This window comes from Physcomitrium patens, chromosome 1 (genome assembly GCF_059467195.1).
Source record: "Physcomitrium patens ecotype Gransden chromosome 1, ASM5946719v1, whole genome shotgun sequence".
Lineage (NCBI taxonomy): Eukaryota > Viridiplantae > Streptophyta > Bryopsida > Funariales > Funariaceae > Physcomitrium > Physcomitrium patens.
In genome coordinates, this window is record NC_143410.1 from 16,563,889 (window position 1) to 16,623,724 (window position 59,836).

The 59,836-nt window shown below is 35.6% G+C and overlaps 8 protein-coding genes across 26 annotated transcripts; 4 read left to right on the top strand and 4 right to left on the bottom strand.

Moving 5' to 3' along the window:
- Positions 1-5,613: 5,613 nt before the first annotated feature.
- On the top strand, positions 5,614-10,703 carry LOC112289891 (putative polyamine transporter At3g19553). 6 transcript variants are annotated; one of them, XR_002972000.3, is made up of 9 exons: positions 5,851-7,219; positions 7,428-7,815; positions 8,064-8,223; positions 8,480-8,712; positions 8,919-9,020; positions 9,288-9,404; positions 9,566-9,689; positions 10,108-10,188; positions 10,325-10,703. XR_002972000.3 is itself a non-coding variant. In XM_024535615.3 (9 exons), exons 1-9 carry the CDS (start codon positions 6,866-6,868, stop codon positions 10,537-10,539), a joined length of 1,707 nt encoding a protein of 568 aa, XP_024391383.1. In that variant the 5' UTR covers positions 6,734-6,865; the 3' UTR covers positions 10,540-10,703. The 6 variants fall into 6 exon arrangements, 2 of the variants coding, with proteins under 2 accessions (XP_024391383.1, XP_024391373.1); XM_024535615.3 differs by having other exon boundaries at positions 6,734-7,219; positions 8,480-8,684; positions 9,605-9,689; XM_024535605.3 differs by having other exon boundaries at positions 6,735-7,219; positions 8,480-8,684.
- A 475-nt stretch (positions 10,704-11,178) lies between these two features.
- LOC112289903 (secretory carrier-associated membrane protein 1) lies at positions 11,179-17,260 on the bottom strand. Of its 4 annotated transcripts, none has more exons than XM_073534997.2 (14): positions 16,409-17,260; positions 15,950-16,023; positions 15,481-15,546; positions 14,665-14,757; positions 14,504-14,566; positions 14,162-14,195; positions 13,771-13,893; positions 13,371-13,436; positions 13,142-13,235; positions 12,739-12,784; positions 12,443-12,510; positions 12,114-12,162; positions 11,894-11,959; positions 11,179-11,644 (listed from the first exon to the last, which is right to left on the bottom strand). In XM_073534997.2, the coding sequence occupies exons 2-14, from the start codon at positions 16,010-16,012 to the stop codon at positions 11,564-11,566; spliced, it is 912 nt and encodes a 303-aa protein (XP_073391098.1). In that variant the 5' UTR covers positions 16,013-16,023; positions 16,409-17,260; the 3' UTR covers positions 11,179-11,563. The 4 variants fall into 4 exon arrangements, with proteins under 4 accessions (XP_073391098.1, XP_024391404.1, XP_024391396.1 ...); XM_024535636.3 differs by having other exon boundaries at positions 16,327-16,409; XM_024535628.3 differs by having other exon boundaries at positions 16,246-16,409.
- Positions 17,261-22,084: 4,824 nt separating this feature from the next.
- Positions 22,085-24,388, bottom strand: LOC112284304 (protein TIC 21, chloroplastic). The gene is made up of 4 exons (XM_024524007.3): positions 23,551-24,388; positions 22,933-23,190; positions 22,629-22,832; positions 22,085-22,474 (listed from the first exon to the last, which is right to left on the bottom strand). The coding sequence occupies exons 1-4, from the start codon at positions 23,881-23,883 to the stop codon at positions 22,358-22,360; spliced, it is 912 nt and encodes a 303-aa protein (XP_024379775.1). The 5' UTR covers positions 23,884-24,388; the 3' UTR covers positions 22,085-22,357.
- Positions 24,386-28,969, bottom strand: LOC112284288 (transcription factor TGA6). 4 transcript variants are annotated; one of them, XM_024523979.3, is made up of 9 exons: positions 28,478-28,969; positions 28,126-28,285; positions 27,846-27,926; positions 27,596-27,655; positions 27,389-27,466; positions 26,555-26,645; positions 25,951-26,222; positions 25,541-25,780; positions 24,386-25,366 (listed from the first exon to the last, which is right to left on the bottom strand). In XM_024523979.3, the coding sequence occupies exons 2-9, from the start codon at positions 28,180-28,182 to the stop codon at positions 25,220-25,222; spliced, it is 1,026 nt and encodes a 341-aa protein (XP_024379747.1). In that variant the 5' UTR covers positions 28,183-28,285; positions 28,478-28,969; the 3' UTR covers positions 24,386-25,219. The 4 variants fall into 4 exon arrangements, with proteins under 4 accessions (XP_024379747.1, XP_090107557.1, XP_024379762.1 ...); XM_090251431.1 differs by having other exon boundaries at positions 26,555-26,642; positions 27,846-27,905; positions 28,478-28,961; XM_024523994.3 differs by having other exon boundaries at positions 27,846-27,905; positions 28,478-28,910.
- Positions 28,970-39,605: 10,636 nt separating this feature from the next.
- On the top strand, positions 39,606-46,279 carry LOC112281012 (uncharacterized). Of its 7 annotated transcripts, XM_090251452.1 has the most exons (12): positions 39,606-39,908; positions 41,923-42,222; positions 42,490-42,585; positions 42,694-42,783; positions 42,970-43,044; positions 43,347-43,427; positions 43,601-43,745; positions 44,030-44,252; positions 44,605-44,779; positions 44,875-44,976; positions 45,182-45,688; positions 45,849-46,279. In XM_090251452.1, exons 2-12 carry the CDS (start codon positions 42,097-42,099, stop codon positions 46,065-46,067), a joined length of 1,839 nt encoding a protein of 612 aa, XP_090107578.1. In that variant the 5' UTR covers positions 39,606-39,908; positions 41,923-42,096; the 3' UTR covers positions 46,068-46,279. The 7 variants fall into 7 exon arrangements, with proteins under 7 accessions (XP_090107578.1, XP_073391112.1, XP_090107588.1 ...); XM_073535011.2 differs by lacking the exon at positions 39,606-39,908 and having other exon boundaries at positions 41,824-42,222; positions 42,980-43,044; positions 43,258-43,427; XM_090251462.1 differs by lacking the exon at positions 39,606-39,908 and having other exon boundaries at positions 41,824-42,222; positions 42,980-43,044; positions 43,258-43,427; positions 44,875-44,958.
- A 419-nt stretch (positions 46,280-46,698) lies between these two features.
- On the top strand, positions 46,699-48,300 carry LOC112281044 (uncharacterized). 2 transcript variants are annotated; one of them, XM_024517191.3, is made up of 4 exons: positions 46,699-46,924; positions 47,200-47,316; positions 47,682-47,869; positions 48,099-48,300. In XM_024517191.3, exons 1-4 carry the CDS (start codon positions 46,714-46,716, stop codon positions 48,201-48,203), a joined length of 621 nt encoding a protein of 206 aa, XP_024372959.1. In that variant the 5' UTR covers positions 46,699-46,713; the 3' UTR covers positions 48,204-48,300. The 2 variants fall into 2 exon arrangements, with proteins under 2 accessions (XP_024372959.1, XP_024372969.1); XM_024517201.3 differs by having other exon boundaries at positions 47,685-47,869.
- A 1,084-nt stretch (positions 48,301-49,384) lies between these two features.
- Positions 49,385-51,482, top strand: LOC112281039 (uncharacterized). The gene has a single exon (XM_024517182.3). The coding sequence runs from the start codon at positions 50,072-50,074 to the stop codon at positions 51,338-51,340; it is 1,269 nt and encodes a 422-aa protein (XP_024372950.1). The 5' UTR covers positions 49,385-50,071; the 3' UTR covers positions 51,341-51,482.
- A 3,199-nt stretch (positions 51,483-54,681) lies between these two features.
- On the bottom strand, positions 54,682-59,521 carry LOC112280914 (pentatricopeptide repeat-containing protein At4g35850, mitochondrial). Its single transcript, XM_024517285.3, has 14 exons — positions 59,275-59,521; positions 58,708-58,760; positions 58,375-58,509; positions 58,091-58,253; positions 57,840-57,905; positions 57,529-57,626; positions 57,194-57,311; positions 56,770-56,964; positions 56,479-56,555; positions 56,262-56,355; positions 56,002-56,067; positions 55,811-55,888; positions 55,594-55,695; positions 54,682-55,415 (listed from the first exon to the last, which is right to left on the bottom strand). The coding sequence occupies exons 1-14, from the start codon at positions 59,362-59,364 to the stop codon at positions 55,158-55,160; spliced, it is 1,593 nt and encodes a 530-aa protein (XP_024373053.1). The 5' UTR covers positions 59,365-59,521; the 3' UTR covers positions 54,682-55,157.
- Between the last annotated feature and the right edge of the window lie 315 nt (positions 59,522-59,836).

The following is a 59,836-nucleotide window of genomic DNA, read 5'->3' on the forward strand; positions in this document are numbered from 1 at the left end:
CTACACAAAATACTTTTTATTTATAATAATCCTAAAATAATATTTCTATTTTAATTGAACATTCTAATATTTATTCACAATCAATGTTATTTAATGATTTTATGCCTTCTTATGACAATAATGTTTAAAAAGTTTAAAGTGAATTATAATATAGACAAATATTTTTTTAAGTTATTAATTACCACAAAAACTCCTTTATTAAACAATAATGATATAATTATTAATATTGGTTCAAGTAATTTGAGGTCTTCATTACCTACTCTACCAAGAAGGTTCACAAGATCAACAAAAGTAAATTACAAGATGAATATTATGATTATGTTTTTTTTTACAAATTATTTTTTTTACTTTACATAATCTTGATGAATCTTCTATAATTATAAAAGCTTTACATGATGAAGATGTTATCAAGTGGAAAGAAGAATTTAGATTTTAAATATAATTCTTTAATTAAAAATAATACATAGAATTTGGAGGATTTTCCTCCAAGGCACTCTATAATTTGTAAATGGATTTTGAAAAGAAAATATAATGCTGATAGAATAATCACCTATTATAAAGCTTAATTGGTTACTATGGATTTTTCATAAGAAAAGGATATTCACTATGCAAATATTTTTTTTCCTATAGTAAAAATAATCTTATTACATATTTAATTATTTGTAGCCACAACATATGATCTACATGTTCATCAAATGGATATTAAAACTATGTTTCTTTATGGTTACTTGAATGAGAAAATTTATATGGCTCAACTAAAGGGTTATATTGACCCTTGCTTTCTACATAAAGATTATAAGTTATTAAATATATATATATATATATATATATAAATAATATTTTTTATTTGATATAAAAAATTTAACCATTATCTCATTGAAAATATTTTTTCTTGTAGTGAAGTAGACTCTAATATATATATATATATATATATATATATATATATATTAACTCCCAAAACTAATTCAATCAACAAAAAAATAAATTTTGAGAAACTATATCTAAAAGAATATTGATCTTTTTCCCAAATTTCAAATTTTATAAGATATACAACCAAACTCACTATCATCCTTCCAAATTTCAGCTTAATAACTATAGTAACAAGAGAGAAATTGTATTTTTAATGAACTTAGGTTTATTGACTCAGATTTATAACCTTCATCTATATGCAAATCAATAATTTGTCTACCTCTTCTAAGAAACTAAAACAACTTGGATATGATTGGGCATGCTATCATAGAGTTTTTGACGTTGCTTAGAAGTGATGGAATTAAAAGAAGATTGCACATTCTCCCACAATTGAAGTATTATTTTGGCTAGTACTAAGTACTCAATTAATTTCCATTTCACAAGTGCCCACATATACTCAATTGGATGTAAGTTAGGAAATTAAGAAAGATAAGTAAGTACATCAAATTTTTACATTGATAACCATTGTTTGATTGATTTTGCAATATGTTGAGGAACATTATCATATTCAAATATGATACAAAAAGAATTGAAATAATACCATTTAATTATCTTCACAAGCTCATCTTGAAAAATGTTAAGATACAAATCTCGTTTCATCTTTCCTTCTATCTTGTACATGTAATCCATGTCATGGGAAGTTATAAAATCTCACAAAAAAATTGCACCACCTCTATGTTTAATTGTCTAATTTACATGACACACTTGTAATTTAAATTTTTCTATGTTTAACCAAACAACAAGTGCCACCGACAGAATAAAATTGATTGATTTTAGCTTTTTCATAAAAAATTGCCTTATATCAATCATAGACAATCCAATCTTGATGAAGTTGAGTAAATTCCTATCTACAATGCACATTCTTAGCCATTAGCACCAGCTTCTTTTGTTTCTCAAATGACCCATGACTTGATTTATGAAGTGTAAGCCTCATTTTTTTTGGTTTTCACTACTACATTCAAGTATTTACTTAAAGCATTTTTCACATCTATAAAATTATCTAATCCATCAACTGTAATAATTCTTATGCATATTTGTCTTTGAATAATGATGATGCTTCTTGGGCGTGCTCTTCTTCAAGGCTCTAAATGAGGAACATACTCTCTACAAATCCTAAAGCATGTAGATTGAAAGATATTTAATAATTTTGATCTTTTACATACATTACATCAATGCTGCAACAAGACTAGCATTTAATATCTTTTCTTTTAGAATGCTCTCATGAACAAAAAAAACCTTTATAACCATAAGAAAAAATGTCCTAAGAGACTACACTACTATTCAAAAGTAAGAAGAAGAACCCTAAAAAATAATGTGAACTCATTCTTGTAATTAAAGGTTATTAATGAAAACAATTCCAAAATTGAATCAATAGACCTAAGCTTATTTGAAATTTAAAAAATCTCTTTTTTCTGTAGTTCTTAAGCTAAAATTTGAAATGTTCATAACAAGCATGATTGCACATCTCATGAAATTTGTGATTTGATAAAAACATTAATATTCTTTTAAATATGGCTTTTCAAAATTTGTTGTTTTTTTTTATTGACTTTATTTTGAGAGATAATATATATTAAAAGAAAGATAGTATATCAAAAAAAATTCATATTGGCATTACAAGTGGAAAACTCTATTATTATTGATAATAATATATAATTCTTAAATATGACTAAAATACTTTTAGCAAGTGGCTTAGAAATGACCAACAAAATATCTATTGAAAGATGAGATGGTTGCTTAAATGTGATGGTTGAATGCAATAAAATTAACAAATATATTGATTTGTCACAAACCAAATATATAACTAAAATTATTATAATATTTAATATGTATGATTTTAAATTTATCTCAATCCTTCTTAAAGTTAGATTAAAATTAATTAAAGATATGAGTCTAATTGATCTTAAAGATGTAAAGATAATAATAGATGTTCCATATTCAATTGCCTTAGAGTACTTAATGCATGCTATGACTCATACTAGGCCTAATATTGTTTTTTTTATTAATAAAGTTGCTAAGTATAAAGCAAATTTAAGTCAAGCACATTGGTTTGCAATAAAATGTATGATGAGGTATCATAAAGATATTTTAAATTACAGAACTATTTATCAAAGTGAACAAAGTTCTATTGATTATTAATATCAACGTTGGAATGACAATAATTGGATAAGTGATGAAGATTCTTAAAGACTTACTTTTGATTATGTATTTATATTAGCCAATGGAGTTATTTCTTTGCAAAACCAGAAACAAACTACTATAATATTATCTTTTACTAAAGAAAAATATACAGCTTGTGCTTCAGCCACCAAATAAGCTATTTGGATTAAACAATTAATGAATGACATATGCTATTACCAATTGAATGTTTTGTTTTTATATTATGATAATCAATCTATAATTTCTTCATCTAAAATATATTTCCATTATAATCAATCAATATATATATATATATATATATATATATTAATATCAAATATTATTATTTAAAAAAATAACTTAAATATAGAAAAATTTGTATGTTATTTTTTTCAAGTTAAGATATGGTAGCAGACGCTTTGATATAAGCTTTACTTAGACCCAAAAGTTTAAAATTTCGAAAATAAGTAGATATCAAAATGTAAACAAGTAAATAATCTAAATATAGATAAATTTTAATACTAAAAAATAAATATTACATTTAGATATTGAAATCATGTCCTTTTATATCATGTATATTCATATTTATGTCATTTTCATCTATATCCTGCTCAATCAAAAGTTTTTCATTAATAGACACAGTTCTAGATTAAATACCTATTGATTTTTTTATTCTCCTATGACAAGATAGAATAAATTATTATTTTTCTTTCACTCTAATATATTCCAAAGGAAAATAGAATATTGTATCAAAAAGAAGCTCAAACTTCAATTTATATGGTTTAATTCAATTATTGAGTTTAGGAAGAGTATTATAATAATAAAGTATATTATACCAAGACATTAGAAAATAAATGTGGAACAAATCCTAAATAGAGCTATAAAGTAATGAAATAGAGAATGTACATATTACTTCTTTTGTAGTAAGTAGATACATTGGTCCTTTGAAGAGGTTTTTAACACAATAAATATCTTTTGGGTAGATAATTATAGCTTAATGAGATTTTAGGTGAATGTCAATTCAAGACAATTGAAAATTCTATCATAAATATAAAACGACAGAGGTGACAATAAGAATCAAATATAAGGTTTCTTTAAAAGTTATTAGAGTTATTTTAAAATCAAAACCAATAAAAAAAAAAAAAAAAAAAAAAAAAAAAAATCTTTTGGTGTTTATTTCTTATATGGGCCAATGAGTGATTTAACCTTTGATAATTTATCATACTCTTTGATTATTAAAGAAGAATTCATAACATAATTTGCTAAACTTGTTAAAAAGCTACTTCAAAGAAATAGCTCTACTACTACTTTAGTAGCCAGTGAATGGGATATTTTAATCGGCCAAGACTTTACATTTAATTAAAAAGATAATAGATTTTAATCCTTGTTCTTGCAAAGAGGCTCTATTCAAAGACACAAAGGTGTAGCCATTAATATTACAAGGAAAAAAATTAGTCCTAATATCAATATTTATTGTGCTATACATCAATCCTAAACACCTAAATCTATTCTCTATTGTTTTTGGAATTGGCATCAAGCACATTATATTTGAAATTGTACTACTTTTATTTTATACAAACTAATATTTAATTCTTAGAATTGGATTTTTTAGAAATCTTGCATTTGATAATAAGCTATAGCTGTCAAAAATCTTCTTTTTAGATTCAATTTTCTTTTTAGATCTTTTTTTTGTTAAAAATATTTATTTGTTGATTATTTGGATTCGAATATATATATATATATATATATATATATTTTTAAAAAATAGAATATATTCTATATTAAAAACATTATTTAGCGGGATTTTATCAAATATGGACAAATTTGTTGAAAATTTATCAAAAAACAATTAACAAAACATCTACAATACAAATTTATTTTACTCAAGAGATGGAATAACTTCTTACTGGCTAAAAACATACTTGATTATAGTTGTGACAAAGTAATTAAGTAGAACTCTAAAACACCTCAATGTGGTGTGATCATACACAAAAGTGTAAATGAGCTTGTCTTAGACGTTGCTCTATATGTTGAGTAACTTCAGCTGTGCCTCCAAGTACAGAAAACTTTATAGTCAAGTATATTTTTTAAAATTAATAAATGCATTGGATAAACCTTATTTATGTGTTAAAATAAAATTAAAAATTATATTTATTTATATTTGTATTTATATATCTATATCATTATAAATATATTTATATACTATATAACATATATAATATATGTCTTATAATGACTTTTAATATATAAATATATCATTTTAATTTAATTTAAGTTTTTTAATATATATATTATGAGACCTATACTTCTAATCTAAAACAATCTAGGTTAAATTAGACATATGAACTTATTTATTTTATTTCTTTAAGGAATTTTCTAATCTCTCAAATAAAAAAAATTATAGTATTCTAATAACCAAATTGTAGCATATTAACTTATTTTTTGCTTATTAATATAATTACTCTCAACTTATGTTAGAATCTTATAAACCTTTATTGCTTAGTTTGATTATTTAAGCTTTGTTGAATTGATTTTTTTAATAAAAATAAAGAAATAAAACATCTAATACAATAGTAGGATATTTTATTGATGAAGGGATAATATACACTTAAAACTTGATTCAGTTAATGTTTTAGAACAACTTTGTATCTATATGTACATGTTCTTTTATTTGGCTTAACTTGGACAATGGATTATGACAATATTAAACAATGGTACAAAATTGACAATTTTTTACTTGTAAGGTCCTAAAAGTTCAATACCAATACACAAAAGTAATATATCTCAATTTATATAAAATTTAAAATAGTTGGTTTATTGTTCATTTTCTGTAGAAACATTATAACCACTAAAATTACTATGATTTTACAACTTCAAGTATTATAAGTATTTAACAATAAAATTAAATAGGGAATTTATCCTTAAAATTAAAATTCTTTCTACATCATGACTATTTTTTATGCAATTTTCTGTAAAACAATATTTAATCATTGAAATATCTGAATCAATAAATCAAAAATTATTATCAAGAAGATGCAAGTTATTTATAAATCAGTTCCTTATAATGTTTTAGCTTGGCACTTAAATTATAAAAATAATGTTTTTTCTTATATTTGATATTATTAATAAATTGATTAATTACTTCCATTATTGTTAAATTATTGCACTGTATCACACAACTATCTTTAGTTTAACACTTTGGGTTGTGAACATGAATTAAAAAGCTTTCAACATTATCCATCATATTTTCATTACAAGGAGTGTCTTAAATTTCTTTGATTTCAAATTTTTCAATTTTTTTGCATTAACATCTAGGAAATTCAAAAACTTAAATAAATTAATTAAATAAAACTCTTGAAAAAATAATTTTTAAAATTCTGCAATATTTCAAAATTAAAGAACCTTCAATTAGGTTTTAATGATTATGCATGCTGAAATGATTCTGTGCAAAATTTACAGTTTTCTTTACAAATCATTAAAACTGTAAAGACCATCAAAATTCTCAATTGAATAATCATGCAATTTATGTATGCATGTGAATATATATACATATATATATATATATATATATATATATATAACAGAGACAGATTATATTGTCTAAAATACTATTAATAAATGCAATCGTTAATATTATAAATATATATATATATATATATATATATGTTTTGATTATTTTTCCTTTTGATCAATTTTCATCAAATCAAAATTAAAAAACAAAAATAGAAGTAAGAATTCAAAATTCAAAAAACCTTTAATCATGCAAGATGCAATAGCATCAATGTCATCAAAGATGAAACAAATGTGGGAAAAAAAAGATGCAACATGGTCACACTACAAAATGAAACACTTCCCAATAAATCATTTTATGCCAATTCCACAAAATATTGAACATGAGGAGGGTGCACAAGCAACAAATAGCATTGCAAGTCCTCAACCTTTGAACACTCATCAACATGACTCTTTCATTGAAGGCATATTACATTTTGAAGGCAATCCACTTCCCGATCAAGCTTTGCATAAAAGTTCAATGGCTAGTCATGCCCATTATTCTAAAACACATCTCTTAAGCACCAAACAACTTCTTGGTTTGACCTTTTTTGCGGTATCGGGGGTAAATTTCAAACACCAAGTCACTTTCCCATTTCATATTTTGAGATTGTAAAATATTCATCTTATTGTGTTTTTACTTCTTTTATAAATTGAATTGAATTTTATATTTATATTTATGGATATATATATATATATATATATAGAAAGAGAGAGACACACACACAATATTTTTGTATTGGATTTTAAAGTAGAAATGTGGGATTATATAGGGCCCTTTTGGCTTACAAGCACCTATGGCTCTTGGCGGACCCATGTTAATGCTAATAGGGTTTTGGTTCATTCCATTTATTTGGTGTATTCCTATGGCAATAATGACGGCTGAAATGGCTTGTATGATTCCCGAGAGTGGAGGTCATGTTTTGTGGGTGTATCGTGCTTTTGGACCATTTTGGTCATATGTGAATGGCTTCTTTGCTTTTGCATGTAGTGTTTTAGACAATGCATTGTACCCTTCTCTCTTTGTGGAATATTTGTTGGCATTAATGCCCACAACACCAAATGGTTTGCCACCATTGAATTATGGTTGGAGCGTATTTATTAAAATGTTGGTAGTGATGCTTGTCACCATTATCAACATACTTGGAATTGATGTTGTTGGTAAGTATATCATATTTGAATAAACATTTTACTTTATAAATCAATAAGTTTTTTTCTTTTTTGTAATATTTTTTAAAAGAATACTGTATATAGCTGAAAATACCAATAGTAATAATAGTAAATAGTAAACATCAATGTACTCAAAAAAATTATTTAGATTGTACAAAATTCAAAATTCAAAATTCAAAAAAAAAAAAAAAAAAAAGTTGAAACATTGAATGTAAAATTTTAATGTGAACTGATTTCAGGAAATGTTTCACTAGTCCTTGCATTTATGGTAGTGGCACCATTTGTGATAATGTGCATTGCTGGTTTGAAGCACATTAATTATTCTTGGGTAGAAGATTCTATCTCCAATGAAGTAAACCGTGGACATTTTTTAGCCACTCTATTGTGGAACACTTCAGGGTTCTCCTACAACTTCATGCACTTGCTTAATCTCATCAAACTGTTTAATTATGTCTAATCCATCAATTATAAGTTGCATTGTCTTGTAGATGATTCTTAATCCCCTACCATCACAATCTAAATTCTCTGCTTTCTAAGAAATAAAATTATAATCCAAATCACATGTGTATATATATATATATATATATATATAATTTTTGAATAAAATCTTGAATTCTGTGCAAATGAACTAATGATGGAGAAAAACTGTGTGTAGAATTGATGTTATAGGAACATGTGCTTCAGAGGTTTTAACTCCAAGCACTTCATATCCCAAAGCCATGAAATTTAGTTTATTACTTCTAACTGGGGTGTTTACAATACCAACATTAATTGGGGTGAGCATTGTTCCGAAGCAACAAAATTGGAACATGGGAACTTATTTCCAGGTGGCAAAAGTTGTGGGTGGCAAATATCTTGAGGTTTCAAATTATCCAATTTCGCATAATGGTGTGATTTTCAAATTTCTTGCAATTGTATTACACAATGTTTACAATATTACAACAATATCTTTTAATAAAATGATAGTAATATGATGATAGACATGGAAACTAGTATTATTATTTTGATTTGAGTATCATTGTATATGTATATATATATATATATATATATATATCTAATACACTTCAACAAAAAATCTGTATGCATAATTCTAGGGCTGGATGGGATTCGCTGCACTATTTAGTGTTTTGGGTCTTCTATTAACTCGACTATGTACAAATTCTCGCATCTTATATGGAATGGCTCAAGTTCAACAGGTATTTACATTTGAATAGAGCAGATGATAAGCTGTGATCTCGATTTTTTCAAAGGAATGTTCTTTCTCAAATTATCAACTGTAGTTTTTCTTTTAAAAAAATGAAAAAGAAAAAAGAAAAAGAAAAAAAGTGATATGTGTATATATATATATATATATATATAGTATTTTTTAAATTTTTATTTTTTTGGATATAAAGAAAAGATATGAAATATCATATAAATAATAAAGTGCTAATTTCATTATATTTGGAATGTATCATATGAAGATGCCAATTTCTTTCACACTTCTTCATCCAAAATTTGCAACACCATGGATGGCAATTTTAACTAGCTCTCTATGTACAATTTTCTTCAATTTTTTCAATGTTTATCACCTTTCAGAGGTGAGGCTTGCAATATTATTCACACAAAGTTTTACAATTTTATCGTACTTTACTTCTTTTTTTCTGTTTTCTTTTTGAGGAGGTATTTTAAGACGTTATGATGTAGATTTAAATTTTTAAAAAATATATGTGCAATAAAGTTTTTCTATATTGAGTGGTAGGCAAACATGTTGTTTTATGCCCTTTCAACATTTTTGAAGTTTGGAGCTCTAGTACAATTACGTTATATTGAACCAGATGTGTTACGACCATTTCAAATTCCACTTGACAAAGAACTACTCATAAGTAAATTCATTAATTCACTGATTTGTAATATATATATATATATATATATATATATATAACTGTATTCTTACATAAAATGCATTTGTATACTTTTTCACAGAGCTTATTTTTCTTTTGTGACAAGTTATCAATTGCATTATAATTGTGCTTCTAAGAAAAGTATAAAACTAGATACTTGAAAACACTCTCCTTCATCTTTTATTTTTATCCATTATTGAATTACTTATTTATTTTCAAAATAATTTTAAAATATATGTATATAGATGTCTAGTTGTATTAAAAAAAAAAGTAACACCTGTCTAAATATTATACTTTAACGAACAAATGCCTAATTTCAAGATACCCGATGAAACAAAAAAAAGAAAAAAAAAAAAAAAAAAAAACTGATTGTGTTATAATAAAAATGTTTTGAAAGCAGTAATCTCATGCCTTCCAATATCAATGTGTGTTATAATGTTGTTTTATGCCCCTGCACGTAGCCAGGGCATTGCCCTAATAGGTAAAGTTCAATCCAATTATTACATTATATATATATATATATATATATATATGTATCACATAGAATATATTATTATGCACTGATTATACTCAAATGAATTTGTTTTTAACAAGTGTGAATGATTTTCTTCCTTTAGGAACTACCATGGCTGTATTTAGTTACATATTTAAAGAATTTAGTGATCAACGTGGGATTAAAGAAGTCACAAAGAATCGATTAGCAAGCATTCAAAAAAACTTGGGGAAGATGCAAGCAAGAATTGATTTCGTAATTGATAGTGAATTAAAAACATTACAAAACCTAAGTTCATATGTTCGTTCACATCATACCACTTCTCAAACACATGCATGATCCTTAAAAAATAATATTTTAAATAATTAGATTGTTGTACAACATCCTTACCAATACTTGTATAAATTGATACAATCTTGGATTGGATATTTATTGGAGATGATCAAGTTTTATGTGATGAAAATATTCAGACCATCATTCAAGCATGACATTAAATCTAATAATCATTTATTTATGTCTATATGAGACAACATCCCAGATTAAACAGAATCATGCTTCAACATGATTTTGTTCCTAAAATACTAAAAAAATTAGAATGCTCTTGAATGTGGAAGGTTCTGGATTTAGATTTAGTTTCATATATTCTTTGCAATCTTTCCTTACGTATGTCAGCCATGCATGAAATAGGGGTGTGTTTTCAGGCTCACGGGAATCATATCGAACATGGTAAGATAAATTAGAAGGGCACTTCATTACTGCCAACAGGGTCAGTTGTGTAATTAAAAGTCCTCGATGAACTTCAAATCTGGTAATCTCAGCATTATTACTATTATCACTAAGCACATACATCAAGATGCTACAAACTAAACCCCAAAAGTGTACCAAAGTTTTGCATCAATTAAAATTAGCAACCCATAACAAGATTTCCATGCACTTGGGTACTAAAGGATTTTTTTAAAAAAACCCTTCCTAATCGGATTCTGTTCCAAATGATATATTTCTATTTGGTTTTTTTCCTTATTGCGATAGCAATGAAACCAATCTCTTTCACCAGAAATAGCAAGGACTTTTGAGGTTCTCAACATCATACACGGTCAGTTAGTGGAGTCCAAACAAATTTCTATGCATCATTGTGCTCCATGCCTAAACTTAGCCATCACTATCACAATCCACTATTCCATAATTAGCTATGACAAGAACAAGCTCAACATGCGATCTTTGTCAACGTTCCATATTGAGCTTTGACGACGCTAACCTCCGACGAAGTCAACTTTACTAAATCCTGAAATTTTCTACAGAAGAAAACCTAAATTTGTACATCCACAGACAGAAACCCTCAACTAACAATAAGAATACAGTAAAATCAGATAGCTACTCTGCTTGCTGCAGCGTTCCGCTTCATCTCTGCTGCTGCTCCTTCACCTCTGAAGTATTGAACTACACCCTGTAAAACGAAATAATAAACCGCAAATGAATCAGGAAAAGGCTACTGGCAAGATAGCAGTGGTCGGTGTTTAGAATGCAGAATCAAAGAAAAAGTAATTGTAAACTATGTAATACTTATAGAACTTCAACTGGGTATCAGAATCCAGCCTGAAAACGTGAAAATCCCTCAAATCTTTAATTTATTTTCAATGCCGAAGCGCATGAAACACAAGGTCACAAATTATTGCTTTACATAAGTAGTTCTTACCTTCAGAACCCAGATGCTGAGGAGCGACTCAAGTGTGAATAAGGCAAAGCCGACCACGTAAAAGATCTGAAAAAAAAAAAAAATGATAATAATTAATTAATTAAATTCATAGGTAATCATTATGTTTTGAAACAATGAGATCCAAGGTGCTACGATCACAACCTAAAAAACAGATAGTGAACATGAAACAAAAAAATTCATCCAGAAAGGACACACGTACACCAATAATTATATTCGAGGAGAAAATATCGATAGCTGTTATGATTCCCCTGCATTGCCCAACAACTTTGTAATTAGTTCAAATGACTTCGACTTTGACAAACACCTAAGGTAGGTTTCCATGTTTTGGCTTGAAAAAAAGATAAAAAAAATATATATATATATATATATATCAAAGACACACAAAAAGAAAAGAAAAGAAAAAAAAAAAAAAAAAAAAAAAAAGCATCAGCAAGAATCTATATGATGATAAAAAAAGATTCGTGATTGATTTACAATCCACAATGTGTTTAACTGTCAAAGAGTTTGGACGGCCTTAAAGATACTTACGCAAGCGACTTTCCTTTGAAGATGAAAGGAGGAGCAACAGCGGCATACACACAGAATGCGATATGGAGCTTCACAAAGCAAAAACACCAATGAAACAACATTAGATTCATGAATACGTAACTCCTATTCAGATTACTCGAATCTTGTCATGAGGTCCCCGAAGCTGATGATGAAATTTTTTGAACATAATGCAAATCAAGTTTCCAAAGCTAGACAACATAATGACTAAGAAATAGTGGTGCCGTTATTTTGTGATAGGCACCACACAAAAGGTTAGGGCACCGACGTTCAATTACCAGATAGAACATCACAAACCACCCGAACCTCAGAACGCTATCAGACCTGTCCATGCCCAACAAAAATGGTGCAAATTAGACTCAATAAAACGAGCGAGTATGCCAGTGAAGAATTACAGAAGCATAAACATGTAATTCAATCACAACTGCTTAGTACCAGTTGCAAATACAGAGAATCAACTCAAATCGGTTACTTCCGCATTTACGACGTTGACTTGCTATGTCCCCAATATGACAAATAAAAGAGCATAAAATGGAAAGAGGTCAAACAGACTCATCCGCAAATATACCATAAATTGAAATTATGTTTTTAAGCAAGAAATTTAAGTGTACGTTGAAGCATTCCTACTCCATCATTCCTTCATATTCTACATATGGTTTTGAGGTGCAGCAAATTTAGTACCTCATTGCCCGGTAGAGGGGCTTATACCACAGAAAGTAGGACAGAACATAGCCAGACAGCATGTAAACAATACCGAGAAGAAAAATACTCACACCTGCCATCATGTAGTTGTCAGACCAGTGAAAAGTTTCACCTTATCTTGCTGAAGTGTATCTTACAAACCAGCTACCAAATCGTTAAGAAACAGAAGAGATCTGAAAAATTGATAATAAGGTGTGCCGCCTCTTACCACCAACACCCCCGATCCACGCTGCGGTCACGCAAATGAAGTTCCAAAATAGACAGAGTAGAATTCCTGGATAGAGCAGATGTTGCGGTGAGCATTTAACACGCATATCCGACAACATCAAGGGATGAACATTTTTGAATTGTCTACACAGTATCCCAATTAACTGCAACGTATAATTACCGTAATAAACTACACCACAAACACCTCTGACCTTAACCTCCTTTTCACCGTATTCCTAACTCTCACACTTCCGAGTTGATGCAGCACAATTGCAAAAATAGAAAAATAAAAAGAATGAAAGAAATAAAGAAAAAATACAAGAAAAAGAAAAAATCCCAATCGTCGACTACTATAAATAAACCAAGTTCACTTGTATCCTAGGGAGAAGAAAAAGACTCACCTAACCAACTTGCATAGGCCCAGCGCTGCAATCCTCGAGAATGCGCTGGGATATCATTCGCGATGTCATGATGGAGAATGTTGATGAAGGGGGGCCAATTCTTCTTCTCTATCCTAATACCAGCTGCAAATCCCAAAAATTAAAAGATTAAGTTCAAAGTATGAACATGTATCAATATATATATATAATCCTGATTACACACAAGTCTCTAAAGTGACCGGTTGAGTTCTATACTTCATTGTAATAAACAATAAAGAGATTTTGAACCAATGTAGAGATCTTGTTTTAGATCTGTTCTGATGATGTCATCGCCGTATTACAAACAGTTCCAGAAGTACCACTATAAAACAAAACCAACGGGTCATTCTGAGTGAGACTTCATAATGAATACCTCTTTCAGCAGCTTCCTCTCTGCGCTTCAAATCCTACAATCCCACAATAGAAGTTCAAAAGGTTACTTGAAGTTAGAACAACTCTGGACAAATTCTTATGAAGACTAACGATAGCGAATTTCAATAACCACTCCTCCATTGCCATCATACTTCATAGAAAGAGGAATTACACTAATCGAACTTTCGCATATGACTTGTGAAAAAATGTTGAGTGGATATTATTTTTTCTTTAACATGTATTCGCTTCATTAGTATAATCACAAACTCTTGGCAATGACGATACACCATATAGCGCACTATAAAACATCCTTCGAACTGGAATAAGCAGAATGCACGCATACTTGCTCCCTTCTTCTCAATTCTTCCTCTCTGGCTTTAAGCTCTTTTTCCTTCTTCTTCAAGTCCTGTTCAGATATAAAAAACCTGTTAACTCCAGCAACTAAAAGCAGCGGCGAAATAAACGAAATCTATGAAGTCTTTGAAAAAGTTTTATCACAATCACCTTTCCAGCACCCAGTGGAATATCCACCGTGGCGTCATCAACTCCTGAGAATGCCGGTTCATGCGGAAGAGGAGATAATCTAGAGTTCGACACCTGTAACAAAATTTCAGGTTCCTCTCGGAAAATGAGTTTGAGTTTACCAATACGCTTTCAATAGAGACATACATATCAATAGAGACATACATATCTTTCTAAGTATCTTAAGGAAAGAAGACGCTTACAACACTCAATAGACTCCAACTTAGCCAAGCACTATTTTCTCAAATCTTTAGGGTACGATAACCCATTTTTGGGAGACATCTCATACTCTGTTCAGCGTAAGTAATGGAAAGCAATGTTTCACTGAATTCCATTCGTAATCTAGCACGTAATTGGTCATCATCAAAGAAATAGGATTTCTACACGACCACTATACAGCCTCAATACGTGTGCCAGCTGATAGCTACTGAATGAGAGGAGGAAATTACAAAAGACATTAAAGTAACGAGCCTAATAAAAGTGGCCACCTTCATAAGCGCTTTTTTCGTAAAGGAGGAATCAGCAATTATATTCTCTTTGCTTAGAGCATGCTTCATCTAAATTTGCCGCTGCCAAATTACTACAATCCAATGATTCTGATAACACTCTACCCCTTAAGCATAGACATGAAAAGTCGCTTGTCAAACACTGTAAGAACAGAATTCAAAAACATGATATATATAATATAAAATATCGTGAACATAATGCGTGGCAGCTAATATCCCTCGTACTCCTTTTCAGTACACAGCCTTTGAGCCATGAATGACCGAATAGTGAAGCTGAGTACAGACATCATACCGGGTCATTAAAAAGGCCACCACCGCCATAGGACGGCTTCGTTGCCTGCGCCCGAACCACTGGATCCTGTGGCATTAATGCATTCCCACCAAATTCATAAGCTTGCTTCATTCATAATCCACGTCTATAAGTCATATTTCGGGAGTGCGGATGCGTTTCTGAACAGTATACAATCCTCTCAAGTTTGTTTTGATTTAAATATAATGTGCAGGAATTGGTCACAAGGTCTGCAGCGATAGCTTTTATTTGAGTAAAATCATCAAAGGAAAAAAGAGACGTGAGCAGTGCTACAATACAAAACCCTCTCTAGTACCGACAATCCTCAGAGACACGTTGTAGAGAACGGAAATAACAAAATTCATATTTATCCGCTAATTCGATCAGGAACTCGCACCCTTTTGAAATCAAGAAAAATAATTTATGACCAGATTATTCAAACCTAAAGAACCCCAGCTACAGTCAAACTTACAGAAAATGGATTCACTTCCTCCTCCTCTGGCTCGAAAGGATTTCTATCGTACCGCCCCGCCATCTCCAAGCCTCCTACAATTTCCCGTCTCCAGTGAGCGAACGACGAACACAAACAAACTCAATTAAGTGCGACTCAGCTAGCCAACCCCAAAAATACTCCCTCGCTTCCTCTTTTCACCACGATCAAATCCCACGGCTAACCCCAACCAAAAAAAAATAAAACAAACTCTTCTAACCCCTCTAAAAAATCTATACCGCAAACAAACCGACCAACGCAATGTCGTTCCTCCTCACCCGCTTCACTCCACAAACGAACCCACCAATCAGGCCGACACGATCTACGTCCTCAACTCGAACCCCAACACAAGCACCAACCTCAAATTCTTGCTGCAGCAGGTCAGCGAAACGAGAAACAAAGGGCTCAAAGGGGGGGCAGCGAAGGAGACGTGGAACACACAGTGAGACGACGCAAAAGACGCGAAGGAGTAGGCAAGCAGCAGGGAAGGTGCAAGCGCGGGCAGGCACAGCTTCTGTTGCAGGTGTCACAACACGAGGAAAGAAGGAGCATGGAAGGTGTGTCCCCACGCAGACTGCGACTACGACAACGAAGACGACGACGATGGCCCCGTCGTCTAATCGTGGCCTCCTCCCTCCCTCCATGTCTATCTGTCATCCGTCCCTCCCTCCGCGCACACTACCCGGTCCTCCTCTGTCCGCACCCCATCGCACGTCTTGCTCCGTTTGGAACTGCCTGCTCCCGAAGTCCTTGCGTCCTTGTTGACCGAGTGTTTGCGGGCCCACACTGCTCCTCCGCCATCGCCGAAGCCAAGCGAACCGCATCCAAGGCGACGCAACAAAGCAACCGCCGCAACAGCAGCTGCAGCAACGGTAGGGCTGGTGCGGAGGGAGGCTATAGTTAGCGGACCCTATGATTGCTGCTTGACCAGCACCACCTTGCGATGCGATGCGATGGCAAAGGATTTTGCTCGCGTTTGACTGGACTTGCTTGCAGTCACACACTTCGGTGTCTGCGACGAACGAGCCTTCGATTGTTTTGTTGCTCCTGGAGCGCGCGATCAGGGTTTGGGCTTTGGAGCGAGCGAGCGAGAGAGGTAGAGGGGCACGTCCATGGAAACCCGAATCGACTGGCTCGAGGGGCTCCTTTTGTTTCTTTTTTTTTCCCTTTGATTGCACACCAAAATCCCATGGAATTATATGATTAGTTCAAAATTGCGATACACTATTGGAGTTGGACTTGTCACATGTGTTGGGGTTTGTAATCAAACTATGTTGAATTAAGGAGGAGATTTTGACAAAAAAGTTCTTTCATTTGTTTGTATTTTAGATTGCTTTTAAAGTTATTTTTATATTTTATTATATGATTGATTTATGAATAGTTACTTGTTTAATATTTTTTTAAGGTATTGTGTTTTATAACTATTTTCTATAATGTTAAGTTTTTTTTCAACTAATTTAGTTTTTATATTTTATTAAAATATGATGTTGTTTTTAGAAATAATTTTTTTATTAGTTTCTTTAGTATAACATTTTGCAATAGAGAAAAAGTAAAGCAATCCAATGGAAATAAAGAGGAAAAAATTAGTTGGAGTTTCCACAACAAAGAAGTAGAGTATAACTATTGTTTTTAAAAGATTGGTTACAAATTGTGCAACAAATACTAATTTATTGACATAGTGGCTATAGATATTTACACACTTGGTGCTTTAACACAACTATATATATACACATGAAAATTAACATGCTTATATGAATACTGACAAATTTGTATGCCATTGAACATGATGATAGTACTTGGAAACTCTAACTTTTTATTTTATTTCATAGATTGCTTCTTTTACTTAACAACTTCAATATATATAATATATATATATATATATATATATATGTATTGAAGTCTGAATCAAAGATACTATACTTATATTGAAAAGAATTAATATTTGTTTTAAATAACAACAACTTTTACCATTTCAAGAATTCTTACATGTCAATCTAATGTTTTAAACAATTCTATAACTTTACAAATTGATTTCTTTATCACTAGCCCATTAGGATTAGTTTGATTTTAGAAATGACAAAAAAAATGTCAAATAATAAAAGAATTATAAAAAGATCATAATATGTATGTGTGAGTATCTATCTATCTATCTATATATATATATATATATATATATATAATATTTTTTTATGTATTGCAATTTATATGAAAACTAGTCAAAACACACATATTATTTGCAAATAGATGTAATATTTTTAGAATTTTAAATAAAATTTTATATTATTGGGATAATTAAATATAATATAAATACAAGAATTAAATGAATTAAGATTTTCTATTGTATGGAAAGTGTCATTAAATACTAGATAGATTATAATCTTATTTATTAAATATCAAACAACTACAAAATATTATAAATATTTAATGACAGTTAAATATACATGCACAATATTAAATTTTTATTGTACATAAAACTAACTTTAATATTTTGAATGACATACATTATGTGAAATAAAGTGTTTTTATGATTCAGTATACATGTTTAGTTGGCTTAGAATTGACATATCTACATGGCAAATTGTTGAAAACCAAACAAACTCTTGTAATATTTGTAATTTCAATTTATGATAAAACAGCCACTACCTTAACTTAAAAAATAAAAAAATAAAATAAATTTTAATAAAGTTGGTTTAAAAGAAATAGTTTATTTAAAATTTATAAGCAAAACAAATTATCTATCATACTCTTATTTTAATTTTTGAAATGATTGTAACTATGAAAGAATCATTTTAAAAAAATTATATATATATATATATATATATATATATATATATATTAGATTTTACATAAAGTTTACATAAAGTAAAAAATCTTAAATTATATAGTATAAATTAAATTATACTTACTTATGTAATTGTTGATATAATATATTTTATGGAAAATATATATATATATATATATATATATATATAGATGCAACTTTAGATTGAAATAATGAACAATTTACAATTACTAATATAATCTTCAAAAACTAGAATTTTATTAATATATTATATTTAATTAGGTCTAATATTTCATTGCAAAATTTACCAAACAATATAAAAAGTCTAATATCTTTTGGCCATTATTTGATTCTTTTGAAAAAAGATGTAATAAAAATGACTATATAAGAAACTTAAAAACTCCATGTCCTATTTTTTATAAATTAAATAATTTATGATTTTTTTACATTTTAGTTCTATGTTTAGAAATAATATTAGATAAACATCCCTCTTTTACTATGTGGACACATCTCTTTTAAAAATGCAATTAATACTTATAAATTTATTATAGAATTTTTAAACAATAATATATATATATATATATATATATATAATCAATTGTCTTTTTGGACCAAAGTAATTTAATCAATAGTTTTTTTTTACAAATCTCTTAGGAAATAAAACCTATATATATATATATATATATTGAAGCCATACCTCTCTACCATCTCATGATTAGTTTAGTCCATTGCCCATATCTAGCCCCTTATCTCTCATTTCTATCCTTATTCCATGTTCCATGTCTCCCATCCTTGTTTTCTTATTTTCAACCCTTCTTCTCCCTCCATCCCTTTCCATCTCCTAATCCTCCCCCAATCTCTTGTTTTGGAATAAGAGAAAGGGACAAGCAAAAAACATTATATTCCACAACTTAATTTATATTAATTATATTTATCTCTATTCTATCAAAGTATTATAATATAATATTCAAAAATTAGAAACATATAAATTATTAAATCTTATTTCAAGAAAGTTTTATAAATAATGTTAAATCTTTTTTTTCATATTCACTTTATATTTGGTTTTATTTTAAGTTGTAAAGAATCCATATTCTTTCACATTTTAATCTGCCATTATTAAAATTAAATATCTGTTTTTTTAAAATATATATATATATATTTGAAAAATATAATAGATAATTATGTAAAAATATTTTTTAAAATAATTAAAAATGACTATAAAGGAGCTTGAAATATGTATTCCAATTCCCCTCCCTCCCTTCCAATCCCAAAACAAGCAAGTAGGGGGAACAAGAAGGAGCAAGGAACAAGGGATGGGAGACTTGAGACCAGGAATAAGGATAGAAATGGAGGACAAGGGACTAGGAACTTGGATTGGAGAGAAGGGATAGACAAAATCAATCATAAGATGGCAAAGGGGGTGCAACTTTAATAACTCCCTATATATTCATAATATATATTGGGCAAAGTTCTATACTTTTACTAAATAGATCCACTCTTGATTAAGAATATGATAATCATGATGAATAAGGTTGATTTTGATTGGTTGTAGATTCAATAATGAGGAAATTAATCTAGAAATCATTATTATTTTTCATGATGGTTAAGATTGGTTGATCAATTTAGTAAAAAAGTTGAGTCTATTTAACATTCATCTATCTATATTATAAGCCTTATTAGCTATTTTTTTATTGTTACTTATAACTTCTATAATTACTTTTGATTCCAATTAATTACAATTTAGATTATTTTCTAGAAATGTTTCTTGAAAAAAATAAAATTGTTGCCTTAATAAGACCAAATTATTAAAAAAAATGATAATAAAATAATTAGGTTCTAATTTAGTAGTTTTGTTGTATTCATTTTAAAAAGTCTAAAATCGATTTCTAGTATATCACACATAAACATACATTATCAATAAGGATCATCAATTATTTAAAGATGAAAGTACAAATAGGTTTTTAGATAGTATGTACTTCACATGTATTAGTTTTTTTTTTTTTTTTTTTAAATATAAATTTTAGAAATGCCAAAATTTATATTTTTTATGATTTATATTTTTCTTTATGGTTTTAAGATTTAAATTTATCACTATATTTAATACCAAGTATCAAAATAACTTTTAGGGTTAGATCATGCTTTCTATGTATTTCAACTTTTAATCAATTCCTTTAATATACAAAGCAATCTAAATAATATTCTTCATGCACAAAATTAATTATTTGTACATATATATATACACACACAATAATAACATGGTTAATTTTTGTTAAAAATTATAGCTAGAAGATTTTATGTTTAATATCTTTAGTTTTAGAATGTATATATATATATATATATATATATATAAAAATTGCCAAAAGAGATATTTTTTTTAATGTAATCCTTCTAAAGACTTTCAATTCAAGTTCTTTATCAAATGGTCATAATGTGGTTTTCGAACATAAATCTCAAACTGTATCGTTAATAATAAATTTCGTTTATTCAAATTTTACAAACAGTACAGAAATAAATGAACATTTTAATTACAATAGCAAGTACAATGCTAGATAAAATTTGTACTGTTGAGAACTTAGACTTCAAACACCATCTTGTTTGATGACCAACCCTGCTATTCTACTCTAAAGTACAAAAAATATTGGAATCGTTTTTGCATACTCCATATTCACTTTTTTTTTTTTTTTTTTTCAATAGAAGTAAATCTTGGAATTTCTTGTTTTTTAAGAAACCTGGTAATGTCTTAATATCTCTCATTTCCTAATTTTTTTAAGAATCACTTCTAGAACAACTTACACAATTCACTAATGTTCTTACCATTTAATTAACTTTCGTATGCTTGTTAGATAATACAACACATCATTTTAGAAAAACAGTGTTTTTAATTATAGTTTTAAATAACATTATAATGATTATTGATTCAAGTCCAAGTACATAATAGTCAAAAACTCCATAAATGCAGTACATGCAATTCTCACATTATCAACTATGAATTAATTTATCCACAGTAGAAGAATTGAGACTTATTTGTAACAGACATGTTATCAATTACAAATAAAAAAATTCTCTTGCAGTCGGTATACCTGCAGAGGAAACTATCCTGTGGGAGAATCCCTGAAACTATGCAACAGAACATTATGTATTGCTTGTGAAAGAAAGCAAAAATTCTGATGAGAAAACACATGAACTGGTATGAGAGTGCAACAAATGGCAATTAGCAGTAGGTGTGGAAGTTCATCTCAAGTTCAAATACCCATAGTTTGTACAAATACGGCATTGAAATTGCAAGGCGCGGTCAAATCTTGTCACTACATGCAGAAAGGAAGCAGGACAAAAGATACACAAAAAAATCATTTTGTACATAACATAATAGAAGTAAACAGACATAAGGGAAGAGACTAAAACAAGTGGTTGACATGAACTAAGCGCATTCTAACAAATCTGAAGTTGTTGCTACATGAAGTGAAGCATGAAAGGGCCAGGAATCCACTGAGTTGCTTATGAAAGCTTCGTGCATTAAATTGTCGGTGCAGCTTTAAAATTTGTAAAAATTACACGTGACTGCACAATGGGCAGTTGAATTCAATGCATGCTCCTCATCTGTAGACCCATCAAGCTGCCTTGGGAACCGCATTCTCTGAGGGTGGTTGAGCAAGAGTAATTGACCGGAGAAGTTCCAAAGCAAACACTAGCCCCAAAAAGTGCGACAACAGCGCATTGCCGGAAGCCTATTCAAATCCAAACACGACAGCACATCAGATCCACAAAACGAAATGAAACATGGATACGAATGGACATATTAGAATACAAGAAGCCAAGGGCATAATATCCATGTTTGAAACTTCAAATCCAATAAAAAGATTTTTATACGCTCTTACTTACTTGTACAAGAAAGACATCAAGGGCAAGAACTGGACTAAAGCCTTGAGTTGATCCTTGTAGATATGGAGCACTAGAGGAAGTAAGAGCTTTTGCAACTAGGACTCCCACAGTCGCTTGCAGGCCCAACAGTGACGATCCCAGACCAAGCAAATTGATAACAATTCCGTTCTTCAAATTCTTGACCACTTCTGCCCGCGGGGGTGCCTGTTAACGATGACATAACAACGTTAGAGCTGCGCAAGGTCTTACAGGAGGGAGCAATAATCAAGGGGGTGAAACATAAGCATAACTTGCTCTAAGGTACCTTAGTGGGATTATCAACTGCGTTTCGTAGTCGCTGAGATAGCCGAATGTATCCGAACGACCAGAACACAGATAAAAATGCTGCGGCGATGCCACCTGCAGTGAGGTAGGTTGAGACTGGAGCCGTGGCTTGACCAGTGATGACGACAGAGAATGCAAGAATTACAGCAGATACGACAGTGCAGACTAGCTGCCCCCAGAATCCCAGCTGCCCTAGCCTCTTGAAGTAGCCCGCCGTCCGTTCCAAACGCTTGGAGACCTACAAAATCACTGGCAAACTTGATGCTATGAATCGGTGGACAAAACCCATAAATTGTCAGAATTTCTCTACAGTAACTCAGCGTGGGCTAAGTAAGATTGAAATAAGAAGCGGATGTATGTAGTCACACAATGCTTTTCCGTGCTTTGAAATGTAAGGGTGTAAAAACTCGTTGATGTGTTCATATTCCTAATGTTCAAGTTACACAAGCTTCATAGGCTACTGTATTGTTTTGTCAACAGCACTCCGTGTAATACCAAATGCAGCAGAAACACAACCCCACAGAGAGAATCGCTCCAAGCTTTTCAAAGTTGTGCAAGGAGCGTATCCACACACACAAAAGTTCAACAAAATCCTCACCTGCGCCAGCGTGCTCGCCTCTCTTTCATTAACGAAAGCATCCTTGCTGTATGCGCCGCTCGCTCGCACCCTAGACCCGCCAACATGAGCTTTTGGTTGCACTTTCGACGCAAGCAGCCCACTGCGGACAGACAACCCAGAAAACAAAGAAGCTGAGGAGGAAAGCTCCGCTGCGGCAGCAGTAATGGCCTCACCCCCGACAGAGCGTCGCAGGGGCAGCTGTTGCGCAACAAGGGATCCAGCACCATGCCGAAACTGCGCTCCCAACGATGATGAAAAATTAGGGCTGCAAAGTCTGCCCTGCACACAGGATTTCAGCAATGCCGTCTGCATCGTGTAGCGCCTATGGGCTTTGTTGCGAATTCCTAAGCGAAACCTTCGTGTTGCTTCGATCTTCTTAAAATGTCTGAGATTCTAACCGTATTGCCGAAGTTTGTTAGCTGCGAACGAAAGATGCGCGGACTACAACCAAAACATGTGAAAATTGGACATCTCCTCACCACAATTGCGCAACTCACAGCTTTGTTTGTCGCAAGACAACTATGCAATCCTAACCAGTAACGACGACGAGGGGGCATCAGGATGAACAGACTCGACAGGAGTCGAACTGGATCTCTTCGGATGGCACGTGATTGACGTGAATTGCTAGCCCTTCTTCGCCACGAGATGCGATTCAGTGAGCACTAATGGAAAAAACACGAGGGGTCTCTGTACAGACCTGAAGGCCTTTCATCTCTTGTGAACAACGTTATAACCGAGGTTGGAGGATCGACCAATTAGAAACTTCCTCGCACCTAGGTTCCCACAGAATCGCAGACACAGACTACACGTTGGATACATGAGAAACTCGATTCAGAAGGGGTACTGTACATGATCAATAGGGCTGTCAAGCGTAGAAGAAGGCAACAAATGTGAAAAGAGAGTCATCAGCAATTTGCTGACGACCCCATTCGGAATAAGTTCAAGCGCTACGGGCCGCAGCAGATTATTAATATTACTACAAGAGGTGATAAATTGTCGAAGTGGTCCAGCGTTTGATAATGTATCTTTTCTGTTAATAGAATTTGGGCACTTCAAACCTGCTTCCAAGAGGCAATTTGTACACTCAAAACTTGAGTGAGATTTCATGATCACACAACTGTGTCTGCAGAATGTGCACTTTGAGTGCATGAGAACTAGCGTGCACGAATACTATAGTGCACAATTACTTCCAAGAACCCGGAAGTACATGTAGTTAACCCCCAGTGCGCCTGCAGTGACCAGTCAGATGCGGAACAGAACCAATGCAAACTCAGCTTGAGTTGTCAAATTCACACCACAGATGGAACAGTAGACCCGAATTCTGATGATAATCCAATCAAACATTTGATGATAGACCAATCATTTGATGACATCCGTTTCGTGCCCACACCAGTCGGATGAAGACATATATCATGACTCTCTCTTCCGCTTCCTTCACCTCGAATGGTCCGTTGCCAATGGTGCAACCAAGTAGAAGTCATACGCGTATCCGAAACACGCATGGGCCTTGCAGCAATAAACGTCCACCCTCACAACCCTTCATCTTTTCGTGCAATCAGAGCTGGGTAGCTTATCAGGATTGTTCACTGCTGTGGCAGTTACATCTGCGCCAAGGACTTCTTTACAGCCTGGTACAATAACAGAGGTCTCATCCACGAGGCCGGGCTGACCACAGAGAGCTCAGAGCACGAAGACGGGCAAAATAGTCGCCCATTGCAAGAAGACCTCTGGCAGCTTGGCGAGTGGTTAATATCCGGTGCATTTGCTGTAACGTCTGTTTTCGAAGACTGTCAGCCTGTCGAAACCGCCACAACAAACCGTCGAGTCCCACATTACTAATAGACAAAGTTCAAAAGTACTAAAAGCATGCTCTAGAGCTAGTACGGGTGAAGCAAAGTATCCCTACTGTTAATGTGCACAGGACAGTACAAAAGAATGACCCGGCACCTAACTTTGCAACAAGGCATACCTCAAGCACGAAAGTTTCAAGCGCCGCAAGTTCACTCATGGCCACAGCCATCTGTGTCATGTAATTAGCTACATTTGATGATGAGCCAAAAGAACCAGCAGAAAGGGTATCGGCAAGTGTCTGCTGAAGTGACTCCATCGCTGAAGAAAGGTTCTCTTCGGCCGCGTGAGAAGTTTGCTGCAGAGTGCAGATGCTCATCGTTTGCTGCTCTGTCAAAGGTTCTATTTGTGGCAGTAATATCTGCATCAATGACAGAAAAATACCTCGCACCGAGTTAGCACGAACAAACTTGAGATCAATTAATTCAATAACTAAATAACCTGCTACCTGGAGGTAAAATACTGTAATCAGAACTTCAATCCAGCTGCCTAGGTTCAAACGTAGGTCACCAGCATTCGTAGATTAAGCACCTTCAGTAACTCAGAGGGTCGAAAGCCACCCATCCAAATGAAGCATCGCTCAGCAGGAGTTTTCCACATGCCGGAGACAACATGGAATACATCAGCTTTTGCAGCAACAGCCTTGAGTCGGAAAATCTCCTCATAGTGTGCCATGCCCCCGTCCACAAGTCCTCGCAGTTCAGTATCAGCAGCATGAGCCTGCAAAGCGGCACGGAGCTCACTCATCTGTCGTTGCTGCTCTTCCATCCACCTTGCGTACTCCAAGTCAAACGCTACAGCACCTGCTAACCCAGCTCACTCTTCACAAATCAGGAACCCAGCTCACCCTTCACAAATCACAAACCTCCCGGTAAGAGAGGAAGAATAATAGCCTAATGGATCAAGGCTAATATATGGAGATAATAACAGAATTCTGTCAGAAAAGCAAACTCGCAACTCAGATCAGCTATGAAACTTCTGAATACTTTGCAAAATTAAGCGCAACACTTGAGTTGACCAGGGACATTTAGATTGCAGCATTCACTAACTGATAGGCACACGAACAGAACGTACAATTTCCCAATCCCTCCTCAGGATCGTTGAGCACATCGAGAAATCATGAGCGTCGACATACCCGAGTTACTTGCGTTCGCGCCCCCAATTCCACCACCAGAATGGGCAATTTGATCGCCGCTGTAAGAGCCAGATCCCAAATATAAACCCTGCTAAGAAAGACAAAAATCAAACGTACTCAGATTCTTGACAACGAAAAGGCAATGCTTTGCTCAAAATCCGAGACTTTTCCTGTGTACTAAACCAAAACCGCCCAAATTCCAACAGGTAAACAATAAATCACGCGCCAATTCCTGATAGATGAGACACGACATGAGACACATGGAATGTAAATACTTCACAACAGTGCGCGAGCCATGAGTTTGAAGTATTGCAGAACCAAGGTACTGTAAACTCAAGCTTTGCCAGAATTAAATGGCTTGCTATGGCTACTGGGACGCTAAAAGGTTATGTAAAGAAGACTGATAAATCTACACTTCGAAGTGTTCCATCCTTTGATTGTGACAGAACACCAATCAGCTTAAATGCACGGGTGACTTTTAGTTCGGGAGGCGTACAAATCTTCTAAGAAAGAAGGAAGAGAGAAAGGGAAGGAGAGCCAAAAAAAAACAAAACGAAATGAAACAAACAAACAAACAAGCCAAAGAAAAAACGGATTTATAGTTTGTTTTTAAAAACCTTAAAATAAAAGATAGATAAAATAAAATAAGGCTCCAGGATTTCATCATCAATAAAAACTGTGTCTTTAAATTGTGATATAATCTCGTAGTGTAGGACATGCTTAGGAATGCATTCTTAGAATAGGAGAAAAATGCATTCTTTAAGGAGATATATGAAAGGGAATTACTTCAAAAATCCAACTCGCCGAAAACAAATATAATATGAAGGGAAAAACCTGTTGTCGAGCTCTTTGTAACTCTTGCTCCAGCTGATTCAACTTTATACGACTGGATTCCAGCTGCTGTACATAGGCCTGAAATAAATACCAGCATTTATTACTCCCGATGCGCTTCAAATTTGTAAATACGTCGGATGTGCAACCACCAATTTAATCGGAAGTACACTTGTCCATCGGCTTTAGACCAATCGGAAGGCCACTTACCTTTTTCCTGAGTCTGCTTTTTCTGGCTGCTTCACGATTTTGCGCTAGACGCCTGAGAGCCTGTACCAAAGGAGAGTTCCAACTTAAGCAGATGAGCTTCGGAAAACTATCCTTAAACGATAATTTGAACAATTTTTTTTCGAGAATTCTAATCACCGAAGTGGGGAACAAATTGTGTTTAGAAAAAGTCATGTCTCGAAACATCACTAAACTGACGTTAAACACTCGACTGTTAGCCTCTAACACGCACTTTTGAGTCACCATTCTTAGTTCCCGCTTCGTGATCAGAAGTAATGGAGCCTCCTGTGACCTGTTGGTGCCCATCATCCAACTGCCAGAAGGTCATGAAACTGTTAAAAAGTATTCTTGCAGAACACCGCAGATAAGCTCAAAAATGCTCCCACGACGCTACTCTCACAGTGTGTGAGCTTGCATATGAAAAACTGGTTATAGACTATCCAGAATGCGGAAATGGATGCTTTAAATTGATTAAGAGGCTATCTGGCTACTCTGCTCCCAGAGTCGTATACCTTAGCATCAACTTCGACATCGGTTGATGTATCCGTTCTTGGACTATTGTCCCCCATTTCACTCCGTTTCTAAATTCCTATCGCAACACAAGTTGCGTTCTATTGAAGCGCGCAAAATCTTAAGCTGGATCTCTTCACAGCCACAGAGCTGGCAAAGAATCTGCCAAGGAAGACACAACCAAATTCAACATCGTTCCAAACTAACAAAGGCTCCTGTGATCAAAGCATGAAAGAAAAACCGACATCCACAAATCGCTCCTGAAAAAATTTCTATGAGGTTGCGGATGACATTTCCCATTAGACAGTGTAATTTTTACAACACTAATACAACCTCCCAATTTTTTTCACTCACTTCGCCTCCGGGAACGAAACGGCCAGCTCAGCCCAAGCTCAAAAGTCCTCCGCCGTCACATCAAAAACCTCCAACACACACCCAAACTCATCGCCTGCTCTGTCACCATCACACTTTCTCCTCCCTAACCCAGTAGCCGCTTTCTACTGCGTCGTCTTCTCTCCCCTCTCTCTCTCTCTCTTTCCTCCACTTCCAAACACTTTAAATCTCACACCTCACACACACGTCACACCCCTATGTGCAACAAACCCTTTACTCCTAATAACCCAAACAAACAGGATTAAAAAAAAAAAAAAAAAAAAAAAAAAAAAAGAGACAAACAGAAGGAAGGGGAAGGGGGGAAAAAAAAAAACGGAAAATATAATAATCCAACCCGACACTCGTCAATGCAACTATCAGGCCCGCCAGAGCATACACGACGCAATCCCGCAACGAAGGCGGAGCTGCGACAGAGGCCAACGCCTCCTCTCAAGCTCGCCCTCACTCCAACGAAACCGACAAAACCAAAATGACCCGCGAGGCCCCTCAAGGTAGCGTTCTAAAGCTTGATCGAGCTCACTCCCCCTCACTCACTCACTCCCGCTTTCTCGCTCTCTCTCTCTCTCTCTCTCTCTCTCGCACCCCTTCGTCGTCACTCGTCACTCGTCACTCGCTCTCTCGTCACACACGCGAATGACGCCACAAAATCGCAAGCAATCAACATCCACGTCCGATCGGACAGTAGAAAGTAGAATGGCCCTCGCCCCCCACCCTGTCGGAGAATGAAAATCGGCCGGAGCCCCCAAGACGAGGAGGAGGGAGGAGAAAGGAGCAAGCAACGGAGGAAGGAGGCCACAAACCCCACCCATCCATCCCCATCCTCAGTCAAACGCATCCCCGTTGACTCCAAGCACTCCGCCCTTCCTGACCCTACCTGCCTGCCCGTTCGGAACCCCCGGTCAGCATATCGATACCCCCCTAACTCTTTCTCTCTTCGTGTGTGTGCGTGTGAGCTCGGGTTTTGGAGGCTGACCGTTTCGAGTGGGCTGACCGAGGATGCCAGGCCAGAGTGGGGCACATGGTAAAAAACGGGCGGGGTGACAACATCACTGACGTGGATCGCAAAGCCCGTCGTAATGCCTTGCCACGCGGCGCATTATTATTCGCGGTGCTGACGCATCGCTGATGGGGCGGCAAAGATTGGCTCGGTACCTGCCTACCAACCTACCTACTCGATCATGCCCTAACCACGACCACCTGACCCCGTTCTCTGTCACTCCCTGCGACTTCTCAGCATCCTTCATTCATCTCATGTCTTCATCCACGCATTCATTCATCTTCCTCCTCGCCACATCCGTTCGCCATTCGTTCGTTGGATGTATGGTGTGGCTTTGGTATTGGATGAATTCGTTGTTGTTTGCTCTTGTTTGTTCCAAAATAGAGCATTCTTTAATTCGGATTGATTCAAAAGGAATTTCTAGTTGAGAAATTCACATGACACAGTGATAAGTTATAAAGTTATTTTTTCCATGAAAAATGGAAAAAATAACATTATACACAATATTGTTCTTTTATATATATATATATATATGTGTGTGTGTAAACATTATGCAATCTCCCAGAAAAAAAATCATGTATTACTCATTAATAGAGGTTCACATTCTTGAAGCTTTTAATCCACATTAAAATCGAAAATATTTTAAACTATATTTCTACTTAATAAAGAAAATTATTTTAATTTGACAAGATTTTTTTTAAATCGACCATTATATAATTTTTTTTTATTTATTTATTTTCGTAAATTGGGGTTTTATCCATGAAGCCATATTGAAATGCAGTACTCTTGAAAGCGTTTCTATGTAATCAATGTGAATTAGATGCTGAAAACATCACCATTGAGGATGTAGTATAAACTTCTAAGTTAAAAGATAGGATTAGATTCTTTCTCAAATGGATATTTTTCTTTTTGCTTTCCCCTTTTTTTTATTTACATAAAATTTATAAATTGCCTCCCTTGCGCATGACACATGACCAGCTTTTCATCGTCACTGTATCCATCTTTTTGTAATTGTTTAAAAAACATCAATGCATTATTCTCCAATATAAATTATTTCTGATTTTTTTACTTTACCAATTCTAAACTTTCTTATTGTACCTTTTACTGTACCTTTAAGTTTATCTTGCATAATCTGTTGTGTGCACTCAAAACAATATATATATATATATATATATATATAGAGAGAGAGAGAGAGAGAGAGAGAGAGATATTAAAATTTTATACTTAGCCGTTTCACTTGAGCTTATCTGTGTATTGTTAGATTGCTGTCATAAAGCTATACTTCCCTTGTGATTTTTTGTTGACACATTGTAGATCTATATGCGACCAAGGATTGGTAATAATGTTAGAGCGTATGAATACAATACTTAGATTATTTTCTATTCAAAAAACATATGTACCTTTCACCTTATGTAAATGCATAAAACACGGTCACACACACACCTACATATGTATGTATGTATGTATGTATGTATCTTTAAAAATAGTTTCCTACATACAGTTTTGCTACCAACCATTCATACAAAAAAATAAATGTTATTACTTTGACTGGAATAGTTTTAATTGTACTTTATTGGACACAAATTTTAATAACATTCAGCTATTGGTAGTCCATGAGTTCATGAACAAAACTTAAGATTCATTACTATTTATGTTCTAGTTCTTAGATTTCTTTAAAAACAAAATCAAAAGTGAATTGTAGTGTCTAATTGTGATGTGTCAAGTGACCTTTATTTTTCAAGAACCCAGTCTTTGTTGTATGTTTAATTATTGAATTTCTTAAGAAAGTTGAACATAATTGCAGATAAGAACAACAGAAATAAAACTTAGAATCTTGCATATAATTGAAGGCCAAAATCCCATGTTTACACATTGCTTATTTGTAACCCAACATAGAACAATATATTATTGTTTAAACGATTTGAAACTATTTTTGTATGAGTGTTGAAATAATCATTTGAAATTGGTAGCACAAGAGAATTAGAACCATAAAAGAAAAGGATGTTGTACACAAAGTGTGGGAGCAGACTTAACTGCATGCAAAAGTAATGGTCATTGCTCATGTGGTCTTATCTAATTCATAAAAGGAATCAAATGAATACTCCCCTCTCCCCAAATCATTGGCAATTGATTTATCAGTGTTCTTCCATGAAACCATTGATGACCAGGTTTAGTGAACAATGTACATGCTCACATTCCCAGTGTAGAAAGGACCTTGATTTTATTATTCATTTGATTCTTTATTCTATCAGTGCCCCAACATTGTAGACACTTCACACCTCTTCTTCTATCACTGCTACAATATTGTAGATGTTGTGCACAATTCACACTTCTTCTCCTTATGCTTCTGGATTTTGGATCATAACCTTATGGAAGTTGTACACGAATTCAACAAGAGCATATGGAAGTTGTACAAGGATTCTTATTTGATAGCATTTAGGTCTAGCTCGTTCTTTTCAAGCATTTCTCCTGGGGCATCAAACTACTGTAATGAGCCAACTCCAATGTCCAAGTAATGCAGGCAAAGGCCATGTTGTGACAAGAATCTCCATATAAGACTGCTTAGGTCCTCTTCTATCATTGTTCAAGCATTGGAATAGATTAAAGGCCCAATCACAGATGAGGACAAAAATCTTCAAAATTTGTAAATGCAGTCCATACTAATACATTCAATGGTTCCAAACTTTTAGCAAAAGAAAATACTTGTGCAAAATCGATTAAGTCATCTCCTTGTAGAGGTTTGAGGGAGAGAGTGCGAAGCAAGACTTGTCTTAAGTTGGGAACGGATGCAAGGGGGAGATGAAGGGGACATGGTACGAGGATAAAAAATGGAGACATGATACAAGGATAAGAATGGGGACATGGTATAAGGACATGGTATGGGGACGAAAATGGGGACATGGTATAGAGACAAAAATTAAAACATTGAATGAGGGATGGCAACAAGGACATGGGACTGTTTACGGGAGATGGACAAAATCAATCATGGGATGGCAAAGGAGTGTGGCTTGAACAACATTGCAATGTTTTATCAACTCCCTAAATTTGCTCTTTAAAAAAAATGTATATACATACACATACAAATAGACAGACATACATAAATACATATAATATAGGTTTGTAGAAAATTATGTCAGATCAAATATCTTTCCTGTTATGTTGGGCATTTGATTACTCATACAATATCATTTTAATCATGTGCTTTATTTATAACAACATGCACATCATTTTCCATGAGCATAAGACAAGTTTGTATATTCATGACTACTTTGGCACTTTAAACTCAATAATCCAATTCTTCTAATGTACAGAAACCTAAAGTGAAGACAAACATATAATAGGATCATAAACCATAATGTGTACTGCTATAATCCAATGGGTGGACATTATCCCACAGTAGGACAAGTATCGACACGCGAATCAGCACCCGGATCAATACCTGGACTAGGACGTAGGCTAGTTACTTGGATTAGTTCCTTGGTAGTAACTAATCCGCGCCGTAGAAAAGCAGTGAGGGAGGGCCTCTCATGCTGTTGGGCTTCGGGGTGATTGTGGCATCGAAGCTTCGGATGCACAGTGGGCATCATCCTCTATGAGAAGCTGCGACGCCACCAGATTCGCAGTCAGGACGCAGATCATATGTCAGCCGCCCGTGTGGCCCACCCAATTCACAAATTCCCCCGCAATTGTCTTGGATGATTCTTCATGCTTCAAGGGTGAGTCTATGGGGGGGGGGGGGGGGGACGAATCACGTAGGTTTACCATTGCAGTTGCGGCGTCGGTAAAGAATTTGATCTGAGCCATGAAGAAGACGAAGACGAAGACGAAGACGAATAGGAGGAAGAAACGTTTGAGGTGTGGTGGTACCAGGAAGAACGATACCCCAGCGTCGATGGTCCTGAGATGAGCATAGACATCGAAACCCACAGGCTGCGCTTGGTGGTGCAGACGTGATGTCCACAACTTGGACCGTTACTGCAAACAGCGGCTACGCGACAGATTGGCGGATTGCATGTGGGACCCGACCATGGAGGGACCCACGAACGAAGAGAGGGCCTGTTACGAAACCTCCCCTAGAGTTTGATTGGAGTGACTGGAAAGAAGCAGCGGAGTCTATCCCTCTGACTGCGTCTCGTTTCATTTCTCACTGTATGTCCACCTTCTTAAATATTGTATCCTGGATTGTCGTAGTCCGCTGCAATCTCCCGGGTCCATGCTTTCGGTCTGTTGTATGACCAGGAATAAGAAACTCGAGAGGTGCAATTTTTGCTATTCCATCCTGACCTAGACTCATCACACATGAGCAATGGTCACCTGTTGCCATCAACTCTTGAAAAACATCATAAACTTGCCCACATCGACATGAGATCGGTCGTACAATACTGCCTAACTACGTAGTCACTTGTGTTGCGCGATTGAAATGGCAGCAGCGATCGCAGCTAAGTAGATTAGAGTACTGGTAAAACGTTTCGAATCTGGCACGTTCCCTTCGAAATCATAAGAAAGGCACACACTGTTTCTGCTGTGGTATTCCAACGTTGGACTAATTCACGATTAGTGCAAACTTTGACAATTGATGGCTAGGAAAAACTTGGGCCGTTCAAGCGCAGTCCCATCTTCACACATAGATACCTCTTGGATGAATACGTTCATTCGACTTACTACACATGAAGGTAATTCATAACCAGCAGCAGTGCATAGGTGAATGTACAAAGTAGAGCGACTAATCTTTTACTGTGAGTGATCCCGTTAGCGTAAAGATGAGTAGTTTGTTATACCGCATCTTGAAGGCGGAACTGTAAAGTGTTTCGAATGCCGTTGCATAGTTGCAATAGTAGTCACATTCTGTGTTGCTATTGTGTGTATGTTAAACTTCAACCATACTGCCCTCGTCTGGCTCAGATGTTCAAGCACAAGCACCCAATACTAAGAGTCTCCCACGATCATACACAAACCAAAATCTGGATTCTTCACGGCCACATCACGCAAAGAACACGGAAATCAGGATTTTCCGCTTTCTCTTTCAACAAGCTGTCCAAGACATCAGAGCGCCAGAAAAACTGACGTGCTTCATGGATTGCACAAAATGTGCGATCAGGGATAAGAAACAGAAGAGCAGATGAGCTCGACCCCAAATGCTATTTAAAGCGCACTTCTAATTTTGGGTCAAGCTAAAGGGTCCACCACCCTTGCAAGGAAGGAACTATTATTGGAGAGCATCCACAGTGGATAGGGTGCGGCATCAACTAGATAAAAAGACTCTCTTGAGAACCAAGGACATAACAACAACAGCAAAGGACGCATGCCGAAACCAGTGCAGACTTGTGGGTCTGTCTGTCCGTCTGTCTGCATAGAGACGTGGATAATACCTGCACCCCGAGAGAATGATCTTGTGTCAGCCTCGTGCCTTCTCTTCGTTGTGATTGCACCCAACTCGTCGCCGAGTAAACCATTCGACTTCCCAATGGATCTGTTGTTGTTGCATCCAAGGCACCAGTGGCGCTGGAATTAGACTGGGTAACAAATTGATGTGCAACGCCTTTTCCTGCATCGGCCGACGAAGATGTAGCTCATGATGCAGATCGTCTTGTGTACTTCAATTTTTTTTGTGTTTTTTATGATTAAAATATTGACATTTGAAGTAGATATTTGATTGTTTAGATATAGATTTTATTCAATACTTGTAGGCAATATTAAGAAAGGCAATACATTATTAACATTCAAGTAGAGGGCACTTTATAATAAGTAGATGTATACTTTGAAAGACTATCGTTCAAATATAATAAGGTCCTCTATTTAGTTAAAAAATGCCCTTTTTGTTTTTTTAGAAAAAATAGTTTTTGGATATTGTACAAAGTAAGATGAAGCCATAATGTAAATCAAATAATTAAAAAATATATATAGATAGATATATAAATATAAATAAAAGTTAAACTATTTTAGTTTTTATCTTTATTCTAAAAAACCTAAGAATTATATATATAATTTTTGTAAACTTTTTTTTGACACAAATTCTTAATTTTTTTTAAAAACTATGTCTTTGAGATGCGTTCAACAATTTTTTTAAAACACAACTCTAGTTATACCATGTTGAAAAATATACCTTATATCTTGTCTTTTCTTTTAGGGCTTTTGAACTTCTTCTTTATTTGAAATGTAAAACCAATTATAGAGAGGTTATTAATTTTAATCAATCAATATATTTAAAAATTGTACCCTATTACATTGTCCCCTAAGTATGAGTTGTTTCATTGTAGCATTTATTATTTGTTTAATGTAATAGAAGAATAAGAAGTCCAATTGTTGTCTATAATTTGCTTTATTTGGCATACTTTCTTAAAAAAAAAACTAGACTTGAATTTTATTCTTTTTTGGACAATAATAAATTATATATATAGGAGAATGATAAAGCAACCCAAATTTTTACTAAATAAATCTATATGTCCCATTCCTAGCCATTCTCCTCTTCTCAGCTATCACCCTTATTCCTGACATTTCCAATCCTTTGCCTCTATTTCTAGCAACATTTGGGAATGGAGAATGGCTGAGAACATGGATGGGAGCTCCAAGGGTGCAATAATGCTTAAGATAGAGTGGATTGCATTAGTAAAAATTTGGGGCACTTTATCATTCTCTAATACATATATGCAGATTATAGAACCACATTATGAATGTGCATATGTTGAAAATCAATTCTAGAGTTAAATTCTATAATAGATAGAAATATTATCTATCTTCACAAATTTTTAGATTAGTATTTTTTTTAAAATAATAATAATAATAATAATAATTTGATTGATCTTAGAAAATATCCAAAGTAACATTAAAAGATATGTTTATCAACTTGTAGAATTTTAAAAAATAAGAAGAAGAATAATAAACAGAATATTACACTAATACATAGATTTCTTTAAGATTAACACAATAAAAGAAGAGAAATATTAAAAATATGTATAAAATCTTTATCCCATATATGTATTTATAAATAATTATTGTAAACTTTTGTTCAACACAAATTCTCAATGTTTTTCTAAAAACCATGTCTTTGAGATGTGTTCAATTTTTTTAAAAAAAAACACAACTCTATTTATGCCATGTTGAGAAATATGCCTTCTATCTTGTCTTTTTCCTCTTAGGGCTTTTTAATTGCTTCTTTATTTCAAATATTAAACCAATTATAGAAAATTTCCTAATTTTAACCAATAAATATATTTAAAAATTGTACCTTCTTACCTTCTCTCTTAAGTATGAGGTGTTTCTTCATAGCATTTATTATATGTTTAATGTAATAGAAGGAAAACAAGTCTAATTGTTGTCTACAATTTACTCTTAAAAAAAAAAAAAAAAAAAAAAAAAAATGAAAAAGTTGAATTACTTGAATTTCATTCTTTTCAAACCAATGTTACTTAATTAGAGACTTTAAAAAAAAAAATCAATGTTTTTTTAAGTAGGATGCAAAAGAAACCAACATCAATCTTTTTATTAGTGGTTGTAATAAATACTAAGATTTGACACATTACATAAAGATATTATTATCTTGTTATTGCAATTGATAACATCAGGGATTAATAATTAAATTTTTAGACATACAAAAAAATAAGTCACCACAATATCTAATATAAGATTTAAAAAATACAAGGCAAGAGATGATGTATTCAAAGAACACTAGTAGTAATTACATTTTGTTATTTGTAGATTTAATAAGTGCCAAAAAGATATTTGTGAATTTCAGATCAAATTTTAAAAGACTATAAATAAACAACTACTTTGGTAAAGGAAGAAATTATAGAGAAATCTTTAGAATTAAGAAGTTATTTTAGATTTATATCAAACTATTCCAAGTTATAATATATATATATATATATATATATATATATATATTAAATTAATTTGTAACCATAATATATATTTTTTGGTTAATTGATAAAATAAATTGTAACAGATAAGTTGATAATTAATAAATTATATATATATATATATTAAGTATGTTTATTTCTATTACAAGTATATATATATATATATATATATATATCTGCAGATTATAGAACCACATTATGAATGTGAATATGTCAAAAATCGATTCTAGACTTGAATTCTATAATAGATAGAAACATTATCTATCTTGGCAAATTGTTAGATTATTTTTATTGATTGATTGATTGATTTTTAATTCGGTTGATCTTAGAAAATGTCCAAAGTAACTTTAAAAGATATGTTTATCAAATTGTAGAATTTTTTTTATTAAAAAAGTGTAATAAACAAAATGTTACACTAATACATAGATTTATTTAAGATTAACACAATAAAAAAAGAAAGACATTATATGTATGTATGTACATATATATATATATATATATATATATATATATAATTTTTAACCCATATGTATATAAGCGATTGTTTTCAAAGTTTTGGTAGACAAAGTCCTCATGAAGAATCACAAGCCCCCATGCTCACTGTTACAGTCTGAAGAGCCACTAGGTGACTAAATTAAATGAACATAAATCTTTGTAATTCTAAAATAAATCGTGTGATTCTATTGGCTTCAAATGTTCGGAGATTCAATATTATGAAAATGATAAAAAATAATAATTTGAGAGAATAATATTAGTGGTTTTGTTCTATGTTTGATTTATAATATTGTCATGCTATTTCCACATAACCAATCCACATAATCTTACCAAAATGTTAGTAAGAATATGTATATTGCTAATATGAATAATCTAACCCAGTTATTTTGCAAAGTGAAAAATGGCGTGAAGATGTTTAGTACAAGAAAGAATGAAACACCATGTCAGAGCCAAAAAAGTGGAACCCCAATTTCAAAAGTAAAAGCATGCGTTGAAAAAAGTGAAAAGTAAGGGCCCAATTCGAGCTCCTGACTCCGGAATCATCACGAGAACGTTCTCGAAGTTTTCGAGTAACAGGCCACAAAAGGACATTTGACTGTAATCTTCCACGTGGAGTGTCCTATTGAAAGACCTGGCTCAACAGGGTATTCTTTCAATACAAGGTTCGGCTAGCGGGTATCAGACATCAATATAGTGTCGTTTTCCAGTCGATAGAAGGTGAACCTGAACTGGATCTGCATTTGGCTGAGTTTACTTGTTGTTGGTGATCTGATTCTTCGTTAGTGCGCACACAATTCTCTGAGAGACGGATCGCAGAGGAGTCGTGAGCGGAAGAGAGTGAGATACTTCGATGGACGTGAAAGACTGTAGCAAGCAATTATTCTGCAAAGTAGTGGTTGTCGCTTCCCAAAGAGGAGAGAAAGTTGACCTTGCCTGCGGTTGTCTTTCGGAGGACGTGTGCCCAGGAGAATATACTGGTCACTCATTGTCGTATCTCTATGCTTGTTTCCGGCAGGGTCCTGAAGTTCACTGGCAACGAAGATTCTATACTCGCCAACCTCCCACGGCCATGGTTCGGGGGATAAATACTGCAGGATTAATACACCTGCGGTAGGCTTTCAGCCTATGTTGCGGACGCAATCGGAAAGACTTCGAGCTTCTGGACATGACCAGGGGCTGTTCTTGCAGCTCACATTCCTAAACCTCGGCTTGGCTCATGCAGCTCAATCCTAGGATTTCATGATATGTTTTGACCTGCTACACAGATAAGACTGCCGGAGTACTGGTTGACTGCGAAATTGTTTTTAGGAGTTCTTGCTGGATGCAGAAAAAGCCATGCGGGTGCTGGTGAAAGGTGTTTACAGAGACGTGGGTCGATGTTACGAAATCCTGATGCTTATGATCGGGTTCCTTTGATATAATGCCGCGGAATGTTTCTTTTGTGCATTCTCTTGTAGTTATAATTTTGGACATAGACTCCAATCCAGGGGATTATAAACATGTGGATGTATTTTTAGCTAGATTTCTCTGTGAAGACCGAGTTGAACGTGAAGGTTCGATGGGATTGCTCATTGTGTCAGAGAGATTAAAGTTTTCGAAGCTAGTCTTGTCTTCGCCGTTGAGAGGGCTTCACTGACCCATGTGTGCTTGCCTGAACAGACGAAGCCCTCTCAACGGGCTAATCATCTGTTTAGTCAAGCAGTATATCCCACCATCATTAACCTCTATTGTTGTTATTTAGTTATATTTTGTTGTTTTTATTATTATTTTATATTATATCATTGAAAGCTCATGGAAATGATACAAGTGATCAATTACATCTGCATTATTTACTTATTCATTTAATTATTTTTATCTTGTGTCTCTTCTTTTTTTTCCTGTTCTTTCTATGATCATGTGAGTGTTGGTGACGCCTCAAACTGTTCCGTTACTGTTCTCACACTCTCCCACAATGCAGATAGACTGTTGAGTTGATTACTTTCCGCTTAGGTGAGGACTCTAGACCTGCTGCACAGGGAGCTGTTCTGTGAGCGCATTGCACGAGGTCAGATTTCTACAGCTTGTGAAGAATAAATATTTCTATTGGTATATATCCACAATTTTTCAATGTTTTTTCTTTGTTGAAACGGATAAATATAGTAACTGCGAATCTTTAAAACTTTGCAAGATTTTCCAGGTGTATCAAACAAATTGCAATAATTTTTTTAAGATACACGTATTAGATTATAAAATCTTCTTTCACATTAGAATTACTTTTCAATATAAACACGTTTTTGCAAATTTCTTATCAGTCATGATAGTATCACAGTTTGTTAAGTTTTAGGTAATTTATGATATTTCAACATTTAAAAAAAAAATCTTTTCAGCTAGAATATTGTCAATATTCATCTAATATGACACTGACAATTGTTTCTTTTTTATTAATTTAATCTTAAAAATCTCTCTAGGTAAAGTTTGTCAAAATAAATCTGCACTGATTAATACAACGTGACTTGAAAATATCCAACAGCTTCACATCAACCATAACGTGAAAGAATGTTAACACAGGGGAATGGGTCAAAAAACGAACTCTGAAGCAACTCATTATAATTACTTTTTTTTAACAATTTTTTTTTTTTGGTTTTTTTGGTTTTTTTCAAAAGTCAATCTTTCTTGAAGATGAGAAAAAATTAATAATAAAAATAAAAATGCAATGAATCTTAAACTTTTTATGTTATGAGAAGCAATATTGGAATTTCATTGCAAAATACCAGATTTCTATGCCTCCTCCATTTGATGTGTTTATGTATTTTGATAATTTTAAATTAACAAATTTGAAGTAAGAATGTCAATTTAGGTCCAATAAAAAGAATTAACTACATTTGTTTTTTTGAAAACAATATGCATTGGTATATTTCCTTCTTTTGACTTCCTCTATTATTGAAAATGCCTCTTTCAACCACGAGGTCAAAAACAGACATATGAATTGAAGTGTAACATTTAAAGAAAATTATTTTGTTTGTTATTATGTAGAATAGTAGTATTTAAAGCAATGAAATTTTACTGAGATTATGGTCAGATGGAAACACATTCGGTTCATGGATAATTCCTCATAAGTTTTTATTAAACTTTTTAAAAACAATTATACACCATGAATAATTTTATTGAATGTTTAACTTTTTGAAAAAATCTGTAAGAACAGTTCGATTTGTATTTGAATATAAATATAAACACTCATCTCAAATTATGGAATACATAAAATCTTCAGTTATGTACACGTTCATAAACTTGTTTTACTGTGTTTGATCTAAACTTAAAAATTTCTTGAAAGAACGTTTTAAATTTTTATTTGTGAATTTCGGTTAGTTGGTAATTAAAATCACTGACATTTCATATGATTAAAATAAATAAGTAAAATGGGTTACTAAAAATTTCGTAGAAGGGTTCATGATGCTCTTGAAGAAATCAAAAAACATTTCTCAATACAAATTTCAATATTTACATATAAATCTATGTATAGCATGATGTTGCAACTCACTTCACTACAAATTTTAAATTCCCATGTCTATCAATATGATTCATAAGAAATTCAAAGTTTTGCATCTAATGAAGGGTATATCTTGTAACAATAGTAGTGACAAATAATGACATCAAGTATTTTACACTTGCCAAGTAAATTTTGATGGATGCATTAAACAGGATTTTTAGTTTTATTGAATTCTACTTATTCAGATCTATGGTAATTATTCATTTCGAAATAATAATATAAAATTAATTTAAGAAAATTCATTCAAAATATATTACATGAATACGATTTTTTTTAAAAAAAAAATAGATTGAAAAAAGTTATTTTCTATACACTCACAATTGGGCTCAGCAGTCGGGGTTCAGACCTCTGCTTGAAACGCACCTAAGACCACATCGGAACCCGGTACCCGTGTGAGAAGTCCTCGTCTCGCTTGTTGTTCGCCAAATTCGGCGTCTGTTTGCGGTTTCCATGGCTGCGATGACGAGCTCCATCCGCGGTCGCGATGCTTAGCTTAAGCCCTAATTCCTGCTCGGTTGACGAGTGATGCCAGTGAACCGAGACAAGCGTTCCAGCGATGAGTGAGCTTCATTAGATCGACGACGCATCGCAAAATTGTGTTGCGAAGTTGTTGCGGTGAGTGGAACGAAGGATTAGAAGCACGAAGTTGCAATGCATCGGAGGAAATCGTGGTGCCCTTCGTAGGCTCGTGTCTGCCGACCTCAGGATGGTTGTCTCAATGTACTCTGCTGCGCAAGATGTTTCTGACGTGAAGTTGCACGTGACAGCGATTGCCACGTTCTTGAGACGGTTTGAATGGCTATGGCGGTCGCACGTTGTAGATTTTTTCAAAGTGAGTGCCGTTGCTCTTACTTATCTGGTCTTTAATGAAGAAGCCTAGAATGAAAGATGTCATCGAAATTTAATTGATGATAAAAATCTGCGGATAGACCAATTGTTTTGTTTGGACGGGCATCAGCTATTTTGTATAATGATCGCGAGGGGGTGAGTGAGTGTGTGCTTTTAATTTTTGTTTTATAGCCTGGTGACGTTCAATTTATCGTCATGATTTCGTCATGTTTCTGATGCATTTGTGCGCATGAATTGTATGGTCGTGCAGGCAGAATTGTGGGGAAAGGTGGACAAGGAATGGATTGCTTGCCTAAGGCTTGCGTCTGCGGAGAGTTGGTTGCTGATGCCATCTGGTATCGTACAGGTCAGAGGTGGCATTACTATCCGTCAACGCTGTTGACTAAACTTTTCTTATATTCAAATGAACGATTGCTCCAGCTCTTTAACATGTTTGGCGTTCGTTGGATGGCAGGAAGGATGGCCTGAGTCTTTGAAAGAATTCGTGCGAACAGCAGGTCAACTATCTCTTTCTCGCGGACAAGTCGATGTTGCATCAAACATGGTACTCTACTTCTTAACCATCATGCTAATAGAACTCTTCGATATCTCGATACTACAAGGATGTGAGTCTCTCTAGCAGTTTAGCACTACTACTTTGGCTCTTGTTGTACACTGCGTAGAAACGAATTGTTAGCTGGAGTTGGCCTTGTGTGCAACCTCAAGGTTGGCTAAAGGGTTTTTCATGTAGTCTTTTCCAGGGACTCCGCAGGCTCCCATTGGCAGTGTTCTTGCTCAGGGGATGAGTGTCAAGAAACGCCACGAGGTAGGGTGCAAATATTCAGCAGGAAGTCTTTACGGAATTTTATGAAAGATGGATATCAATTTTTTCTCTGTTAGCGTTTTGACACACCCGGGGACTCTGAAAATGAACCATGCACTTTTCCTAGTTTTGGTGGTAGCCGTCTTTGTTGATTTTTTGTATTCAAATTGATTCTACCTGTTCTGTTTCGATTTTCGTTTGTGCGATTTTTATTAGTGAAGCACATCTATGGGATCTTTCATAGATTCCATGTTCTATTTTATGAAGAAGAGTTGGGGCGTAAAACGGTAGCGACCAGTGTGCAGATTGGCATACTGGCAGCGGTTATCGCAGGAACTGCAGAGCTGAGTGGATCTAAAGATGTGATCGATGTTGGAGCTGGCCAGGTGTGTACACAAAGAATCTGGGCTACACTTGTTTCTTCTCCTTGTCTGACGGTCTTGATGGTCTTCATATAAGTAATTTTGTACTTGTACCTTTTCTTTTACTTTTTTTGTGTATTCGAAATATTGACTTGTATCAATGTTTGTGGGCAATGTGGAACTAATAATTGCAACAGGGTTACCTTGCACTTGTCTTGGCATTTGAGTATCGATTATCTGTGACCGCTGTTGATGCATGTGCTCATCATGCCGATGTAACAAATAAGCGTGCACAACGCATTGAAAAATATTACAACACGCGCTTACGGAAGTCACAACAAGGTACATATGAAAACATGATCGTGAAGTTTTGGCAGAACAGTTGATGTCAAGAATACTGTTGATTCTCTACGTGTTCCTATCAAAGTTTATGATCTACTCGTATACGAGATATATGCCAGGTTGTCCTTCGTTCAAATTTATGCATTAAATCATGGAAAGGATGCGCAACAGTCTGATACAAGTCTGCAGCTTGTAAACATCAGTAGCACATTGTTCTCGAAGAAATGCATGGTTTTGATGTAATAGCGCTACTGTCTCACCGGCAGTCGGTCTGGGTTGTTCAGCTGTGCGTGCTCCACAAACGGTTACTTGCCGAGTGGGCACAGGGGAATTTTCAGCAGCATTGTCCTCTCTGTTGCCAGCATTCGAGGAATCTAAGTTGTCAGAAGTCTTCGCCAATGAGAGGCCTGCGGACCACGATGAAAATACTTTTGCAGACTCAAAGAACTGCAGTGTAGTGTTAGCTGGTTTGCATGCTTGTGGGGACCTCTCTGCAACAATGCTGAGGTTGGTGTTTCGGATCATTTCGAGTCTGGTCATTTTGAGGCTGATACGTAATAAATAAAGAGTTGATGCTGCTGAATGACATTGTTGATCAATGTCTAAGATTAATTTTAATGCTCAATCAAATCCTACATAGTTCGAATAGACTCTTCCGTAGAGTATTAAAAGCAGGTTGGACTGGAGTGCGGAGGAGAGCGGTTTTTTTCAATATGCTCTCACTTAAAACGATTATTGATTTCTTATTTTGGAACATTCTATTTTTAAATGGTGCCTAGGTTATTACGTGTACAGTTGAGATAGCAGTAGATTTCGCTGCTGAAGCAGAATGTGTTCTAACTTTACGTGCTTGTAACAGGACTTTTATTGAGTGCAAGGAAGTTACTGCTGTCATAAACGTGGCATGCTGCTACCACTTGTTAACTGAGGAATCCAGTAACGACAAGAAAGAGTTTTATGGATTTCCAATGAGTGAAGGAGTGAGCAACTTAGGATTGGAGTTGGGAAGAAGTGCTCGTGAGCTTGCGTGTGAAGTAAGATCTTAGCTCTGCAGATTTGTTTCAAGCCACTGTGTGTAATGCTGTTCAGTGTGTATAAATAAACCTTACAAGTGGTCTGATTTGCGCAGAGTCCAGACAGGTGGAAGGAGCACCATCCAACAAGGGCTATCCAGAATTTTGAGCTGCATGCCTTTCGTGCAGCTTTTCAGTTGGTGAGATCACAAATACAAGTTGGTCCCGGCCTGTTTCCATCATTTAGTTGATTCTTTTTGAGGGGAGCTTAGGGAAGTTAGAAAACATGTTTACGTGTCTTCAGTACTTTTACCTCATTGTTATCTACACTTGTACATTAACGAAACTGCTGAAAGCTGCTCTTCAGGGACTTGGAATAATTAAGTTCGATATTTAAGGCACGTTGAATTTGTTTTCTAGCAGATTTTGGACCGATATTATCCAGAGACAGCAGACAATAGGCCGTCAGTGGGTCGTGTAGGCAAGTCGCGACGTAGGCGTAAAGCACGACAAGCAGCAATGGAACCCTTACCTGACAACTCGGGCAATGGAACTATACAGAGCAACATTAGGGAGACCATGCTGGAATGTGAAAATCGCACAGAGACTTCAGATCATCCTCTTGGGACATCTACATTATCAACCATCCCCAAGCTAGACGTGCTCCCTGGATCCGCTCAAGACGGGAACACCCTCAGATTTGAGCATGTAGAAACCTCTTGTTCGATTAATTTTGGAGCCGACCCTTGCGAGCTGGTGGAGAATGTTGGTGATCTTAATCCGAGTTCGACCATTAATGCTGAATTCGCTGTGGAACAGCAGGCCGCAAGATTTGAGGACTATGCCAAACCTGTGCTGGAGCTACTTGACCTGCCCCCTCTTTCATCTTCTGTGTTCAGGTGCATTTGGTCAGAAGTGGCAGCGCATCAGGTATACACCAAACATTTGTTTCCGTCAATTAACTCCATTAATTCAATAATACTTTTGGTTAATCAAATAGCTCTTTAATTTTAGAATCCGTTCTGCCTTACGACCTTGGTACCTTGGATTCTTGGGAGGTCGGTTGAAGCTGAAGCTTTTTGTGTGACAGGATCTGGTGGGTCCATTCTATTCGTTGAGAACTGTTTTGGCTCCAGTGATTGAGTCATACATCTTGTTAGATCGACTGTTATATGTCAAGGAGCGAGCTGAAATACTTGCTTCAAAGGACGAGATGAGTTGCCAGATAACTTCACAGCTTGTTCCTCTCTTCGAGCCCTCAACGTCTCCTCGCAACATGGCCATCATAGCTCGGCGAGGTGAATTGTGAAACACTTCGTTGCACTGCAAATCTAGTGATTTTAATCCAGAGAAATGTTCACAACTCAACTTCATATTGTGTGAGCATCAATAGTTGCAACTCACTCTGTGCACATCAGCAATTTTTTAGAATCAAAAATACTTTCAAAACATGAGATAATTTGTAAGTATTTCAACACAGTTCAGAAAGAAAATTTTCCTCTGAAGAGGTAATGCTCTTAAGATCTTTCTGAATGTTTTATTGGCTGAAAACAAACACCGTTGTTTTTTATGTCATGAGTGGTTCATTTAAACTGTGAATTCTTACGATAACTTTCTACAACACGGGTGAATTTTGTTACAAATCCGCAAACCAACAACACACTCCAAACGAATTTGAAAATGACGTCAGCCTAGAATAACCTTAGAATCTGAGTCTCTCACAACGAAAACGAAGGCATCGTGAAAACATCATTCTAGCAAGCTTCTGAAGGCAAAGCACCCTCCCATGTTAGCTTTCTGCACGTTGTGATAACAGTTGAATCTGATAGTTGAAACTCAGCCTGCTTCCCCATTAGCGGAGATGGTTACAACACAAAAACGCGTAAGGCAATCGTGACACAGTAAAGTAGCGAAGCGAACACTTTCTGGTACACACAAGAAGCCAGTCGCGATGAATGAAGCGCAGAAATCATCAGCTTGTGAACGGAATCCGAACAGATGCTTCACAGGGCTGCAGCTCGGAAGACGATGATGACACACACACTCACTGGGGGAGGAGGAACAACCACCACGCTTTGACACCATCGCCATTGCCATCCATGGCGAAGCTCCTCATCTCCGCCCCCGCTGCTGCTGCTTCTCCCTGCCTTGGGCGCGCTTCGCTGGGTCAGTTCCCTATCCTGTTCTTTCTAGTTGCCGTCTCCATCTCATCACCGCCAGACAAATTGAAGGAAGTACTTCACGCTGTGGGGTGAATTGGATTAGGAGCGTTTTTTCTAATTCGAAGAGATGAGGCGGGCATTTCTTTCTGCTACTAGCTGAGTTTGGGGTAGCTTGTGTTGCTCATTTCGTCGTACTTTGGGTCGGTGGCTGGTTTTTGCTTCGACGGGAACCGAATTGTTGTGGATTTTTGGTTAATTTCTCGTATGGGTTGTGTACAGGACTTGTAGCTCAAAGGAATGTGAACTCTATTGAGTATGGAGTGGGCTCCATGGCTGGCTCATGCGGAAGGCTGTCTTCCAGCGCTTCGTGTCAAATGTTCGGGAGCAGCGAATTGGGTGATTATGCTTCTTCTTACCTTTTTTCTTTTCCCCCCCCCCCCTTTTTTTTTTTTTTTTTTTTTTTTTTTTGTTAAGAATTTGTATCTGATGTGTGTGAGTAGGCGGTGAGCGGCGTGAGACTGAGTTGAGAGAGGGTTGCCGCTTGCTGCGGATTTTCTTGGAAGATTTTTGAGATAAACCTTTCGGTTGCTCGAGTCTGAATTGCTTGACTTGTATGGTACAGCAGCAAGGAGATATTGAGGGAGCGATGTAGGTTTAGTTTGTGCCTGCCTGGCTAAATGTCCATTTGGACGAATGCGGAGTTGTGTTTTTGGAAGGATGATTTGAACTTGTCTGTTGTCGATTGCTTAAATTGGTGGCAGCAGCATGGAAAGCTTCGTTAGCTTCGCGTAGACAATCACGGAGAGCACACAGCATGAATATTCGGTGTGACCAATCCACTGAAGGTGGGAATAGAAGGAGCTTGGACACCTGGATTGGACGCTTTGCCATGCTTGGGTTCGTAGCTGCGATTGGAATCGAAATTTCCTCTGGAAAGGGAGTGCTTGAGGTACAATTCTATGTCGAACCCGCTTACCCATTCATATGGAATAATCCTCTCCACCTCAGGGATATACCAGACGTCAGCACTTTGCGCTGTCAGGAGGGATGTTAAGCTATAATGACCAGATTCAACAATTCCACCATCTTCAACACCATCTTGTTTCTGTTGATTGAACATCGTAGATCATTTTTTTCCAAGTTAATGCTAATGTTTGGTTGTGCTTCTCTGAATGCAGAGCGCCGGACTCCCAGTTCCAGTGCCTCCCGTTGTGTTAGGTCTCATATCTCTGGTCGGTATTGTGACGGCATGGAATGTGTTCCAATCACCTACAAGGGATTGAAAATGTCCTTTGTTTGGAGTAGCGAGTCATGATAAACTAAGGCTCATTCTTTTATACTTTTCGCTGCAGTTAATCTACATTGATATGTTCATAGCTCTACGTGATTTTATTTGTGTGAAGTTTTTGATGCGTAGTTCCTCAGCAACGTTGCCGGTTTGAATGAATTTGGAATGCCTCAACGAAAATGAAATTTAGGAACCACAAGAATGAGTGCGATGAGAGTGAGGTGTAGAAAGGATTCTCATAATCTATTGGTGGCTTTGCTCCGTACGGAGTCCATGTACTTAGAACCAATCTCGGCTTTTCCAGATTTTGATGCATTTAAGTGTATTTAGCCAACTTTGGTGATGAAAACAACTTTTCTTGTGTCAGGGGGTTTCATGTTAATGGATTAACAGGTAGAGATCAGGGTCCAGGGTTGTCTTTATTACTGTCAAACTTGAATTTGAGAGCACATGAGATCCCCCAATCGTGTATTTTGGCTTTGCCAGGTTAAGCATTTCAAATGCGTTAGATCAAGGCGATGTCTAGATGGTAGTACAGAATCCGTAAGTAATTCAAAGACCCATCTCCACACGAGCTCTTGCCAACAACAATGAATTACTTTAAAAAAAAACAATCATCAACATTAAGACCATTCCGAACATCTGAAAATCAATTAATACTACCGTTACTGTGAAACAACGGCAACAATAGTGCAAAAGTGAACCACAGGGGGTACCAGCACGTTTGGCTTGTGAAGAAGTGGGTAATTGAAGACGACGTGTCGATATGTCTCTGGTTTGTGAAGAACTACATTATTCACCATCATCAGATGCGAGATGAGAGATCCGTTGCATAACTTTCTACTGTCCAACTTCTCCACACCTTGATTTAAAGCTTTGGAACAGGGAATGCTAGAAACGGTGAGGTTGGAAGGAGCGATAGAAAAGAGAAGGAAAGAACAGCAACATGGGCTTGTAGGTCCTTGAAGACATGTTCATGATCTCCAACTACAGACCAACAATACGTAATAGAAAGACTCAAATGAGCAAATCAAGAACAAGGTCTCAAAGGAGAAAAGGATCCCTGAATCAGGTTTTCCAAAACCCTAAAGCTCGGCACAAACGTTGGACCTATCGAGATCGACTCGAAACAAGACGAGAAAGTCGGGCAGTTACTGATATTTCGCATTGCGCACACTCGTCCGCCACGCATATCCACTGGGCCTGCGTCAAGAGAGCAATCCAGCAAGGCAAGCAGAAACCCAACCAGGGATATAAAGCTCAAGCCGCGTGTGCAAGAATCGCAACCCACACGCATTCAGGGAGGCAGGCGTTTCCCTGAAAATACTCAGCAATAACGGTCGCCACAGGAGTCCTTGTAATAAGCACATGATAAACGCATCATCGAAGTCACTAGCTTCTTATTCTTGTCGATTCCGAAGAGCCCTGAGAGCAGAGTTGAAGTTATCTATGAACCCTGAATCTTGGTGACTCATCCCAAACCTAAGCCAACTTCCGACTCTGATAGAAAAAAATGATCAATGATTTTACGTGCAGCAATCCCTGGTTAGAATGTGCCCCGTCTTTCTATGCGAATGAGTGTGCAGTGATCACGGTATCGTAGCCATTTCGAGTGAAACCTCTCAGAGCCCGTGTTTGTTGAGACTCGCAGAGTATCTTCACCCTGGCTTGTCATCCTATCCTGCATCCAGATTCTGGGTTAGAGGCTCATTTGGAGTGTGCATGTGGCACACCGGGTGGTTGCCCGTGGAAGAGAAACCCTAAGGCACCCCACCCACGCCCGGTACTTTCTGTATACCGTAAGATTTCGTCGCTGTAAACTCGCTCAGTGATTGCTGCATCGCTAGCTGTGCAGGCAAGGAAATGGAACTGGAGCGATGGCGGAAGAGACTGATAGATATGATGCAGCAAGAATTGAGTAACGACGACGACGAGGATGCGATGACGAACATTTTGTTGCTCCAAGGGCTAAGTGCCGCGGTTGTATCGAAGCGCATGCGAGGGCCCCATGGTGGGTCTAGACCAGGCCGGCGAGCTAATGTGGAGAGGGGAAGACAGGTCGGGCAGGAGAGGATATGGCGCGACTACTTCGCGCAATCGCCTGTGCATGACGACAGAATGTTTCGGCGTCGGTATCGGATGCGGCGTAGTCTGTTCCTCCGCATCATGAATTCCGTGACAGCCCACGACGATTTCTTTGTGCAACGGCGCGATGCTTGTGGCCAACCGGGCTTGTCGCCCTTGCAGAAGTGTACTGCGGCGATCCGCGTGCTTGTGGGTCGCCGCGGCCTTGCTGATGCGTGCGACGAGTATTGCCGCCTTGGAGAAAGCACAGCCATGTTGTGTTTGAAGAAGTTTGTGAGGGCTGTGCGTGAGGTCTTCGAGGGGAGATACCTTAGACAGCCAACTGCAGCGGACGTGCGGTGTCAAATGGAGAACAATGCTGCCAGAGGCTTTCCTGGCATGTTTGCATCTTTAGATTGTATGTATTACGATTGGAAAAATTGGAAGAAAGATAGGAACAACGCCATAATCCTCGAAGCCATAGTTGATAAGCGCTCGTGGATTTGGCACTGCCATTTTGGACTGCCCGGTGGGAAGAATGACCTGAGTCTCGTAGATAGGAGCCCAGTGGTTGCCAACATGCTGTCCGTTGCTGCAAATGAGTTCAAATTCTCGGTGAACGGGGTTGAGTATCCGCGGTATTATTTGCTCACGGACGATACCTATCCCAGGTGGAGTGTGTTTGTGCAAACGATTCATGAGCCTCAAGTAGAGAAGAACTGTCTGTTTGCAGAGATGCATGAAGCTTGCAGAAGGGACGTTGAGCGCTGCTTCGGAGTGTTGCAATCTCGCTTCGCAGTAATTCAGAATCCTTCTAGGCTTTGGGATAAGGAGGTGGTGAGGGACATCATGTACGCCTGCGTCATTTTACACAACATGATAATAGAAGATGAGCAAGACCTGAATCTGGAGCCCTGTTTTGATGAGCAGATCGTTCAGTTGAGACGCGGGGAATCATTTGCTCTGGAAACGCAAGGCACTGAAGACATAGATGATTTGGGTCGGCATTTTAGCTTGAGGAATGACTTGATCGAGCATCTGTGGGCTCTCCAGGGCAACAGCTATTGAATAGAATTCTCAGCCTGCTCATCCACATTGCAGGTTGTATCAATCTACCTTACATTTCTACTTACCAATGTCCTTTAGTTGCGTTTTAGGTACTACCTTAAGCTTTATGGAAGAACTAAAAATCTGATTTTCTTTCGAACTATTCCTTCTCTATTGTTTCACAGCTCGTAACATCACGCGCACCTCTACGAAGCTCTATGTACTCATATTCTGAAGAAGTCATATGGGCTTTCTATAGGTTACAACCGTTGGTTGTACTTCTCAGAGCTTCATGCTGCGTGGCAAATGCCTTGCCTTTGTCCGTAAGAGAAAACCTCAAGAGGTCGACATGCACACGAACATCGTCGTGACATGGCTACTGCATATTCAGCGGCAATCGAATTTTCGATAGACATGACACAACTTTTACTCACAGTGCTGCTTTGAGTAGGTTATGGTTGTTTTTTGTCACCCATTGCACCCAACAAAGTACCAATCAATCCACAAAGTTTATGTTTTACTCTTTGATCGAAGGAGCAAAACAACAAATGTGCAGATGAATTGTGTATCAATTCCACAAAAAAGTGTCGCTGATCGAAATTGATGAGTTCATTTCTTTAACTCTGTCCCCTACGGTAACAAATGCGGTGACCCCCATTGCTGATTATTAGAGAGATTTTTTTTCCAAAGGACCAGCTTATACAGGTTTGCTTGAGAATAGGGTTTGCTGCAATGCGTAAATGGGACCTAGTTTATCAGAGTGAGTGCTGGAAGTAGTTGGGTGGTAGTACCAACACTGCAACGAATATGTCTTCGTTAGTATTTTATTTGACTTGTAGATGATGATCACCAATCAATCTCATTCCGACCTTGAGCATGATTAGATCCAACTGAAAGGTGATTGTAAATTAAAAGGATATTGCATTTAAAGAGAACGGATTAAGTTTTCAAGAAGTTGAATGAGAATAGAATGTAACTAAGTAATTGTATTAAATTCAAAAAAAAAATGTTGCAATGAAAATCTTTGTTTATAATATTTAGAAATGGAATATTCATTGTTATAGACTCCTGTAAATCCAAATGTAATTTTTTTTGCAATATTTCAAATAAGGTCTATATTTGTGTATATTAATAAAATACTAAGGAACTAATGCATTTTATTAATTTTCTGATTATCATGAAGGATTTTTATACTTTGTTAAAAATATGTATAAATTTAGTTTGAAGAATTGTTTGTGATTTATACATTAATGGGTTTGGAACACCTAATTGGTTGTGAATGCAATTATTTGTATTAGAAGCATTTGTATTTTTTGATGGAGGAATGTGCTTTTGCTTGATGGCTAGATTATATAAAGGAATGAACATAGACATAGGTGTAAAAATAGATTTGAATTGATATAAAAGTGATACTTTTATTATCTTAATTTTTATATTTTTATGTATTTATTAATAGAAAATTAGAAATTACAAGAATATGGTAATATATTAATGTGATAAGTGGTTTAAGGTCTAATAAATATAGATATTGTTATTTTATTTAATAAGCATAGTATATGAGATTTGGAAGTTTAAATATGAGATTGTAGATTTACAAAGTGAAAATCAAAATTGAATTAGTAAGTTTAATATATGGAGAGAAACATTTTTCCTTGATAAGTTAGAAATCACAAAAGTGTGATAATGAGTTATTGTGATTAATACTAGTATGTCTATTAAGTGTATATGTAATTGTCTAAGTAAGTAAGTATAGTATATGCAATTTTTAAGTTTATAACAGATATTAAAATAGTTAGTAGGAGTTTAGATAGTAAAATGAATCACATCAATAATAATCTAACTTGTGGAACTAAAAAGATAGGTAGAAATAATAGTTGTTGAAAGTTATGTTGATTAAAAATTTGCAACAAGAACTTATAATGTAGTTGGTTGATGTTGATACAAGATAAAATTTGATTAGATGTCTTTTAGTATTCAAGTTGGTTTTTTATTTAATCAAAAGCAGGTCAATGTATTTCAAAAATTGCATGTCATGATGTTGTATTCTTATTATAAATATGTTTTAGCATGTTTACACCTTATTGAAATATTTGTTTTAATCATGCATCTAAATTTATAAGGTATATTTGTTTAGGTAGAGATTATTTAAGGTTTAGAAATAATAAATTCTATAGTAAAGTTGTAGGTTAAAATTAAGTTATTAATATATACAAAGAGATGAAATATTGGTTTTAGGATGATTTAGAATTGATAGTTTGGTCTTAGAAATATAGATTTGATGAATAGGATAGAAAGTAATATTTGTGTTATTTTCTGCATATAAGAGATTGTAATATATTTTGATCAATAAGAAATATTTGTAATTGAAATTTTCATTGCTTTAATGGAATTACATTTTAAAAGTTGTTCTAATGCAAACATAGATTTTTCAACTATATATAGTATTTTGAGCTTTTAATGCATGCAAAAACTTCTATAAATTGTTATTTTTTCAGTATCTATTTATGTCTAACAATAATTGTGGAAAAGATTTAATCAAAGAACGAAAATAACTTTGTTTCTAATACCTAATTTAAAACAATTTAGATATTTATTTTAGTATTTGCTCATCTATAAATTGTATTAATAACCTTTGAAGTATTTTTGATGAGAAGCATTGAATTGATATGTTGTTATTTATTACTTAAATAAGTAAACTACTTCCCATTTGAGTAGCCTTGTGGTAAAGAACTTTAATCTTAGCTACAATAATATTATTTTTTATTAATTTTAATATAAATAATAATAATAAATAGAAATATTATATAAAGAATAAATTTAAAGTAAATAATATTATTAAAAGTCGTAAAAATCCTCTATGGAAGTATGTAATTTTATGTATGAAATAGTAGTTCTTTTTGGAACTGTTTTCTAATCACCATAAATTTAGTTGTGCAAAAAAATTGCTTGGCAGTGATTCTAATTTTTGTTGTATAACAATATGTTAAATATTTTTACAATATTATTTTTCGTAAAACAATTCTTACAATCTGCCATAATACTATTTTAGAATCTCTATTCCAATATTTGAGTATATAAATAAATGATAAAATAATAAAGTAATAAAAACTATCTCAGTTACCGTAGACATGCTGTAAGACGAACAAATTTATCAGCGAACAGAGAGGAATGACATCTGAGTCCATAGAAGATTTCCAAAGATGGCAGGCTTACTTCATGATCCGCGCTTGGATACTGTCAGAGAACTCTAGCAAGTTAGTAACGTATATCAAGTCGAGATTTCCGATGCAAAAGTTCATTCTTCAGTAGGAGGGGATAGACCACATTGGGTTTCAAAACTTTGTCTCTGATGGCTCAAGAAGTACCAGTAAAAGGGGAATATGATGCAAAGCACCGCACATGGTAAAAGTATTATGTAACAAGATATCCTTGACTTTCACCGAGTAGTCCAACCCTGGTGTTACATGTGAATCAATTATGCATGACTTAATGTCCCTACACTATTTTTAAGGGCGTAGCCAAGCCCTACATACTGTGTTCCATCACATTCAACATCAGTACTAATTCGTAAATTGCTTGCCTGCTGGCTGGTCTGAAACCCACGTTACGGTGATTTCATATGCACTTGTGAACATTACGAGGATTGGCTGAAAAATCGAAGAATAGATGAGAGAATAAACCAGGAAAAGTCACCTACTTGCATAGAAGGCGTGAAAACCAAAGTTGAACCGCTGATACATCCACATCTTCTTCATTGTTTCAAATGTTGAGCGAAACAAGGTTGCAATCCTGTTCTGGTCAGACAATTAACTATCTTGTTGCCCGCAAGCAAAGACTATCAAGCTGTAACAGGCTCCTTACGTGGCTCTTCAGTATCGCTGTCTGTAGTAACAGACTCCATGTGTTGATCATCTGCAGCAACATCATCTTGCATAATATGTTCATGGTGAACGTCTTCTCCATGTTCTTGCTCTTGATCAGCTTCTTTTGCTGACTCGGTTTGGGCTCCACGAATCCAGTTGTTCTTCTTTTGTACTCTTGCAATGATGTCTTTAGTAGCTGCTAACCGAGGATCATCTTCAGGGACTTTTTTTAGCTGGACATTACAATATATCATGGTTATATGAAATGAAATATAATTTATTGATGTGGACAAAGAATATATACTTTTGATGTATAAGTCCAAGTAGTGTAAGCGGTGAAAACAAGAACAGAAAGAAAACATTTGGAATGCATCAAACAAACATAAAATAAAATGAGGTGTTCAGACTAACCTGCAAGCCACTGCTGTAAGATGTGAGGGATTTGACGGAGGGCCGTAGATTCCGCTTCTGCATCATGTCCCATATGGTATTTGCAGTGGAATAGTCTCCTGCCTGTAACAATGGAACAAGGCACAAGGAATAAGACATCCATTTTGTAATCTACTGGCATTTACCTCATTTCCATCAGAAAAGGTATGAAAAAATGGTAGAGAAAAATTGTGCGTACTGTATCCAATGAAGCAAGGTAAAGGAAGTTGGATCCAATGCTTGTGTTCAAGAAAAAGCCTCTTTCGTCCATTTGATCCTGAGTAAGACAAAACAGAAACATGAATAATCAAGTCCATCTTTCCAATCAGAATGAAAATGCACCGAAAACAATGTGGACGCAACCTAGAAGTTGCAGTTGTACACACGCACCAGAAGCTTTTTAGCAGCTGCCATATTTGCTACAGTGCGTCGTTGAAGGCAGCTTTCAATGAGTGTCTGCCATGGCCAGACAAGTAGAGTAAGCGCACTAGGTTGTCTGTAACTTAAAAGTTCTTTCTTCGATGAGATATGACAACCAAAAGTAAACGAGGCCACAACGAGGAACTTTTAACGTTTTCTAAAACATATCTAGGCTTACAAAGTCTAAAATAGTAAAATACAAGGATTAGAAGCAAAAGGAGTCCACTTACAATGTAAAGACTTAACGATGGATTCTTGCCACTCTCAATGTAATCCTCCACAACTTGCATAGCTTTTTCCATTTGCCCACGTCCAATGTAAGCCCTTAAAAGGAAAACCACCTTTTGGAGTTAGTTTCATTTGTGGAGGCAAAAGCAATCAAAAAAAGGAAAAGGATAAACTCTTAAATCAAAAACTGACATATAAATTCTTCATGACTTCACTCACTTGACAAGCTCAGTAATGGTAATGGCATCGAGTTGGAGATTATCCTGTCTCATCATTCCAATAATCTTCTCTACTGCCTGCAACCAGCCGCCACCATATTCAAGTAGGTTGATGAGTATCGCACTTACAGCGTGTGAATAAAATTAAACTCAAGGTAACATGAAATGAATATGAAACCTCAAAGCTTAATATTGACAAAATTGAGGCTCTATCATACAAATCAATATATTTTCAAAAATTCAAATTAAAAACAACTGATCTCACTCAGCTCATTATTTCGCAATCACCAACCTCAATATTTCCCAGATCGCCGCAAGCCCGTAATGCAGACTGGTAAACATTAAGTCCACGATTCACAAAGCTGCGGGTAGGCTGAAGACCTCCTCCTGTTACAAGATTTGCCAGCTCCTCTTCAAAATCATCCCGACCTTCACCTTCACCTGGAAGCGTGTCAGAACCTTTCGACTGTTCCAGGAGTTCAAATATCTGCAAACATAGCATGACTTACTATCAGCAAATCTAATGCATACACGAGGATCAATAGATGTTCTTGCAATATAGGCAAATTGAACCTCTTGAACCAGATAGATGAAAACACGCAAACACGTAGAAGGGAAAACATGACCTGATATGAGTTAATTGATTGAAAGAAAGAAAAATATTTAATTAGTTAAATAAATAAGTAAGATAAAAAGGTGAAGTATATCATGCTAACCTTTTGGAATGTCAAATGATTGATAGGACGGTGGTTCTTACGGGCTTGAATAAGTGCAGAATAGCATGAACTGTTCAAGGTCAAACCAAAAGCTGCCATCCTTTGCACGACACCGTTGCTGTAGAACAAAGTCACAATATCAATTATATCGCACTTTCAGGAAAATAATCTTTATGGTAGAGATGCACCAAAAACAGGTCGAGGATCGGGACTCCCTTTTATAGTATTTAAAAGACCCTTTTGAAGGTAGAAAAAAAAATAAAAAAAAATAAAATAGTAATTTCGACGAGCTAGCTTGACATGTCTAAACGAGAGTGTACAGTGAAGAAACATACGCTTCTTCTACACGGCCAGCTGTGCCACATGCATTGAGAAGTGCGAGGAAGGTGCGGTGAGTTGGCTTCATCCCGTTCGACTCCATCTCTGCTGCCACCTATTGTAATCCATCATAAAAATAAAAATAAAAGGCAGGTTTCAAAGGATAAGTGCACTGCCAAGAGTAACATCCAAACTTCGAAAAGCGAATTTGTGAACAGCCCTGTGTAAGCATTTCAAGAGTAACATTCCAAAACTGAATGCAAAATGCGACTCTCAGTAGAGTTCACGTTGAAAATTCTCTAAAACCACTTCATAGTGATTGATGTACCTGGAAAGCACGCTCGATTTGATTTGCTTGTCCACATGTTGAGATGATACAGTTATAGAGCACAATCTGAACAAAACCACGAGTTTTTACTTGTAGCGACAGTAATAAATATGCAGGGATTTACCCGCTAAATCTGGTTATGCACTTGGATTGAATTCTAATAGAATTTAATGAGTTCCGGAAAAACACATAATGCATTTGAGACCTTTAAAAGACAAACATTACACTATGCAGAAGAAACCTGCACTTACATCAGGTACAAGCCCCATAGCTTTCATTTCATCAAAAAAGTATATCGCATCCTGCAGCCTTTGACCTTTCATACAACCCGTGATAAGAATATGGAAGGTGTTTCGAACAGGCCGAACACCATCCAACTGCATGTCTTCGTACACATCCCGCATCAAATATGACCTGCAGACGTTCACCAAGACACAGCACTCTAATGAATTTCCTTGAGCTACCGTGGTCAAATAAGTAGCTAAGATGCTGCAAAAGGCGATATTTTGAAGAAGGTATTAAAAGCAACACTTACCGCTTGTTGTGATTGAGCTCTTCTAGTACCTTGTCGTACTCATGAATGGTGTTAGCATAATTACGCGAGGCATAGGCTGCTGCATTCTGACTGGTAGAGTAGTTCTGCCGGGCACCGAACGTTGTGAAATCGTCCCTGCTTGCATGAGTTCAAAAGAAATCATATAAACCCGCAACTCAAATGTGATAGTAGTTTCGTTCACTCCCAAAACATCTCACAAAAAGGTGATCATAATTCGGGACTAAAGCGCATTCACAGACACAAAAAACATTCTGCCACAAGCACGGCTACAATGCAGAAAATGAGTTGCAACTAGGAGCAGGCTGTTCAAACCTCGAGAATGCGACGTTCACTGAATCCCATGCTGATGAATTTGAGTTGATTAACTGCCAAAAAATGAAAACAGACGAATCAATGCATAAAGAGGACAGCATGCCCAAGCATCGACGGTTGAAAATTTACGATTAAAGCTAAAATACACAGAAAATTGAATTAAGATTCTACACATTATCTGCAAAACAAGACTTAAAACTCTCATTTTAATAAGACATGGGGGATGATATAAAGAGCCACAATTTATCATACTTTCGGAATCGGATCCTCAGCACAAACCGCGAAAAACCCTAAACCCCAAATTTACAAAACACCAAACCTGGACCATCATTTTGAGAACTCTACAGCATTCAGGCCCCTCAAGCATTAAAAAAGCGATTCCTCCTGAAAACAAAATCCCAAAAATAGCCTCAAGCACCAACCCCATCTCTCAATTCCCCACTCTTACAAACCCACATAACTTCTGACCCAACCGGTATCGAAATCGAAGAGCATCTCCACCTCCAGGTGCTAAATTACAAAAAAAATAACCAACCCCAACCAAGTGCAACCAAGTCCAGGACAAACCTTCTCCGAAGCGGCAAAACTCGACAATGCATTGACAGGCCTAAGTCGAATCGCACAGCGCGAGAGGCGCTGCAACACCGCTCGTCTCATGTCGGCCCTCGAAGAGAAGCTCTTCTCTGTGTCTCTCTCTCTCCTGGTCAGACTCCAGCTCGCCCGCTCTCTCTCGCTAAATTGCTGCTGCTACTGCTCTCGACAATCGCGACGCAAGCACTCTGCTCTGCATCCACAAGCCCCACTTTGCTATGCTCCACGCTTCCATCTCCAAAGGAGAAACCTGGACACCCAAAACCCATATGGATGGATGAATGATAATGTGCTGGTTAATATGGATGATTTTTTTCGTCGACGTTGATCACCTAGGAAGATGAATGAGGAAGGGGTCGTGATGAACGTCTCATGGATGACGTTTGTTTTGTCGTAGATTTGTGAGATGGCAATGAGAAGGAATCAGCTGCAGTGAGCACTGGTGTGGGTGATGAGAGAGCACAAGCTTCTTCTTCACTTTTTCTCTTTGCCTTGGTTTCCTTTTACTTTTTGAGGTTCCGCTTGGGAGCTCGATGGC

What these genes read in the sequence shown, in the direction of transcription:
- LOC112289891 (XM_024535605.3), top strand. Translation starts at nt 6,866, where the DNA reads ATGCAAGATGCAATAGCATCAATGTCATCAAAGATGAAACAAATGTGG. An exon ending in CCTTTTTTGCGGTATCGGGG is followed by an intron (nt 7,220 to 7,427) that starts GTAAATTTCAAA and finishes GGGATTATATAG; the next exon opens with GGCCCTTTTGGCTTACAAGC. An exon ending in TGGGTGGCAAATATCTTGAG is followed by an intron (nt 8,685 to 8,918) that starts GTTTCAAATTAT and finishes GCATAATTCTAG; the next exon opens with GGCTGGATGGGATTCGCTGC.
- LOC112289903 (XM_073534997.2), bottom strand. Translation starts at nt 16,012, where the DNA reads ATGGCGGGGCGGTACGATAGAAATCCTTTCGAGCCAGAGGAGGAGGAA. An exon ending in TTCCACTGGGTGCTGGAAAG is followed by an intron (nt 14,567 to 14,664) that starts GTGATTGTGATA and finishes ATATCTGAACAG; the next exon opens with GACTTGAAGAAGAAGGAAAA. An exon ending in TCAGCATCTGGGTTCTGAAG is followed by an intron (nt 11,645 to 11,893) that starts GTAAGAACTACT and finishes TTCGTTTTACAG; the next exon opens with GGTGTAGTTCAATACTTCAG.
- LOC112284304 (XM_024524007.3), bottom strand. Translation starts at nt 23,883, where the DNA reads ATGCAGACGGCATTGCTGAAATCCTGTGTGCAGGGCAGACTTTGCAGC. An exon ending in AGGCGAGCACGCTGGCGCAG is followed by an intron (nt 23,191 to 23,550) that starts GTGAGGATTTTG and finishes GTGATTTTGTAG; the next exon opens with GTCTCCAAGCGTTTGGAACG. An exon ending in TTGATGTCTTTCTTGTACAA is followed by an intron (nt 22,475 to 22,628) that starts GTAAGTAAGAGC and finishes GGATTTGAATAG; the next exon opens with GCTTCCGGCAATGCGCTGTT.
- LOC112284288 (XM_024523979.3), bottom strand. Translation starts at nt 28,182, where the DNA reads ATGGGGGACAATAGTCCAAGAACGGATACATCAACCGATGTCGAAGTT. An exon ending in ATGTCGAAGTTGATGCTAAG is followed by an intron (nt 27,927 to 28,125) that starts GTATACGACTCT and finishes ACCTTCTGGCAG; the next exon opens with TTGGATGATGGGCACCAACA. An exon ending in CTAAGAATGGTGACTCAAAA is followed by an intron (nt 27,656 to 27,845) that starts GTGCGTGTTAGA and finishes CCTTTGGTACAG; the next exon opens with GCTCTCAGGCGTCTAGCGCA.
- LOC112281012 (XM_090251452.1), top strand. Translation starts at nt 42,097, where the DNA reads ATGGTTGTCTCAATGTACTCTGCTGCGCAAGATGTTTCTGACGTGAAG. An exon ending in TCGATGTTGCATCAAACATG is followed by an intron (nt 42,784 to 42,969) that starts GTACTCTACTTC and finishes TTTTTCATGTAG; the next exon opens with TCTTTTCCAGGGACTCCGCA. An exon ending in TGGTGAGATCACAAATACAA is followed by an intron (nt 44,977 to 45,181) that starts GTTGGTCCCGGC and finishes GTTTTCTAGCAG; the next exon opens with ATTTTGGACCGATATTATCC.
- LOC112281044 (XM_024517191.3), top strand. Translation starts at nt 46,714, where the DNA reads ATGAAGCGCAGAAATCATCAGCTTGTGAACGGAATCCGAACAGATGCT. An exon ending in CCTTGGGCGCGCTTCGCTGG is followed by an intron (nt 46,925 to 47,199) that starts GTCAGTTCCCTA and finishes GGTTGTGTACAG; the next exon opens with GACTTGTAGCTCAAAGGAAT. An exon ending in CTGGAAAGGGAGTGCTTGAG is followed by an intron (nt 47,870 to 48,098) that starts GTACAATTCTAT and finishes CTCTGAATGCAG; the next exon opens with AGCGCCGGACTCCCAGTTCC.
- LOC112281039 (XM_024517182.3), top strand. Translation starts at nt 50,072, where the DNA reads ATGGAACTGGAGCGATGGCGGAAGAGACTGATAGATATGATGCAGCAA.
- LOC112280914 (XM_024517285.3), bottom strand. Translation starts at nt 59,364, where the DNA reads ATGAGACGAGCGGTGTTGCAGCGCCTCTCGCGCTGTGCGATTCGACTT. An exon ending in ATCATTTGACATTCCAAAAG is followed by an intron (nt 56,965 to 57,193) that starts GTTAGCATGATA and finishes CTATGTTTGCAG; the next exon opens with ATATTTGAACTCCTGGAACA. An exon ending in ACCTTGCTTCATTGGATACA is followed by an intron (nt 55,696 to 55,810) that starts GTACGCACAATT and finishes CCATTGTTACAG; the next exon opens with GCAGGAGACTATTCCACTGC.